At 39.6% G+C, this 72,089-nt stretch overlaps 1 protein-coding gene across 2 annotated transcripts in view; it reads right to left on the bottom strand.

Annotated features, from left to right (window-relative positions):
* Nucleotides 1-70,627: 70,627 nt before the first annotated feature.
* Nucleotides 70,628-72,089, bottom strand: part of LOC145794657 (phosphatidylinositol 4-phosphate 5-kinase 1-like) — a 7,664-nt gene continuing 6,202 nt past the window's right edge. Inside the window, exon 3 of one of the 2 annotated variants that reach the window (XM_082877062.1) lies at nucleotides 70,628-70,921. In XM_082877062.1, the coding sequence (XP_082733188.1) occupies nucleotides 70,909-70,921 (13 nt within the window). In that variant the 3' untranslated portion in view covers nucleotides 70,628-70,908. The remainder of the gene's footprint in view (nucleotides 70,922-72,089) is intronic. The other variant, XR_014334592.1, reaches the window with a different exon arrangement.

Raw genomic sequence — 72,089 nt, 5'->3', positions numbered from 1 at the left:
GGAAATGAAAATTCGTAAGTGCTTATGTGTTTATGTGCTTACGTGGAGTGAATTACAGTTGTCCATGCATTAGGACGTGAGTGTTTAGTTTTGGCACATTTGTGAATGTGCTAACGTTCTGTGTTACCTTTATTAGGATGTCAGGACGAGGAAGAGGTGCTAGGCGTGGTAGACCTGCGAGGCAGGAAGTACCTTTACCGGATGAGATTCCGGCAGTGCAGGAGGGTGTTGGTCAGGCCGACGTGGCCGAGCCAGCGGGTCAGCAGGCTATGAGTGCTTTGGCACGAGAGATAGCAGGAGCTTTGGGTATTCTCAGAGCTGGAAATCAGGCAGCTGAGGTAGGGCCCTCTTTCTTGAAGAGAGAGTTTTTCCGGTCTAACCCAGAGGAGTTTGTTGGGGATCCAAAGGAGCCACTGAAGGCTGACGAGTGGCTAGAACAGATGAGTAAGACGTTCGAGATGCTTGGCATCGAGGACGGAGCATTGAAAGTGACCTTGGCATCCTTCCAGCTGAACGGAGATGCGGGTCAATGGTGGAAGTACGAGAAGGCTCGTGTTGGTGGTACATGGGAGACGTTTGTAAATGCTTTCCAGGAGAGGTTTTTATCTGCAGTGGCTAGGGAGAAGCTGAGTTGGTGGCGTCCGAAGAACGCCGTTGCTACGAGTTTGAGCGGAAGTTGAGGCGGGGCCTCAAGCTGAGAGTTGGTGGGTCTTACATCCGAGAGTATAGACACCTAGTGGATGCTGCAGCTCACATGGAGCTCATGATGCAGGAGGAGGATGAGGGACAGAGAGGCTCCAAGAGGAGCCAAGATAGCCAGGGTGATGGCAGGAGACAGAGGGGTTCTAACCCTCAGCAGTCTCAGGGAGGAGTTGCCAGATCGACCTTTCCGGTACCGAGTGCAGGATTGGGGAGGGGTAGTCAGGGAGGCCTGACTTGTTTTGCGTGTGGCCAGCTGGGTCACAAGTCTTCAGTTTGCCCGCAGAAGGGAGGGGGTCAGCGAGCTGCTTCTTTTTCAGCTAGACCTCAGGGCCAGAGTCAGGGCAGAGGCCAGCCTTTGTCTTGCTATCAGTGTGGTCAGCCTGGGCACCTGAAGAGGTATTGCCCGCAGTTGAGTGGTATTGCCCGGCGGGTCTACTTCAACCTCTCCCAATCCCGGAGTGGAAGTGGGAAAATCTGTTGAAATTAAGACCTTTGGACTGCAAATTGAAAGTCTTAGAAGCGCGATAAACCGAAATTGACTATATATTTATGATTAGCATGATTCTTAGGACATAATATGAAGTTTCGTAAAAATTTGATTCGTAATGAATTAATTGAAATTATTTAGGCTCAATTCTTAATTAAACTTAACTTAGACTCATAACTCAAGTCTTGTTACATGTAAGAGATACATATCTAAGCCTAGGGTTAACACCTAGACTCAAAACATAAAAAAATATCTCCTAGAGAAAGAGATAGAGAGAAGAAGAGAAAAGGGAGAAAATGAGAGAACTCAACCTAAGCTTGAAGATTGGAAGAAATTGATAGAGTAACTCAAAGATTTGCTTAAGGTAAGTGTTAATCAACTCAAATACTTGACATATCTCTTGAATTAGTTATAATCAAGTCTTAAAATGAAACTTTAGCACTCATGGAAGCTAGGGTCTTGGCTTAGGATCTAAACTTAACAAATCGCATGAAATGAGCATGTAATCTTTGGGTTTGTTTAGTCAAAGGGTTGATTCTTGTGTTTTGAGCTTGTGTTGGGTTAGATTGTGAGGAATTGTTTCCTAATTTTGCCTCTTTGCACGCTTTGAGCTCATGTGTGTGTATATATATATATATATATATATATGAAAGATGAAGAATTATGGAAGTTGGGGTTTCTATTTGAAATTTGAAGGAAGTTTCGATCTAATTGAGTTTGAGTTTAATGTTTATTATGCTTATATATCATGTTTTTGAAGTGAAATTGCTTGGATTGAGCCTTAAAAATGCATATGGAAAGCTTGAACTTGATATAGATTTTCGGACTTAAATTTTCAACCCAGACTGCTCGTGCGGCTTGGGCCACTGCATGAGCGGCCAACCTTGTTTTGGCGAAAATTCAATTATGAAGTTCACTCGCTTGTACCGCACGAGCGGCCAAAACATCGCTCGGGTGGCCAAGACCACTGCACGTGCGGCCAACAGGGTTGATTTTTTTTTTATTTTGTTTTCTTTTTGTTTTCTGACTTTCGGGTCTCCAATTGCATGGTTTTCAACTATTTTTATGTGCGTATGTATTGTATAAACACAAGAGAAAACAAAAGAACGAATGGGAATAGGTTAGAGTTAATCAAAGCGGCTAAGAAAAGAATGAATTGCTTATTCAGTTTGCATCTGTGTAATGTGTAGGTCACTATCCGGAAGGGACCACTGCACGACCAAATTACAGTGAGTAATAGTAGTGTAACGATATGTTATGCTTATATGTTATGCTTATGTATTTGACATGTTTGATACAAACTGTGTTTTATTGGAAATGATTGAACATTGGATTACAATGGCATATGAAATGGACCCCAGGTCGTCTGTTTCTATTATGTATGATGGGTCCGAGTCTGTTATGTCTGATATGAATTATTTATGACAAATGGCCCCAAGGCTGAGGGAGGTGGAGACATGCCGATGCTCCATCTACCCTATAATGTTCAGAACAGTTGTTGATATGTTTGGCCTAAGGCCATTCCGTATTATGTTGGGTCTAAGGCCATTCTGTATTATGAGGTGCCTAAGGTCGTTCCATATTATGTTGGGCCCAAGGCCATTCGGTCTTATGTGGGCTCGAGGCCATTTTGGAATATGATTATGATTCAGACATTTGTATGTTATATATCTATTCTTCAAGACATATGTTCATGCTTATAAACCTCCCTACATTATTATTACTCATTGAGTCTTGCTCACTCCGTATTTTTATATGTTTATGTAGGTGATTAACTTAGAGGGCAGCCCTAGGTCAGCTTCAGGAAACTTTTGATGGACCTATTTTGTTTAGCCTCTAATGTTGGAGCCTTTTTGTCTTTTTGGGAAGCTCCTTTACTGCCACCTTTTTGTTAAGCCTTTGGTGGCTTTGTTAAACACTTTGGTGATATGTAAATTTTGGATTGGAGTGGTGTATATATGGACTATGTATGTGGAATTTCTATATATGACATGATGTTTTAAAATTCTGGCATATAAGCACTGCTTAATGGACGTTCTGTTCATTATTTGCTTCCGCTTTAGGCCCCGTTATAAAATATTTTTGGAAATTTTATTTTTGATGCCTAAGTACAGGCCGATCATGGGCTAAGCTTTTAGGGGCACGTTTGGGTTGTGCCATTTTCTCTTGAGTGACACTTCTTGCACTGGAGCGGTTTTTGAGAACTCTCAGTACTTGTTCAGGCCTGTAGAGATACTAGGAGTTGGCATTATTCGCTACAACGGTACTTCTTGAGCTTAAGCGGTGGTCTTCTATCTGCAAAACTTCTGGGAGTTTGTATTCTTCGCTCGAGCGGTCCCACTTATTGTGTTTGGTCGCTCGAGCGACATTTTTTGCGCTCGAGCGGTCTGCACATATATCAATCCGTAAAGTTATCTTTTTGGCTCACTTTTTCATCTCTCTCTCTCTCTAAACATTTCAAAACCCTAAATTGAGACCTTATCTCTTTCTCTAAAACTCACATTTTCTCTACATATACACCTACATTCATTGATTTCTTCACCCGTGTCCCTTTGATAAAATGGTAGAACACTCCGAGAGCTTCCTTTTAATCGGAGCAACGTTGGGTTTCGACGTTGTTGAAGTTTCTCCATTCCTTCTCTTGTCTTCTAAGCTTGAGGTAGGGATTCTCTGCACTTTCTTATGATTTTTAACTTAGTTATCTGTTATTTTCTAAAACAATATTTTGATTTGGAGATTTTTGGACAAATCTAGGATTTTGGGTTAAAAATCAAAAGAGGGGTTTTCAATTGAATGGTTGGAAATGATTGAGGAAATGTATTTATTGTTGAGTTATGATGAAATGATAAATTTTTATCTTTGAAATTGATTTATAAAGGAAAGGGGAATTTTCCATAAGAATATCAAATGTTGATTTTGTAATGATAATTGGAATTGACGTTGGAAATATGGAATTAGATTGATGTTGATGAGGATGGCGGAGTTGGATATGTATTATCACTCTTATCTTGAGATTTTCAGAAAGTTTATCCTCATGGAAATTATTTATCTATTTAGAGATATATGTTTTGGGCTATCGGTGGAGGATAGCTATTATTGTTGTAGAAATTGCATGAGAACTAAAGGAATTGAAACTATTTTCTCATCCATTTGCATTGAGCATTGTTGCATATTAACACATTGAAAATGTTTATTGTTTTGAGAAAGAGAGGTGAATACTTGGTGAATCTGGGTAGGGGTGAGGTTACGATGTTAAGTTGGCCTATGTGCCCTCAGTAAAAGACCAGAAACCCGCACAGATAGGTGTCGAGCCTTCCGGTTAATACTGGTAAAAATGACAAATTGATAGTACTTGTATAGTCTATTTGCAGAAACGTACTTGTATTCACAGTCCTACTTTCTATTGAAAAGGAAACATTTTAAGAATTGTGATATAAACCTGGCATTGCATGGTTTTGGAAAGAGATATAAATGTTTGTCACGAGCATTGCATATGCATTTACCTTATGACTTTGTTAAGATTCATAAACTGTGTTGTAGTATCTCTATTGGGTTTTGGCTCACCCTATGTGTAAAACCATTTTCAGGTGCTTATGGTATGTCTCCGCCAAGGCAACAACTTGAGAGGACTTTGAGCAAGAGCTTCATTTTATTTACTTGTTGTAATTATTTTATACAAGCCTAGGGTTTTATCTTTATTGAGTTTGTAAGTCACTTTTGTTGTAACTAAGTATCATCTTAGAAAATTGTAGCCATTAGGGCGTTATCTTATTTGTTTATGTTCATTTTATTTCGGTATCATGTAACATATGTTATAGATTTAGGGTTAGACTTGTGAATGTATATCTGCATATATTACTCTTTTGTACAAGTAATTGGAATTAATAGAGGATAATTCTTTTATCATGTGTTGTTATTTAATTAACATGAATTATGGTTATTGTCATTTATTTCGGGATGTTACAATGAACATATTAATGCATATGATATAACTCTGTAAAGCTTAAAGGACATCTGTGAATGAATTTAGGGATGACAATGGGGGTTAATGGGATGGATATTAATTCCCCATCCCCATTCCCCTATAATAAATTTTCCCCATTCCCCATTTCTTAATGGATTTAGATTTTCCCCAACCCACTTTAATCCCCATTTTTACTTTATTTCTATTTTTACCACTTTTTATTTTATTTTATTTTAAGGTTCACAACAAAAGCTAAATATACATTCAATCTTTTTTCTTTCTTTTTTAATATATTTAATGTCAACACCTTATTTTTTTTTATTTATTTTTAAGGTTCACAACAAAAGCTAAATATATTATCTATATAATATATTTGGTTCAACCTTATTTTATTTTATTTTATTTGGTTCAACCTTATTTTATTCAATCTTATTTTATTTTATTTGGTTCAACAACAAAATCAAATACACATTAATTAATTAATTAAAAAGTTTGTTTTGTGATAATCAAATATATAATTTTGAGACAATCAAATAAGTTTTAGTAATTGAAAAAAAAAATTGTGGAAGAACGTGGAAGATTAAAAAAAAAAAATTCAACCATCTCTCTCTCTCTCTCGCTCTCACTCTCTCCCCTACATGTTATAAGAACCTATTTACAATGTTATAAGAGCCTGTTTGAAGAAATAAAATGTGAAAGAACATGTTTGAAGAAAGTGTTATAAGACCCATATTAAATTGCATCAGGGTATAAACAAGGAATTGTTTGTTGATCTCTTAGCCACAGACATTTTAGACATTAAACCATCTTTCTCTTAGCAAATTTGAACCATTCATTTTAATTTATCCAAAATCTAATTATACCTTTTAACAAATCTGAATCACTCATTTTAAGATATCTATGCCTTACCACACCCAATCCATCCTCCATCTTCTTCCTTTAGTCCTCAATGAATTTTGTTGTTTGTTACTTTTAAAAAACAAAAAATGTTTTTTCAATTAAATTTTTACTAATTTCACAACACCATCACCACTATTCTCACCTTTACTATTGCACTACCATCACCATAGCCATTACCATCATCACTGCCGCCATCACCCCACCACTATGTCACAATATCTACTTTCACCTTCGTTCCATCACCACCACCACCAAATATAAAAAAAATAATTTTTTAATTTTTTTTATAAAAAATATTTTTTATTAAAAAATAATTTCTATCTAAATAAATGAAGCATAACATTGGGAAACAAGCTGATTTCAGTTAAATCTGTTCATAACTAAGAAAAAAAATTTTATTTAAAAAAAATATATTTAGTAAGACTTTGTATCCCCTTTTTGTTTTTCCAGCAAATAAATCTTTGTACCCATGCTTTCTAACCAATTACGACTCATGCTTGTTTCGATTCTCTACAATTTCCTTATTTTCAAATACATTTATATATATATATATATATGCTATATAAATTGTGTGATAACATAAAACAAATAGATTTATAATCGTTAATTAAAATTTCAGAATAAGCAAACCATTCTGAAAATTACAATATATAACAAAATAAAATAACATAGAAAAACAAACCGAAACCTGCACTAGACAGTGTCCTTAATTTTTTGAAATAAATTAAAAAAATTCTAGATATGCATAAAATTTGACAAGAATAATGTGACAATGTTAATTAATATGTATTTGATTTTATTGTTGAGCCAAATAAAATAAAATAAGATTGAATGTATATTTAGCTTTGGTTGTGAATTTAAAAAAAAAAAATGGTTGTGAACCTTAAAAAAAATTAAAAAAAACAAAAGAAAAAAGATTGAATGTATATTTAGCTTTGATTGTGAATCTTAAAAATTAAAAAAAAAAAAATGGTTGTGAACCTTAAAAATAAAAAAATAAAAAGATTTGATGTATATTGATTGTGGATCTTAAAAAAAAAGAGTTGATTGTGAACCTGAAAAAATAAATAAATAAATAAAAGAAAAAAGATTGAATGTATATTTAGTTTTGGTTGTGAATTTAAAAAAAAAAAAAAAGCCATATGGGGAAATTAGTGGGTACCCATCCCCTGTGGATATTTAAAGAATATGACTTACCCTACCCAATGGATGAGAAAAAAAAGGAAAAACTCATGTATTTAGGTTGGGTCTCCATAGATACCCACATGATAGGTTATCTATTGCCATCTCTAAATGAATTCCAGTTTAACATGCGTCTCCTATGTCAAATGGTTGGTATTTATTTAAGCTTTCGCATGTGTAATGAGAGTTATGATGAATAGTTTGATATCTGTATTGTGGGGGCATTACGAGAAAATTCTGAATTTATTTATTGAAAATGCTCTAAACATTATAAAAATGTTTGGCAACTAACATAGGATATGACAAACAAGCATAATCCTTCAATTTACAACAAAATGACGACATAACAACATAAGAAGTAGACTGACAATGTGAACAAAGAACTCCAAAATCTTTCGAGTGCTTCTTTCAACGTTCATGACGGCAATGATCTTTTTCCTCGCATCCCCTAGTGTAATTGTTGGTTGGAGATCCATCATGATAGTTGGGGGTGTGAGGTATCATGTTGCGGTCAATAGCACCATAGCTGATAGAATCGTCTTTTTTTTCCATAACTGGAGTATCTCTTGCTATGATATTGTGGCGCGGAACCCCATAATTGATATAATTTTGTTGTTCGTCTATATCTGGAGCATCTCTTGCTATGGTACTCACCAAGAGTAAGCACATGATTGTGCCCATACAAAACACAACCCTTCCTTTGTGTAGTGAAGTCATAGCTACCGAAATTATGAAAAAAGAGTTTTTGTGCAACAAGGCAAAAGTTGAAGTGTTGCTAGTTCTCCTCTAAGTTCCTCCAATCCATGTTCCTGAGGAATAGGGGGTTTTATAGGAAGAAAAATTCTACAAGTTCAAATTTTTTACTAAATAAATGACCAAATATCTTACATGGGTATGTGGTCCACAAAATTGCAGACTCCACACCTATGTGAGACATTTGGTCATTTGTTTGGTAGAAAATTTGGTATCCGTAGCATTACACTTTATAGGAATAGGAAATTCCTATCTACCCAATGATATGTTAAGAAAATGATTGGCTGATAATTAAATATTCTCTAACTGATCATTTTCTTGACATATCACTATGTCTAGAAAATGAGTGTAAAAAGTGGACTTGTACATCATTTTCCTATCTATCTATCTATCTATCTATCTATACTATATATAACCAAATGTAGTTGTATTGGCAAAAGTCTCCAAATATTCATTATTAAATTCTCATAATTTTAAAACTCTCTCTTTCCTACGTGGCAACCTTCTTTGATTGTCTTTCATGTTTTCTATTTTTCTTCATTTTCTATTTGTTTGATTAATTAAAATAAAAATTAATTTCATGGGTTTATGGATAAAGATTTGAATTTCAAAATTCCTCCATATAGATAAACATATAAAAACTGATAAATAATTTATGAAAATTAATTTCATGGTCTACAGATAAAGATAAAAATTAAATAACTAATTTAAAAAAATTAATTTCATAACTTATAGATAATTTAAAATTTCTTCCCATAAATGAACTTATAAAAATTGATAAATAACTTACAAAAATTAATTTCATGAGCTACAGATAAAGGTTAAAAAGTTGATTTAAAAAAATGAAATTACTCCTTTTTTCCCCCTCCCCCTTCATTTTGCACTTTGATTAATTTCATTATAGATAAACATATAAAAATTCATAAATAATTTATGAAAAATTATTTCATGACCTAGAGATAAAGAAAAAAATTAAAACAATTATTTAAAAAAAATAATTTCATGACTTATAGATAAATAAACATATAAAAATTGATAAATAATTCATAAAAATTAATTTCGTGGTCTATAGATAAAGATAAATATTAAATAATTGATTTACAAAAAATTTAAATAATAAAATTTAAATAAAAATATGATTTGTTAATTTGTATCTGTCAAACACATATCTATCTAAATCTTTGTTTTGATTTACTTATATTTTTTTCTCCTTCTATCATATATTATCTTTTTTTATTTTTTTTTATTTTGAAACTATACTAAATGTAGTGGAGTATGAGAATTCTCCAAAATCTTAATACTAAATTCTTATGGATTCTCTCTCCTACGTGTCACTTCTCAAGTCTCCCCTCCTACTTTTCCTAATATTTAATCATTTGTCAATTATTTAAATGTCAAAAGCCAAAAGGATTATATATATTTAAATAAAATGAAAAAAATTTAGATATGAACAACAAAGAGGTAGAGATAAAAAAATAAAAAATAAAAAAAATAAAAAGATAACTATTCAAATTTCAACCACAAAATAATATAAGGAGTCAAATAAAAGATAAATAAATAAATAAATAAAAAATATTATGAGTCAATTAATTTTAAAAATAAAAATTTAACTATTTATATATGAACAATTAAAAAATATTTAAATAAAAAAATATTACGAGTCAAATAATTTTTAAAAGGGCAAATTACAAACACCCCCTCGAGGTTTTGTGAAAATACAGATTCCCCTCTGAGGTTTGAGAAATTCATCCTGCCCCCTGAGATTTATATTTTCATAACAAATTGCCCCCTGAGGTTTTTATTTTCATATAGATTCCCTCCTAATTTCCCCTAATTGGTTATGAAAATTTGACCCTCAAAAGGCGGGATGTAATTTCTCAAACCTCAGGGGGGAATCTGTATTTTCACCAAACCTCGAGGGGGTGTTTATAATTTGCCCTTTTTAAAATAAAAAGGTAATTATTTATATATGAATAACAAAAAAATAGAGATAAAGAAATATACAAAAATAAAAATATAAAAATGAAAATTCAAATAAAATATAACAAAAAAGATAATTTTTTGAACGATCTATATTTATCTTTTGTTAGTTTGTTACAGAATTTTCATATATTTGAATTTAATCTTTTTAAGGTTATCTTCAAGTTGAACTTAATATTTATCTATTAAAATCATCAATTAATTATCCTTACAAATTTTAAATATGATAGAATTCCATATATATCTTTGTTTAAGCATAATCTTTTCAATATAAAAATAAGTTCCTGCAAAAGAAACCATGAACAAAAGAATGGGGGGAAAGCAATCAACATTGAGCCATTCTAATCCCTTTCGGTGCCTAAAAATCTTAAATATTTGCTTTACATTTGAATTGGGTACTTGTATGAGTTTTTGCATTTGTGAGAAAGTGAGTTTATATAAATGGATATTATTATTTTATTTTTAAATTTATTTTTTACAATCTGTATTTTTCCTTATTTCTATCTTTTTGTTAATAATGTTTCATTCAATTGAGATTTTTTTTAATATATTTATAAAAGCGCTACTACTATCAATTTGTAACTCTCTCACTTATTGATTATTTGTGTTTAATTTTTTTTTTTGGTATAGATGTTAGATTGAAAATAAAGAACACATCAAAATTTATTGGATATGGGTTTATACTTTAAATGTATTAATCAGTTAATTTTTTATTATTGATTATCCTGTTGAAATAACTCATGATTAAATTTATTTTTAGGAACTCATTTTCTTTGAGAACAAACCACAAATTTCTTCTTTTTTTAATTTTTTTTATTTATTTAGATTCAGAATTTGAGCAAATGGAAAATATCTCATATTTAAAATGTTAATTTTTTTTGAATAATTTAAATATTTATATTCTTTATGTTTGTCAACTCAAGTTTAACGCATTTCATCAATATAACCATAAAACAAATAGCATGTAAAAAAAATTTAACCACTAACCGAATATAATGGGAATTAAAATTAATTTTATTTTAATTTATTATATTATATGGGATGGTTAATGTAATACCTACTATTGATTAAACAAAATTAGTGTTACTTTTATTTAATATATTAGTTATTTTGATTAATTATAATATGCCTTTGTTACTCTATTTTTGGTTGTCTAAAGTAATTCTTAGATAAATTAGCATGGCTTCGTTTGGGAAGCCCAACTTGGGATTTTTTTTTGGCTATTTTAGCCACAAAAAACAAAATAGACTTTTTAGTCCAATAAGACAAAACATCACATCTAACCCATAATTATTACATTCTTTCTCTCACAAAAAAGTCAAAAACCAAAAAAGCTAAAAGCCTTTCCCAAACCAAGCTTTTTAGCCTCAGGCTAAAATAGCCAAAAAAATCAAAAAGCTAACCCACTTTCCAAACGAACTCATATATATGTTATGATTTACTTCATGTATGATGGTTTTCAAAATTTTTAATAATGTGAAATATTTAATATTTTTAATGATGTGATATAAGATTTATATACACAAACTAAATAAAAATATAAAGAAATACAATCAAACAACAATTTTTTTTTAGTGATTATTGACTTTCTAAAATCCCGTGCATTGCACGAGTGACCACTAGTTATATATTATAGCAAAGTGACTTTTTGTCAGTGCCTTGTAGGAATTCCAAAACTCCTACTAATATTTGTAAATTTTTGAATTAAAATATAATTTTCAAAAAATTCTATTGGCTAACCCATTAAATCAATAATAATGGTGCTGTGCATGCCAATAAGTATGCCAGGACATACTATAGCAATGCAATTTAAAAAGAGAAAAGTTAGGGATCATGAATTTTTTTTTCATGAAAATGATCATGAAAGATTTATTAACCTTGGATTACCTTGATTAATGTGTAGTGCTTTATTCTAAATGTAATTCAAGGGTCACAAAGGTTTCATGATTATTTTCATGAAAAGTTTTTCATGATATCTAGCATTGCGGATTTAAAAATTATGGATTTCACTTATTATTCAAATTACAAAGATTCAAATTATGAACCCCACCCATTATAAAAATTATGGGCCCCACCCATTAAAAATACTAATCATCTCATGGTTTATACTTTTTAAAAGGAAAGATAAAAGAATCATCTTCATCCATTTCCAAAATTTATAACCTCTCATAAAAATTTAAAACGAAAGTTTAAGCAAATTTTCAAAGCTGATTTAAATTTTTTAATTTTGAATTTAAAAATTAAGAAATACACATGTGGTAAAATTATTGGTTCATCTACCCCATTAAATTTAAAATTTTAAAAAAAAATTACGTAGAAAGTCTAAAATAAATATGTAATCATATATAAATCATATGAAATTTGAAAATTCTTAATAGTTCAGTTTAACATGAAATTTTATTCATATTTAATTCAAAACTTTCTATTATACTATATTATATATTATAGCAAACGGAGTTTTCACTAAAAGAGCTTTTTGAAACTCAAAAATCTCATACTATTTTTTTAGAATTCCTAATTTCTAAATAATTAAAAATCTTCTACTGGCTAACTTTCATTGAATCATTTAAAAAAAAAATAATCTAATTATGCCTTGAGTAATGGTACATAGCTCTAATTTCAGAGCTCTAAATGGAGCTCTAGTGATGAGAGAGAGTAGAGAGAGATAGAGAGGAGTGTAGACCCTACCCTCACATGGTTACTCTCCACATCATTAGAGATGCATTACAGCTCTCAAACATTATTATTTATATAAATTTTAATAATTTTAAACTCTCTAATTTATTATAATTTCTTTCCCTTAAAATGTACTTTCATAATTGCCATATAAATGTACTTCCATAATTTTATACTCTCTAATTATATTTGAAAATAATTCTTAATTTGGAAAAGAAAACCTATGCCTATAAAAGTCAATTTGAAAATATAATTTATTATAAACTACTAACAAACCCGTGCTAAGCATAAAGCGAAAATTTTATGAGTGTATTTGGTTTGTGTTTGTAGAGCAGTTTTTTAGATAAAAAATACGAAAAATTGTTTGGTTTGTCTTTTTTCAGAAATGATTTTGAAAAATTGTTTTGAGAAGAGAGTTTTAAAAAAAGTGATTGATTTGATGTGTATGAGAGAGAGAGTGATTTTGAAAAGTAGGTAACCAAACAAAATTTTGAGATTTTTCTTGAAAAAATATGTTTGGTTTGATTACTCTTGAAAATTTGTTTGTAAAGAATTTTTCCCAAAATTTTTTTCTGAAAAACAAACCAAACTTTTTTAAATATAAAAATAATCATTGTATTTATTTGAACTCTAGATGGCAATTTTTATTAAAATAAAAATTGTTCAATAGTGTTAAACTAACTTTTAGAATTTAATTGTTAAAAGAATGTCAAATTTCGTTAAGGACTATTATATTCTATATTGATTTGGTAAATTGTCTGCTAAGCATATTTGGTATAGGGGTTTCAACCAAACTAGGGTCAGATTGAATTGAACTCTATAGAAAGATATGTTTTAACTCAACCCCAATACAACATTAGGATTAATATGGTCATTCTAAACCTGATCCTTAAATTTTTTCAAATTTTAAACCTGTGGGGCCGAAATATTAAGGGACGTAAATAGGCCGAATAGATGAACTAGGAGAGTCGAAATATATACATCGCATTCGGCCCTATTCGGCCAAATATCCGGTTGATTGAGGGGCTGAGTGGAAAGCGGTATTGCAGCAAGAGAAGCAGAATAAGTGATTATACGGCGAATTAGAAGTGGGCCCAACCCCGAGGCCCAGGAAAGAAAAGATATAAATAGAAGAACGTCAGACAGAAAGAGGTATGTGTGAACTAGTATGCTTAACTTAAAATACAAGCAATTATCTGTCAGAGTGCTAATTCCGGCACCCCCGACTGGAGTGTTCATCAATTTTCAGGTGACTAGCTGAGGATTACGAGCATCCCCCAGGATCTGAAGAGTATTTCCAAACCACATTCCCCACAATTGGCGTTGTCTGTGGAAATACTCAAATACATCCATGGCGGGCGTAACGGAAGACCCTCCGATAGTCACTGACGAAACCACACAGAGAGACGACCTCACTCCAACAAACATGCTTGGACCGGAGACTATCGCCGCAAGACGCGCCTTGAACTTCGCCTCACCCTCGACTTCAGCACATGAGACAATGCAAGCAATCATGGAACAAGCAAAGCAAAACGAACAGAGGTTGGAAAACATGATCGCTGAGAACGAACGTCTTCGTCAGGATTTGGCCTTGGAAGTGGCAAAGTCCAAACAAGCTCTACGCCAAGATCCGAAACGACCTCTGAGGGCAGGGGGTCGACGACCTCGAGCTCGATAACAAGACACTGGTAGCGACTTCAACTCATTATCCCCAGAGCCCAAGAAGAAGGGACGACCTGAAACTACCAGTTCCTCTGAAGAGAGTCCACGTATAAGGCAAAAACGAAGAAGAAACAATTCAGGCGAAGAAGACCAGCACGATCCCTTTGTACGACGGATTGCAAGGGCAGTGCTACCTAAGAAATTCAAAGCACCATCATTCACCTTGTATGACGGTAAATCAGACCCCACCGTTCATATCCGCCATTACAAGCAAGCCATGACGCTGCATGCAGATGACGAGGGTCTCATGTGCAGAATATTTCCGAGCAGTTTGGGACCAATGGCTGTCAGGTGGTATTATAAACTGGAGCCGGCTTCGATCAAGAGCTTCCACCAACTCCAAAAATCCTTCAGGGTAAGGTTTATCACTAATGAAGTCCAGCCCAAGGAAGCCGATTCCCTCTGGGCAATGCAGATTCAACCAGGGGAAACCCATCGTGCGTATTCGGCGCGATATTGTGAGTGTTTTAATTTGGTGGACGATGCTTGCAATGACTCCATGGCCATTACCGCCTTCAAGATGGGATTACATCCCGACAGTGCCTTCCGCAGCTCTTTGACCAAACGGCCCTCCAAAACAGTCTGGTCGTTAATGAAGAAGGCTGAGGAATACTGCAAAGTGGAGGATGACGCCTTGCGGGTTAAAGCCGAAAATGTGGCCAACAAGACGGCCTCTTCTGAAATTGCTCAGCCGATAAATTTTGTACCACCTTACAGCCCTAAACCACGGCATTGGGCTAAACGAGACAAGAGACGAGATTCTCGCTGATCAAGCGACCAATGCTCCCACCGAGCAAATGAACAACTGCAAGTTGATGGCAGGCGCACAAGGTGCGCCGACAAAAAGTACATGGATTTGTCAGAGTCGTTCAGCGCGATCATGTCCAAAGTCCAACACCTTCCGTTCTTCAAGTGGTCGTTCAAAATGGTGGGACCTCCCGAAACGAGAAGGCGGGACAGGCGGTGCAAATATCACAAGGATCACAGCCATGATACTGAGAGTTGTTACGCATTGAAGGATCACCTGGAGGAACTGGTACAAGATGGTCGGCTACCACAGTACGTCCGAAAAGGTAATTCAGCCAAAGCAATAGCCTTACGACATGATTCACCTCTACTCGGCGTGATCCACATGATTTACAGCCTGCCAATGTCATCCACGGTGCATACGATTCAATCGAATCCCAACCCTCAAAATCAACTGACTCCAGCTAAACGGCCCCATGAAGCTATGAGCATTGCTTTTGATGATTCAAATTTGGCTAGAATGACACTTCCACACATCGATCCCTTGGTAATCGAGTTGCGCGTAAACCGATTCACCGTTGAGCGCGTACTCATTGACCCAGGGAGCACATCTGAAGTTATGTATTACAAGACTTTCACCAAACTCGGCTTCTTTGAATTGGATCTTTCTCCAGCTCCTTACCCATTATTCGGCTTCAATGCGAATCCAGAATACCCGTTGGGGAAGATCACACTACCCGTTCGAGCGAACTCTCGGACAGTGGATGTGGAATTCTTGGTCGTCAAGCTGACATCGCTGTACAATCTCATCATGGGGCGAACTTGGTTACATATTATGCAGGCCGTGCCAAGCACCTATCATCAGCTGCTACACTTCCCGACAGAATGCGACATTGAGCAAATCCGAGGCTCCCAGAAATAGGCACAAGCATGTTATCTCCTTGCTGGAAAGACGCCAAAAGAGTTGCAAGTGAATTCAATTGAGGTGCCGGATCGAGAGAGCCTCGACGATGTTGGGCGGCTCCTAAGTGAAAAGGCCCGGAGGCCCTAGATCAAGTTGAGATTGATGGCAACCCAGACAGGTTTTTTATGGTCGGCGCCTTCCTGAATCAAGCCGACAGGCAGTAGCTAATTTCCTTCTTGCTCGGCAACCTTGATGTATTTGCGTGGACTCCATATGAGATGCCGGGTGTAGATCCGTCAGTTTCGCAGCACCGCTTGAATGTTGACCCTAAATGCAAGCCGATCATTCAGAAAAGTCGACGGTCAACCGCAGAGCACACTGCTGCCATTGTTGAGGAGGTTGACAGGTTGCTTGATGCCGGGGCAATCAAGGAAGTGACCTACCCTACATGGCTCTCTAATACTGTGGTTGTGAGGAAGAAAAATGGGACTTGCCGAGTGTGCGTTGATTTCATCGACCTAAACAAAGCCTGTCCCAAGGATTGTTTTCCTCTACCCAGAATTAACCAACTTGTAGATTCGACGGCACGCCATTAATGTATGAGCTTCCTCGATGCTTACAGAGGCTACCATCAAACCGCCATGCATCCGGAGGACCAAGACAAAACTGCATTTCTCACCCCAAGAGGAACGTATTGCTATAAGGTTATGCCTTTTGGGTTGAAGAATGTAGGGGCAACTTACCAAAGACTGGTCACTGCCATGTTCAAGGAGTAACTTGGCCAGACTATGGAAGTGTACATTGATGACATGGTGGTCAAGTCCAAAGAAGAGCAAACTCATCTAGCCGATCTGGAAGACACATTCGGCATTTTACGCAAATACAAAATGAAGTAGAATGCTTCCAAATGTGCGTTTAGGATTAGCTCTGGCAAATTCTTGGGTTACATTGTCAACCACCGAGGAATCGAAGCCAACCTGAGGCAAATCACAGCAATCTTGGAGCTCGGCTCCCCTCATTCAGTGAAAGCGGTTCAAAAGTTAATAGGGATGGCCACCGCACTCAACAGGTTCATTAGTCGGTCCACAGATCGCTGCCAACAATTCTTTCATACACTACGGCAGGGCAAGGCTTTCGAATGGTCCGCCAAGTGCGAAGCCGCTTTCAACGGCCTTAAGAACTACCTCCGATCAGTACCACTTTTGACAACACCTTCGGCAGGCGACCTGCTCATTTTGTATCTGGCTGTTTGACGCCGAAATGCACAACCTTCTGCTGGAAAAACTCATCATAGCCCTAGTCATGGCGGCAAGAAAACTGATGCATTACTTCCAAGGGCATAGCATCGGGGTGCTAACAGATTATTCCCTCTGATCAGTACTAAATAGTGCAGAAACATCATGACGTGTTTCAAAGTGAGCTCTTGAACTCGGCCAGTATAATATTCAGTTTCTACCTAGAACCTTAATCAAGGGACAGGTGCTTGCCGACTTTGTTGCTGAATTCACTGGGGGTCTTGCCGACTTCAAGTCTGATGAAATTCGATCGAAGCCGAACTGGAGAATTTATGTGGGGGACATTTGGCAGTTGTACTGTGATGGATCATCCATTCAGCGGGGCAATGGAGCCGGAGTAGTAATCATGGCTCCCTACGGCGCAATAATTGAGCAGGCCGTCAAGCTCGGCTTCGAAGCATCAAATAACGAAGCCGAATATGAAGCCCTTCTAATCGATTTGCGGAATGCACATCTTCTGGGTGCTCAGCGTTTGCTTGCATTTTGCAATTCAAAATTGGTGATCAATCAGCTAAAGGGGGAGTACGCAACAAGAAACGACCGTATGGTGGCTTACATGAAAACGGCTAACTCCTTGCTGGCAAAATTTGACCATCATGAATTGAATCAGATAACACATGATCAGAAAACACATGCAGATGCGCTGGCTTACCTAGCCTCTGCTATTAACTCAGAGATTAAACGGACCATCGAAGTAGGTTTCATCCCGGAGCCGAGCATTGGCCCTTCGAAGGAAGTCTAGGTCAATGTCAAAGAATCTGGATCGAGTTGGATGGATCCCATTACTGTATTCCTGTCTTTCGAACAGCTCCCAGAGGACAAGAAAGAAGCGCACAAGCTGCGAAACAAACCCCTGCGATACTACTTGGATCTGCAAGGAAAGCTTTATAAAAAATCCCTTTCTGGTCCATATTTGGAATGCGTGCATCTGGACAAAGTCGAAGAGCTTCTGATTGAAATACATGAAGGCAGTTGTGGCACCCATTCTGGCGGGCACTCTTTGGCTCATCGAGCCATGACACAGGGGTATTATTGGCCGACAATGAGAGCCGATGCCGAATGTTACGTGAAAAAGTGTGAACAGTGCCAGAAGTTCTCTCATTTGACCCACCTGCCTGTTGTAGAGCTAAGCTCCATAACCAGTCCTTGGCCATTTGCCCAATGGGGACTTGACATCATCGGACCACTACGTTGTGCCCTGGGTAACAAGCGATTTTTGATTGTCGCGACAGATTATTTTACAAAATAGGTAGAAGCAGAGGCACTAACGCACATCCGAGATACCAATGTTAAGCATTTTGTTTGGAGAAATATCATAACACGATTCGGCATTCCAAGAGCACTTATCTCAGACAACGGCACCCAGTTCGATTTTGGCGTCTACTGAGAGTTGTGCAGCAAGTATGGTATCCGACCTTACTTTTCCACGCCGGCTTATCCACAAAGCAATGGTCAAGCTGAAGCCTCTAACAAATCCATCTTGGACGGCATCAAGAAGAGGCTGGAGAAAGCTAAAGGCAAATGGGTCGAAGAATTACCGAGTGCGTTGTGGGCTCATCGAACTATGTTGAGGCGATCTACTGGGGAAACGTCGTTTGTTCTATGCTTTGGAACCTAGGCAATCATACCCCTGGAGATCGGCCTCCCAACCTCGAAATTGAAAGTTTTTGATATGGGCCAAAACGGCATGATGCTGGCCTTGAATTTGATTCTGATTGAAGAACGAAGAAACCGTGCCCTTGCATCCATGGCGTGGTATCAACAACAGCTTGCTAAGTCGTATAATCAACGTGTTTAGCTGCGCCGCTACACACCAGGAGAGTTGGTCCTGAAGAAAGTACTCACAGCTGCCAAGAAATCGGCTGATGGAAAATTGGGTCCTAATTGGGACGGCCCCTATCAGGTCGATTCGATCGCGGGAGTATGGGCATATCAGCTCAAAGACATGTCTGGAAGGAGTCTTCCACGACCTTGGAATTCAACGCATCTATGCAAATTCTATCATTGACCCGACTTGTGGGGCTTGATACTTGTACATATTTCACTTTTGCAATGCAAAGTTTCTCATTTCTTCATCACGTAATTTAGTTCATAAGTCTCTGGATTTGAAGCCCCATCGGTGCAGGACACCTTTGGGCCGGTTAAGCCTCTGAATTCGGAGCGCCTTTCGTGGATATCATGATTGGCCAATACAAGTCTCCGGATTTGGAGCCCCATCGGTGCATGACACCTTTGGGCTGATTAAGCCTCCAGATTCGGAGTGCCCTTCATGGATATCACGATTGGCCAATACAAGTCTCCGAATTTGGAGCCCCTTCGGTGCATGACACCTTTGGGCCGATTAAGCCTCCGGATTCAGAGCGCCCTTCGTGGATATCACGATTGGTCAATACAAGTCTCCGGATTCGGAGCCCCATCAGTGCATGACACCTTTGGGCCGATTAAGCCTCCAGATTCGGAGCACCCTTCGTGGATATCATGATTGGCCAATACAAGTCTCTGGATTCGGAGCCCCATTGGTGCAAGACACCTTTAGGCCGATTAAGCCTCTGGATTCAGAGCGCCCTTCGTGGATATCATGATCGGCCAATATTTAAGCCAACGAACTCGGAGCCACAGCCGTGCATAACACGTATTCGGCCGAATAAGAAGTCGGAGCCTTAAATATTCTAATATTCAAAGTGAAATGCTTCGGTAAGTTGAGACGGCAAAAACCGTGTACACGTTAAAGCACAAACAAATTAAATACTTAATCAACTTGAGCCGGCAAAAACCGAATACACATCAAAGTGAAATGCTTAATTAAGTCTCCGAATTAAAACGGCACAAGCAAATTAAAACATACAAACATTCAAAATGACACGCAAACATTTAAAACGAAATATTTTATTAAATTAACCGAACAGTACATTCAGTTCAGTACATTGGAGCAATTACAATACATTTAGTTCTATTCGGTGTTGCCCTCGTCATCGCTCTTTTCAATTTCGAAAGTGTCTAAAGGAAAGTGCTGACGTTGATATAATGGCGACGCCGATTCAATTCCTGCTCCTTGGAGTGCCTCCAAGGCTTTGAGAGCCTTAATCCATCCTTGCCTAAAGCCCTGGTTCTCGCATCGGCGGACCTCCTCTGCGAGTTTCTCTTTGATCTTGTCTATCCCGACTTTCCGCCTGTTGTGGAAGCCTTTTTCGTAATCCACGGTCCTTACATTTTCTACGACAAACATGCTTGCCGTATCTCGATCGACAATCGCATGACTTAACAGCCGTTGGGTCACCCTCTCCTCCACGACCGGGTTATATTGACCTGCCGTATGCGGTTCTTAAGCTCCCTAAGCTCACGCTCGTCATTCTCCGCGTGAGCCTCCACATTTCGAATTCGTTCGTCCTTCTTTTCTATCTCCTGCCGCGCGACACGCAGACGCATGCCGACTTCATAGGCGGTGTATAGCCCGCTCACCGCTCCGTTGATGCCCCCACGAAATACTTCGAAATCCTGTCGACCGGCCATCGACTGCTGGACTTCCCGTGGAAAAATCTGTCGAGCAAACTCGACTATTACACCTGGGTTGTTGACAATGGAGTCCGCCTCCGTCATCGGTTTATTCCCTACAAAAAACACAAAACTCAATGGTCGCGGCGTCGCGTTGGCTTCACTTCTCGGTCGCGGTCATGGGGAGCTTCCCTGTTGTTGTTTCTCCTTACAGGGTGATCTGCTTTGACGACTTGGGGGCTGACATTTTTTCCGTTCCTTGGACGTCCTACCTCCCGTACGTGTAGGCTCGCTGCTACGATTCATTGTAGTGTCAAGCTCAGCCAATGTTCGCCCTTCTCCTCTACTGTTGAAGAACAATCTATTTGACATTCGCACTTGTCTGACCTTAAGCAACAAACTGGTTTAAATTGAGTCTGAACATAATAAGTGGAATCACTGGCGCGAAAAGTCCACCCCATTTATTTCTAACGCTTGTTGTGCCCCCGAGGCGATTTCATTAATGCTAAACTCCAAAAGCCCGATGCCGATCGACATGTGCTGCAACCACTCCATGAACTACTAATATTCGGCTTCTTGAAGTTCATGCATTGGCTGGGGCAAGGGCAGATTTATTAATCTAATTGGCCAAACATCTAAGCCTGATGCCGATCGATTTGTGCCACAGCCACTTTATGAACTAATAATATTCGGCTTCTTGGAGTTCATGCATTGGCTGGGGCAATGGCAGATTTATTAATCTAATCGGCCAAACATCTAAGCCTGATGCCGATCGATCTGTGCCACAGCCACTCCATGAACTACTAATATTCAGCCTTTGGAGTTAATGCATTGGCTGGGGCAAAGACAGATTTATTAATCTAATCGGCCAAACATCTAAGCCTGATGCCGATCGATCTGTGCCACAGCCACTCCATGAACTACTAATATTTGGCTTTTTGGAGTTCATGCATTGGCTGGGGCAAGGGCAGATTTGTTAATCTAATCGGCCAGACATCTAGGCCTGATGCCGATCGGTCTGTGACATAGCCACTCCATGAAATAGTAGTATTCGGCTTTATGGAGTTCATGCACTGGCTAGGGCAATGGCAGATTTATTAATCTGATCGGTTATTCGTTGAGGATAAATTGTCAAATTGCCTAGTTATCTAATCATCAAGTGTACATGAATGTCTTATCCAAAATAGCAAAAAACAATAGCATTCATCAATAGCAAAGTACAAAGAAAATTTTCATTAGTAAATTGGGCACAAACTGTAGCCATTTTACATGTGAAAACTACTAAACAAAAGTTACAAACTCGCATGTCACCTTACACATAAAAACTTCTAAACTAAAGATTGCGACAATACATTAAAAATCCTTAAACAAAAATAACTAAAAGGTCGCCCTAATCAGTCCTTGGAGTCAGACTCTAGTGGCTCAACATCCACTTGCTCGTATGGAATCGGCATAGCCAATGTCACATTAGCAGTAGCAAGGGCTTTGAGCTAGCCGTGTTTGAATCCCCGATTCTCAAATTTGGGGATTTCTTCTGCATAGTTTGCGAGGGCAGCGCTCTGCCCGGCCTTGTATGCCTTGGAAGCCTCAGAGTCGGTTACTTCCTTCGCCGCCTTCAATTCTTTCAAGTTAGCCTCAAGTTTGGCGATAGCCTCTTGGGCTAACTTAAGCACAGTTTCGCCCGTGTTTGGCCTCTCCTTAGCGGCCAATCTTAGCTATTCTACATTTTTGGCCCTCTCCATCTCGGCCTCAGCCCTCGTAGCTTCCATCTTTGCCATCACCGCTTCGAACTCAGCCTTGCTCCTCTGGCCTCCAACTTCCGATTGTAACCGGCCAAGTCGTTCGACGGCGTCATGCTGGCGACGGCCTATCTTGGCTATCCTCCTGACCGTCTGAAAGCAAAACAAGAAATTAAAACCAAAATAATATTCGCACAAAAGAAAAAGACAAGGTCAAGGTATTTACCAGAAGAGTTGATTAAGCGACTAATGCTATTGCCAAAAGATTCAGCTCTGCCCGAAAAGTCGCCTTGTCAGTCGGCAATGGGACAGACGTAGCCATGCTCAACGGCACGGCTGGGTCTTTAATAACCGACACATCAGAGGAGATCGGCATGTTTTTTATTTTCGGTTGTATGACAAAAGGCACAATCACATCCGACTCCTCTAAACGTGGCAGTTTGTCAGCACGGTTTTCTTCAGAGCTGGCCTCAAACTCGGCAGGATGCTTCTCCGTCCGCTCATCCTCTTCACTGATCTGCACAACCGCCTCAACCTCGGCATTTTGGGTTTGAGCCGTTTCCTCCTCAACAGGCAGTGAGGGCGGAACTTCGGCGGCAGGAGGCACTTCAGATCGAATGGCCTCTGCCCTTTGCCGTGCTGCCATTCTTTTCGTATTTTTCTTTTTGGCGAGTTGTGTGAGGCTTAACCCAGTCATGTCTTTGGGGTATGCGCCGAGAAGGTCCTCTAAGTCCGTAAAAATGTTGTCAAATAGAAGGTCCCCTTGGCCCGAAGTGGACGGAGGGTTGGCTGAATTGAGGCCGGCTTCTTCAAAGGCCAACCTCAAAGCCTCGTCTACTTCGGCTTCTGATTGATCTGACTCGGCAACCTCAGCTACTTCCGCCCACTCCGAATTGGACCTTTCCAAACCAACTTGCCGCAAGTTTTTGAAATCGATCAAAATAAGAGCCGTAAGAAACTTTTCACCCTTCGAAATTGGGATGTTTTCTGCCGCCGAGAAGGTTGTATAAGTCGGCTCGTATCGCAACAGAATGTGGGCCGCCCTCCCTTGTTTATGAAGACTCGCACGGCCAAAATATTTAAGTGCGACTTTGATTTCTGAAAGAACGACATCGTCGGTTGAAGTCAAGACTTTCTTCAAATCGTTTCCTGCACAAGAAAAACCATGAGGACTCAAAAATGAAGTTTTTTAAACATAAGAAAAGTAAACACAAGAAGCTATACGGCCACCTGGTTCGCCCCTCCGTCTGGGAATAGGATCAAGGCGATCCTCACCTTCGCCGAATTCCCAGTTACCTTGGACAATGACCATAACATCATCGACTCGCTTCCTAGAACTGGAAAGCATAGTCACTAATTGATGGTCGGTGTCCTTGGCACTAAGAAAATAACCTCCATGCCGACCGGAAGACTTGGCCAAGGCATAACAATGCTGAACAGCAGGTATGCCGAGGTTAATCCTAAGGCGACGGTTTAGCTCTATGATTCCCATTATGATTCTAAAAAAGTTGACATTGGGTTGGGAGGGGATTAGACCCCAATGGCGGAGGACAGCCCTAAGAAATGGGTGAAGCGGGAAACAGATTCCGTCTTCAGCAATTGACAAGAGGAGGAAAACGATTGTGCTTTCATCAACCCTCTCCATATCGAGGGTGCCGTCTGTCACAAGCGACAGACGGACGCCATCAGGAATACAAAAATGACGTCGAAAGCCAGAGATTCGATTCGCGGAGAGAAGGTCTTTTAGGTGTTTTGCCATTTCGGTCAGCCTATAAGAGCGTACTAAACTAAAGGCAAACCAAGAAAAGGGATTCAAGGTAGAGGAAGAGAACTTACAAAAGATGAAGAGGGCGGTGCAAGATGGATGGAAGTTTCAGAGACGAGTTGGAAGGTAGTCCAAAAACTAGCATCCAAAAATGTATGTTTGAAAAGATGACAAGATTTTAAATCACAGTAAATAGAAGTGTACGAAGGGGTGGGAAGTTGAAATGATAACCGAGAGGCGTGTGCTCTGACATTTGCGTTGGAACGAGGTTAGCCACCGAATTTCGGCTCTGACTTTTTGAGTTCAAAACCAAACACTCCAGCTAACTGTTATTCTTTTCATATTTTTAAATCTAATTTTGAAAATCTCTCCATATTAGTCTTTGTAAGCAATCTATATAATTAAAAGAAAATTTTAAACTCATAATTAAGGTGTTTTTAGTTTAAAATCTCTGATATTATGATTTATAAGATAAATGACATGTAATATTTCCATAGTTGTTGGGGGTCCCTCAACATTTTTGTAGAGAAATTTTAGCATAGAGAAATTTCTCTGTGACAAGTTGAAATTTCTCTAATAATATTATTGAATGATCTTTAACTAATAAGAAAAAATTTATTAGACCTCTCCTATTACAAAAAGTTGGAATGTATATTTCACTAATTTTTTCCATTATGAATGAATTAATTTATAATTAATTTTATTTTCAAATTGACTTTTGTAGGTGTAGGGTTTTCTTTTTCAAATTAAGAATTATTTGCAAACAATAAAAAATAGAATTATTTTCAAATAATTCTACATTGAAATTATGGCAGCACATTTTAAGGAAAAAAAACTTATAATATCAATTACCACATCTCAAGTGACACTTCTAGAGAGTTTAAAATTTTTAAAATTTAAATAAATCTAATTTTCGATAATCACTCTTTGCTATAATATATAGTCTAGATATATGAATTGATTCCTATATTTTATTGGTACCCAAATTTAAAATTTAATACTGATTAGTTAACTTTGATTTTCAATTTTTCAAATTTAAAATTTTAAATGCATTAATTAACTTGATTATATATATAGATAAAGCTTTCATTGAATCATTTTAAAAATTTCAAAAGGAGATTTAATTAATCCATTAACAAAGAAAGTTAATTGTTATTATAATTTTTTTCCTTAAAATGTACTGCCATAATTGCAATGTAGAATTATTTGAAAATAAATAATTTTTTTTGTATTATTTGCAAATAATTCTTAATTTGGAAAATAAAACACTATACGTACAAAAGTCAATTTGAAAATAAAATTAATTATAAATTAATCCATTAATAGTGGAAAAAATTAGTGAAACAACCCTATTTAACTTCTGGTAGTAGGAGAGGTCTAATATGTTTTTTCTTATTAGTTAAGATCACTCAATAATATTATTAGGGAGATTTCAACTCGTCACAGAGAAAGATAAATTTCTTTGTAGTGAAATCTCTCTGTGAAAATGTTGAGAGATCTCAAATACTGTGAAAATATTACATGTTTTTTATCTTGTAAAATTTCAATATTAGAGACCTTAAACTAAAACCGCTTAATGATGAATTTACAAATTTCTTTTGATTATATAGAATGCTTTCAAAGATTAATACGGAACGATTTAAATGTAGGGTTTCTTTTTCCAAATTAAGAATTATTTGCAAATAATACAAAATAGTATTATTTTGAAATTATAGCGATTCCGATTTTGACCCCACCTTTTGTTGTATTCTGGACTCGGGTTTCATGGTTTAATGTTGTTGTTCATCTCTTATTCCCCTAGTTGTCCCTTGGGTTGTTATGGTTGTGTTTGGGATAGATTGATTGCTTGGTTTTCAAACCTTATGCTGTCTAGATTTTTGGTCCTCCGCTCGAGTGACACTTCTTGCGCTCGAGCGGGCTTTGCGAACTCTCAGTACTTTTGCAGGTCTACAAAACTACTGAGAGAGTGATTTCTATGCTCAAGCGGCGTTTCCTATGCTTGAACGAGTGGGCGCTCGAGAGGCCTTTATTGCGTTCAAGCATTGTTTTATTGTCTGCAAGACTACTGGATATTCTGCGCTTAAGCGGAATGAATTGTTATGTCTGACACTCGAGCGTCAACTTTTGCATTCAAGCGGACCGTGCGTATATCAGTTCGCAGCAACCTACTTTTTTATCACTTTTTCATCTCTTTCTCCCGATCTACTCTCTCTCTATATTTTAACCTAGATCCATTGGGTTTTCTACCCTAGTGTCTTTGAGAAGAAGCTAGAGCATTCCAAGAGCTCTGTTTTGATCTGATTAAAACTTGGTTTCGGCGTTATTGAAGGTTCCACCTTGCTTTGTTCATCTCCTGACTTTGAGGTAGAGATTTTCTACACTTTCATATGATTTTTAACTTAGTTATGAGTTGTTGTGTAACAATGGTGGAATTTGGATGTACTATGAGCATACCTAGGGTTTGGGCATTAAATCAAAAGAGGGGTTTCTAAGTGAATGAGTTATAAATGGTTATGGGGTTGAATATGGGATTTTATTGTAACAAAATAGTTGATTTTGGCATTTCAGTTGATATTTGGGGAAAATGGAGTTTGCCCTAAAATGTTTCAAATATTTGTTTGGTATAAATAAATGGAATTGGTATTGAAAATGTGAAATTGGATGAATGTTGACATAAATGGTGGAGAAGAATATGTATTATCACTCACCTTTGAAATTTTGAATAAATTATATGTCGTAAGATTGAGTATCTATTGAGAAATATCTGTATTAGGCTATCATGGAGGATAGCAATGATTGTTGTAGAAATTGTATGAGGATTAGATGAATTGAGACTAATCTCTTGTTGGTTGTCATTGAATATGACTGTGTTTTAAATACATTGTATATTGGGAGGAGAAAGGGGATGTACTCCATGTTTGAGAGGAGAAATGAGATGGACTTCATTGAATTAAATTGGTTTGTGTGTCTAGGGTGAAAGTCCCGAAACCACGCGCATACATGGGGGCCGATTCCTACGGGCGAAATTTTCGTAAAATGGCAAATTGAAGTGTTTGTGTGATTGTTGTGTTGATTAGAGAACCATTGAGATGTAATCTCAGTTGGGTTGTCTGGAAAATAATGAATTTGGCTCATGAGTTAAGATGAAATGAATTGACTTGAAATGAATTGAAGAACAATGGATTGAGATATAAATTTGGTACTTTATGATCTTGCGAAATATGAATGATTTGCCACAGGCATTGTATATGCACATTGTACTTATACCTTTGTTAATACTCATATATCGTGATAGATTGTTTCTACTGGGCTTTGGCTCACCCTATTTGGGAAAACCATTTCCAGGTGGTCGTGATATGCATCCGCCAAGGCAATAGTTTGGGAGGAAAGAAGGCTGAAGGCTTCTCTTTTGTATCGTGCTAATTGTTTTAACTCTAGCCAAGGGCTTTATATGTATTCGATTTGTATCTATTTTATTGTAACCAAGCATAGCCTTGGAAAGATGTAAGCCATTAGGGCATGTGAATATCTGTTAACTTTCATTTCTTTATCACTTGTAACACATGCTGTAAATTCAGGATGAGCCATTTATGAATGTATATTGCATGTGTCACCTTTTGTATACGGATTTTCATGAATGAAAATATGTTGCTTCAGTTATTCTTCCGCTTATAAGTTGGGATTCATTGTATTTATTTGGGGCGTTACAGAAATAATATTATGTTGCAATTATGGTAACAACATAATTTAAGAAAAACGATATGGAAAGATTTTCAAAATTATATTTGAAATTCTTACATAGAAAGTACATATATGTAACAAAAAATATTAATAATTCATATTTATTAAAAATACACTTATCAGATTTGTTTGATTTTATTTTTTTAAAAAAATTATTTTTGAGTTTTTTGAAACAAAAAATCGATTACTATAATTGTCTTATAAGCAATCTTCACTCTTTTACTTTTTTTTTTTCCTTTCCACACTTTGAACCTGGTTGTGAGGCTAGAATATTAGAAAGTTTGTTTCCAGGGTTTCGATTTAAACACAAGAACGACCCAAAACGGAGTATGGACCAAAAAGTTATACCCGTTTGAAATTTGAGTATCTGTGTTGGAAGCAAGTTCGCTCAAACGGTCTGTTCAAAGTCAACCACTTTAAAGCCACTTTTTGGTCCAAAATTTTCATTCTTTCTACCTCTCTTCTCTCCCTCTCCCCTAAACCCAAAACTCTAGACTTCCAAACCTTGATTTCATCTAGTTTTTACCAAGAATCCACCATAAATCTTGCATTAAAGGTGAAGAACAAGTGAAGATCAATATTGTGACCAATTAGATTGCGATTTCTTCTGAACACTTTTTGGGTTTTTGTCTTCGTTCCTCCATCCTTGAGGTAGGGATGAAGAGACCCTAATTTTTGTAATTACCATTAAATCCCTAACCTTGAGTTTATTTCAATAAAGCCCTTGAATTTTCGCTTAATTGCATTTTAAACCCTAGAATCGGGAAGCATCGCGGATTAATTTGAGTAAACCCTAATCGATCCCGTAGATTAATAATCACCTTTAAAACCATATTATTAATTATTAGACCCTATCATTATATATTAATCACTCTAAAATTTTAATTCCCGGTAATGCCGTTTTTGCTCGGTTTCTCGCATTTGTTTGCGCTTTAATTTAACGGGACCCGAATTTATTATTTTAGCTATTTTCTAATGTTAGTATATTAATAACATACATCAAGGTTTCATAAATTTAGACTTGGTCCCTATATACTTTTATTTTATTTCATTCCAACCCAAAATTGTAATATTTTATTAATTAATGTACTTGTGACTATTATATTATGTTTATAAATAAAAATATCTTATATATATATATATATATATGTCTTGGAGCCCAAGTTGTTGACCATGTGATGGATGAAAAGGGCCATAATGGCAACTTTGACAATTTGCACTTATAAAACTTGGTCCCTAAGAAACCTTTCCAATCTTTTCTCTCTCTATATATATATATATATATGCACACTTCTCCCCCCTCATTATATACATTTTCAGCCATTCACTAGAGGAGTGAGAGAGAGTGATCTTGGAAAAAAAAAAAGAGAGAGAGGGAGATTGTGAGAGAGAAGAGGAGAGGAAAAGGAAGAATTGTGTTAGTCTTGTACAACAAAGGTAAACATACATCTCTTCTCTCAAGTTCTCTTACCACTTGTTTTTCCCCTCCTAATACATGCTATTTGTATATATTTGTTGTAGTCTAGGCCTACACTCTTGTATAAAGGTGTATTAATCAAGAAATGGTGTGCTTCTCTTTCTTTCTTAATTTTCCAGCAGCAAATCTTTTCCCTCTCTTGAATTTATTTTCCTATCAAAACTCCATAAACTCTAAATCTGTTTTCATGGTACAATATTTGGTATGTCTAGAGTATGTGGTAATTTTTGTAGGTCCTAAGGATGCGTTTTTATAACCTAAACAATTTTTCTAAGTTTGTTACTCACAGAACTAGAAAAACAGTCAACTTTATCTTTTTTTAGAAAATTCCAGAAAAATAATCTTGAGTCCAATTTTATGTCAAAATCTTAATCTTGGTGTTAATTATATTTTAACTAAAATTTTTTTGAACTCAAGAGAGTGAGGGGTTTGAGAGAAAAACCGATTTGCGTAACGGTCAACAAATCTGGACAGATCTTGGTAATTCTGAATTATCTTAAAATCTAAGCTACCTATCCTACTTTCGTAAATTGAGTTTGAAACTAGACTTATTTATCTACAAACTCACATGAGGCCAGGTACTTAGGGCCAATAAAAGTATTTTTTCAAAATTATTTTCAAACTGGTTCAAAATCTGGAAATCTGGAAATTTGTGTTAATATGCTCTTAGTTGGTTTGCAACTCTTATGTTCAATGTTTCTTGAATGTCTTAGTCTTGATATGTAATCTGTGATAAATTGTAAATTTTCTTTACCATGAATAAAATACTTGTTGTTCAGTTTGGATTCGTAATTATACTGACCATGCTTTGCTATAACTGATAACATAATGCCCTTAATAAAGGGGAAATCAAATGGGATGGTAATGGGTTGCGATCATTCTATTAAATTTTATGAGATAATGAACGATGGATTCAAGAGTATGATATAGTGGAATGTGTTCCATTTTTGTGAAGTCTTGCGCAAGTGTGTTTTCGAACCCTAACATGGCATGGGAGGTATTCTGGCTGCTTAACGGAAATGGGAGGCATAAGGGTGGCAGTGAGGGTCTCACACAGGGAGAGTATCCCTGGAAGCCCGTTTCCTTGGGGCAGACCGTGATGTCACCACTTGGGTATGTAACCTAGTTGCGTGGGCATCATTGGTAATTGTGCGGTAAGCGACGCATTGGTATTGTATTAACCAAGGGGGAGTTAGAATTGCCCGTGGCCAGAGTTAGTGGTTGGGTAGGAACGGCATTTCGCGGGAAGTTGCCTAGAACTAACTAAAATTGACTATTATTCATGAGAACTGAAATTTAAATATAATCTCTGCTTGATTACTGCTTTCGTTGTATGTTATAACCATGCCGTTATGTTAATTGTGTATTTGGAATGGGAAAAGGGTTGGGGTGTGTGTGTTTACTGGGCATTCCAAGCTCATGGCGTTTTATGCCAGGTGAAGGCAAGTTTTACACTGAGGGCAGAATCCCTAAAAGCTTTGTGGAACCGTGGCTGCCTTAGAAATTAGATTGTATATTTCCTGTATTTTGGATAATCTTTTTGTATCAAGGAACCGATATGTATTTAAAGACTTGAAGAATTTTATCTGTAACTATTATTACACTACAACAAAAGTAACCTATGGTGACAAAAAGTAGTGAAGAAAATAAATTTCGTCACTAAATAAGAATAATCCGTGACGAATTATAAAATTTTGTCACAAATAATAAAAAAATAAAAATAATAGGTGACGAAATTTATTTTCGTCAACAAATACTTCTTTTTAGGTGAGGAAAAATTAAGTTCGTCACCAAAGGTTTTTCTGCTAATTTTTTTTAGTAGCGCCAAAATTTTGAGACTTTTGGTGAGAAAAAAATTTGTCACAAATTATAAAATTATTAGTGAGGAATATATTTTTGTCACCAATAATTATATATATATATATATATATATATTTTGAGAAACTTGATTTTAAATATTTTAAGACTATTTGGTGAGAAATATATTTTTGTCACTAATAATTTTTAATATTTTGAGACTTTTTAGTGAGAAAATTATTTTGTCACTAATTTTGGAGGGAAAATTTGACATATTGGGCGATAATGGAAAAAAATAGAATACTAACTTTTTCTTCCTCACCTTTTTTTTTGTTTATTAGTTTTCCTCTCTCCTCTTTCTCTCTCTCTCAAACCAAAACACAAGTTAATTAGCTCTCTAAGTAATCTATGGTGACGAAAAGTAGTGAAAAAAAATAAATTTCATCACTAAATAGAAATAATCCGTGACGAATTATAAAATTTTGTCACATATAATAAAAAAGTAAAAATAATAGGTGACGAAATTTATTTTTGTGAATAAATATATTTTTTTTAGGTGAGGAAAAATTAAATTTCGTCACCAAAGGTTTTCCCTCTAATTATTTTGGGTGGTGCCAAAATTTTGAGGCTTTTGGTGAGAAAAAAATTTGTCACCAATTATAAAATTATTAGTGAGGAATATATTTTCGTCACCAATAATTTTATTTTATTTTTTGAAAATTTTGATTTTAAATATTTTGAAACTATTTGATGAAGAATATATTTTTGTTGTCAATAATTTTAACATTTTAAAATTTTTGGGAAGAAAATTACTTATTACTAATTTTGGAGGGAGAACTTTGTGATACTGGCGGTAATGAAAAAAAAAAAAAAAAAACCCTACTAATTCCCCTACCCTTTTCTTTTTTTGGTGCTTCAATTTTCCTCTCATTCCTTTCTTGCAAAACACACGTTCTTTGCCTTCAATCCCCCATTCTCCTCTTTTAGCTTGTTCTCCTCCTTCAGCGCCGCTACCAACGTCACCCTATTCTCTTCTTTTAGTGCTGCTACCAACGTCACCCACCACTACAATAAAAGTAACTTATGGTGACGAAAACTACTGAAGAAAATAAATTTCGTCACTAAATAAGAATAATTCGTGACGAATTATAAAATTTTGCCACATATAGTAAAAAAATAAAATTAATAGGTGACGAAATTTATTTTCGTCAATAAATTCTTCTTTTTAGGTGAGAAAAAATTAAGTTTCGTCATCGAAGGTTTTCCCGCTAATTTTTTTTGGTGGCGCCAAAATTTTGAGACTTTTGGTGAGAAAAAATTTGTCACCAATTATAAAATTATTAGTGAGGAATATATTTTCGTCACCAACAATTTTACATTTTGTTTTTTAAAAAACTTGATTTTAAATATTTTAAACTTATTTGGTGAGAAATATATTTTCGTCACTAATAATTTTTAATAATTTGAGACCTTTTAGTAAGGAAATTATTTTGTTACTAATTTTGGAGGGAAAATTTTGACAAATTGAGCGATAATGAAACAAATAGAGTATTAATTCTTTCTTAATATCTTTTTTTTTTTGTGTTTATTAGTTTTCCTCTCATATCTCTCTCTCACTCCAACAAATTGCAAATTTTGGTGACTAAAAAATTTCATGAAACAAAGATTTATTTTTTTGGTAAGAATACTTTCGAATTACCGCCCAAATTATAAATTATGATTTATTTTTATTTTTTTTCATATTTTTCTCTGTCTTTACATAGGCCAAAAATTAAAACCCCAAAAAAATATTCTGATTTAGCGCCTAATGGAATAATATCAAAATTTCAGTCCAAAAAAACTTTTTAACTAAGAACTTTGTGCCCTAATCTATCCATAATTCTTTCACAGAGCTGTAACAGAGAACCACCGTGAGTTCATCCTCCACCGTGAGGACGGTTCATCCACCACCGTGAGTTCATCCTGCACCGACATCAAGCTACAGCACCACCGTGAGTTCCTGGTCAGTTTGTTGTCTCTGCTTCTCTTTCTCTACCCCTCTTTCTCTCTCTTCAGGTCTCTTGGTTTCTCAGTCTATACCCTAACTCTGTCTTCGGATGTGTTTCGTAAATGGAATTCATTGTTAAGATGACATTAAAGCATTCCATTCGTTACTTCTAATATCTCCAAAACTTCTCTACTTTAAAGGGTTCCATGAACAACTTGAATGATTTTAATTTGGGAAAAAAATATAGAAAATAGAATGGTTAACATGTTCTGTATTCTGATTATGATATTCATATTCTACCCAATGTAATCATTGAAGTGAATGAATTGTTGGTGATTCTACGCATAGTAAAGTCTCATGCTTCTGATTATGGGTCTGCTAGGTGTTTGATAAAATGCCACAATGGTTAGTTTTTTCTTCATTGTTTTGTTTTGTTTTTTGTTTTTTGTTTTTTTTTTCTCCCTCCAATCACAAAGCTATTGTAATGATAATGACTGATAAATGACAATATGTTTTGCATTTCACATCCTCAGTTCTTGTAATGAATGATAAATGATAATAATGTCCCTGCTATACATGGTCTAAATTCATGCCAGAATTGCTAATTTGCTAAGTAATAGAAATTCCCTTTCTTTTGTTAGACGTCCTGTATTTTAATGCATTATCTTGCATCTCCCACATGCAGTCAACTCCTCCCTTAAGAAAATTTATGCAACATTGTAGGTAATTTTGTAATGAGTTTTGTTAATTTGTAGGATTTGAATTATTTGAAATTATTGACTCCCTTTTTTTTTTCAATTGACAACAATTCACACAACTATTTTAGTAATCCACGATAATGTTTCTCTTTATATGTACTATTCATCAAGCAAACCTTTTAACAGAGTCAAAAACCAAACACAACCACCAATAACATAAACCAAATGATCAAATTTCATCAAATCATTTAAAACTCTGTAAAAGTAAACACCAAATTCTAAGTCACATAACCGAATTGCTGCCCACAACTAATACTGAAGCCCAAACTGTGAAATCTTTTCATACTACTAAATCTAGTTAAATTTTCATCGAAGACTGACTAATGCACTTCCAAATTGTATCAATTGACCATCACAAACAATTCAGAATAAAAAACCAATTCAAACAGAATAACCACGATAACACACCAAATGATCAAATTCAATCAAATTATTAAAAAATCTGTGAAAGCAAGCGTCAAATTGTAACTCACCTCACCGAATTGCTTCCCACAAGCCTCCTGATTCCCACAAAACACCCAAGAGTCACACAAACAAGGCCCATGATTCCCAGTACACATGACATTACAAGCCTTACAACACTCCTCAAAAGAATTGAACTTGAATTCAGAACCCCAACACATGGCCTTACGTGATTCATTTGATTGTTAATGTTTGGGTACTGGGTTGGATTCAATTCTTCAAATCTAGTATAATTTTTTATTATATATATATACACCAATTTAGTATTTTTTGTGTAGTGTTTGTTTATTGATTGAAACCCACATATTATTTACTTTTCATACTTAATCAATCTCTATCTCTATGTCTCACTCCCTCTCAAAATAGAACACAAGTGATGTGTGTTTTGTTCATTGACGAAACTAAACACACTCAATTTCTTCCTTTAGCATGCACCCCTTTAGTGTGTTCTTCTCCAGCACCACTACTGACGTCCCCGTTCTCTCCTTCAGTGGCGCCACAGACGATGCATCTCCTTTACTGTTGTGTGTTCTTTTCCATCAGCGCCTCTTCTTACTCGATTTCTCTATTTTTGTATTTTCAGGTATGGGTCCTCTCTCTCTGTCTCTCTCACTCTCTCTGTCACACACACACTCAATTTCTCTATTTTTCTATCTCTGTTTTCCCTAATTTTCAAAATTAATGTCCTTAATTGTGAATGTGTAAATTATGAATGTGTAAATTGTAAACTTGCCCATCCTCATTTAATGTATTTTGCTTGTTTCTGCTATAAACTTGAGAATGAATGTCCTATTGATTATAATTAACAGTTTGAAATTAGTAAAAGCCTTTGACTAAATGTGAATATTTTATATGATTTGGATTGATTGTCTGTATTTTTAATAAAATTAGGGTTCAACTCCTCTTTATATTTGAATGTTTGTTTAATATTTGTTTATTTTGTAGGTTTTTCTACTTCGGTTATTCATAAAAAAAATAAAATTGATTACTTAGGTTATGATTTCGATTGATTCCTTTGCTTCTGTGATCATCCTTGCTAACTGGACTAGCCTCCTAATTCTTCTTGGATACCATGGCTGGCTATTTGAGGATCCTTGTAGATGCCTGATGCTTTGCTACTGCCATTATTTCTTGCCTTGGTTTTAGTTGGCTGTGGGCATCTTCTTTTTGAGTAGTTCCTCCTTGCAGGGTGTTTTGAGGTCTCTTTCTGTTAGCAAGTTCACAGACCCCATCTCTCTTTGTTTATGTGGTCTCTGAACTTGTGTGGAGTTTTCTTTTTATTTATTTTCGGCAGTTATGCGGAGCTGTGCTTTATACGTCTCACATTCTGGTTTACTGTTCTAGAAGTGACTTCTGTTTTGTGTTTTCTTGATCAAGAGGTAGCAGCTGGAGAAAACCTCAACCGTGATTAATTTTGTCAAGATTACTCAACTATGTGTTGTATAGTTAAGAATGTATACATATTTGAGTACTTGATGACTATGATGTTTGAAAGAAGTGATCTATCTCTCTTTAAGACAAGCTTTGAAGCAATCAAATTAAAGGCTGGTTCAAAAGTTTTATAGTGCATCATCAGTATATGCTGAAGAATGCAGCAGGAGCTTTCTTAGTCAATGGTAGATCAAAATAGTGTCTTTAGGTGATTGATTGTGCAAACAATAGAGCAAAATATAGTCATTCTATTTAGGGTTGAGTCCTCTAATGGATCTGTTCATTAAGCAAAAACATTCATTTCATATCATTTTCAGTATAGAACTTATAACAAGAAAATGTAAATGATCAATAACTAATTCTGATTTCTGGCTGTAAAGAGAGTATGAAGAGACAAAAATGCTTGTCAACAGAATCTGCACAAGATTTAGACAAATATTGTTGACAGAATACAACATAAATGACACTTTTTTACACTGTCTAGTTCATTTACTCCAACTTGAGAATGATTCCACAGATTAGTTAGTACATCAAACACAAGCTATGCTATGCATAATAGAAGTAAACAAAAAACAATAAAATGGTGATTTAAATCACTGCACTCGAAAACACGTCTCAGTTAGGTGATAAATGTATGCTGAGATCGTTGAAGTTGGTGTAGCCATGGATGTTCAATCCATGCTCATTGGCTAAATGTAGAAGGCATATGAAACACAGATGGGGAGAGATATCCTGAAGTGCTGCAGCCGCCCTGCAGTCTTTCGGAAAGCTGGCCATGATGTCCTTGAAAGATACCATTTCTTTCTACCCCTAAAGTTAATCCACAATTAGCTATTACTTCTCATTAAAATAATAATAATAATAATGAGATCAAGCACCATAGCCATAATATAGCATCAAAGTTAGACGTAAGAAATCACCCCAGTTTCAGTACAGAGGAAGGGAGCCTTCATCTGTCCATAAACCAATCACTAGTGGCATTCTTATTAAAGTTATTCACAGAAAGAATTGTAAACGTTACAGGATTGACAATTCTTTTTTTGAATCACCTAACCAGGAGAGCTAATAGATTGAAAAATTCTAGAGTTTCTTTCCTGCCAAATACAATAAACAGATAGGTTATTTGTTGTAGATAGAAGGGGGAAAAAAAAAAGAAGATTGTCAACAGATTTGTAGCAAAGGTTTATTAGCTAACGCGACTTGATTATGCTTGTCCAACTCTATAAATTTGTTATCTATTTAATTAAATTTATTAATATTAAGTAATTGTGCAAACTGTTTTGTTCCCTAGTTTTCCCATCCTGAGAAATTTCCTTGTTATGTTGGAAAGTTTTGACTGGCTGCTTGAATTTGGGCAGTTTTATGAACCTGCATATTCTTGCAAACTTCAGATTTAAGTATTTTACTAAGTGCCATATTTTGGCACTTAAGGCTTCATTTGTACAAGTAATAGTAAAATTGATTATGAACATAAAGATAGTGCCTAGAAATGAGAAGCACTGTGTGAAAAGGGTTAAAAATTAGTAAAACTAAAACCCAATACATGGAATGTAACTTTAGTAACCAATAGAAGTAAAAATAATGAAGTGAATTAAAAAAACCAGGAGATAGCAAAGAGTGAATATTTTTGTTACTTGCATACAAATTTCAATCATTAATAAGGAGAAGGAGTCCAAATAAGCTTGTCAGGACCAGTCATGGGAAGAAAAGGAGTGGACTGGATCAGATTACAAATATCAACAGTGGCCTTGATGAGTTTCCATATGCATATCTTTACTTATCCATTTTTATGTATTTATGGTTTATGCTTTTGTATTTTGTTTGTTAGGGCTTACCAATGCCACCAAAACGATTGGCGTAGTCATCTCTTCAACCTTCGCACGAGGCAATTGTTGTTCCAAATGGGGTTTTACATGACAATGCAGGCCTGTAGGTCTTCGGATCGAACGGCCGGATACGGAGTGGCAAGGGCTCGGCCTTGGGATCCATCTCAAGCTCTGGAGGAGCCCCGCCCTGTGGAAGATCATCTGCCATCTCGAAGAGAGTGTGAAAATGGCCGGAAGGCGAAAAATCAGGCGAGAAGGTGAAAAGTCAACAAAAAAGTCAAACCCCGAGAGGGTCGGAAAAGGCCGGAAAGGCCGGAGTGCGGAAAAGGCACGGGTATCGAGAAAAACTTGAGGGAAACAAGCCCCGAGTGGTGAAAATCAAGAAAGAAACACCGAAACGAAGTTTCGTTCGGTTGAAAATGTCCGAAACGCGAAGGAGATACGCGAATCGAACGACGAAACGGGAGCTAGAACGCAAGAAAAGGAGAGAATCAAGGGAGGAAAACACTCTAGAGAGAGAGAGAGAGAGAGGCGTTTTTTGACCAAGGAGAAGTAAGAAAATAGGGTTAGAAACCCTATTTTAAAAGACACATGCCGAAATGACAGAACTGCCCCGATACAGCGATTCTTTGCCGGTCGGCCACACTCTTTGCCGGTCGGCAAAATATTGTGCCGATGGAATTTCATGATGGCCGGTGGACGGTCGGTGATGCATTCTGATAGCCGGTGGTCATCCGGTGACCTCCTACAGTGATTTTGGAGCCTCCTACACCCTTGTTTGAGTTATTTGTGGGGTCCAGGGCCTTTAGTGCTCAAAACAGTGCAAAACAGTGCACTTCCGATGCTCAGTCGGCCTCCGTTTTGACCTCGGGTCGTGTCTTCTGTGCGTGGCGCTCGAATTCGTGCAAGGTGTATCCTTTTCGTATCCTTTTGGCTTTTACGAAATTCAAAAGTTGCCCCACGTGCATTTCAAAACAATCGCATTGTCTTGTGCATTTCAAAACAATCGCATTATCTTGTGCATTTCAAAACAATCGCACTGTCTTGTGCATTTCAAATCAATCGCACTGTTTTGTGCATTTCGAAATTAATCGCGCTGTTTAGCGTATCGCACTGTTTTGTGCATTGCATTCCATCGCGCTATCTCGCGCATTGCACTGTCTTGTGCACTCGCATTGTCTAACGCATCGCGCGATTTTGCGCATCTCATTGCATTTTGCATGATTGTTCAATTTCATTACCTGCGTAGACCGCATGTTTTGCTTGTGTAGACCGCATGATTGTTCAATTTCATTACCTGCGTAGACCGCATGACTGTTCAATTTCATTACCTGCGTAGACCGTATGTTTTGCTTGCGTAGACCGCATGATTGTTCAATTTCATTACCTGCGTAGACCGCATGTTTGGCTTGCGTAGACCGCATGATTGTTCAATTTCATTACCTGCGTAGACCGCATGTTTTGCTTGCGTAGACCGCATGATTGTTCAATTTCATTACCTGCGTAGACCGCATGTTTTGCTTGCGTAGACCGCATGATTGTTCAATTTCATTACTTGCGTAGACCGCATGTTTTGCTTGCGTAGACCGCATGTTTGTTCAAATTCATTACCTGCGTAGACCGCATGTTTTGTTTGCGTAGACCGCATGTTTGTTCAAAATTCATTACTTGCGTAGACCGCATGTTTTGCTTGCGTAGACCGCATATTTGTTCAGTTTATTACTTGCGTAGACCGCATGTTTTACTTGCGTAGACCGCATGTTTTGGTTGCGTAGACCGCATATTTCGTTTGCGTAGACCGCATGCTTGAAACCAACTTCATTACCTGCGTAGACCGCATGTTCTGCTTGCGTAGACCGCATGCTCATGAGCAATTTCGTTGCCTGTGTAGACCGCGTGCTCCACTTACATGTCTGTGCTTTCACAGCTTTGTTGTGCTTCCCATTTGCTTTGCGTTGTCACGCATTTTCAAATACATTAATGTGCATATTGTTAATCACATTGTACCTGTTAAGTTTGTTTTCTTTGCAGGCACGATATTGTATGTACGGTTCATTTAAGGCTGGTGCAACCGGACGAACTGCACAGGTATTCAGACGGTCTAGGAGACCTTAAATCCTTGGAAGGTGCAAGACCTTTGGTGCATTGGTGTGCATAGTTCGTTTGCATTGTCGTGCATCTCAAAAGCCGCGTGTTGTCGCGTATTCCATGCAACATGCATTTTATACATCATTTGCATTTCAAAAAAACAAAAAACACATGCATTGTCACGCATCATCGTAAATAGTTGCATTGTCATGCATCATTAGAACATAGTGCATACTGCATTGTCATGCATGCTTGTAAATATCCATTCCATTGCATATTTGTAGATATTGCATTGTAGTTTGCATGCATTTATTGCATCACTTCCATTTATGGCTTGCGCCTTTCCATGATTGAGCTTGGTCTGGTATATGCCCATACTTCTCGTGTCGAAGCATAGTTCAGTGGACCGTTCTATGTTAGACGCGGCTTGTACGCGTACATGCCTTTCCTAGGCAAGATTTGGTCTGGCCCGCGTGCCATATCCACTGCATTGTAGTTTGCATGCATTTATTGCATCACTTCCATTTATGGCTTGCGCCTTTCCATGTTGAGCTTGGTCTGGTATGTGCCCACACTTCTCGTGTCGAAGCATAGTTCAGTGGACCGTTCTATGTTAGACGCGGCTTGTACGCGTACATGCCTTTCCTAGGCAAGATTCGGTCTGGCCCGTGTGCCATATCCACTACATTGTAGATCACATGCATTCACTGCATCACCTTCCATTTATGGCTTGCGCCTTTCCATGTTGAGCTTGGTCTGGTATGTGCCCATACTTCTCGTGTCGAAGCATAGTTCAGTGGACCGTTCTATGTTAGACGTGGCTTGTATGTGTACATGCCTTGCCTAGGCAAGATTTGGTTTGGCCCGCGTGCCATATCCATTGCCATCTCCCCAACATTTTCATTATATATTACATTGTAGTGTAATTTTTTGCATTCGGCATTAGGATCATTATCCTTTCCCCTGCGGGTCGTTTCCCCACTTATGTCATTCCACCCAATACTTGTTCTTGTGTCCGTCTACATTACTCATAGTTCAGTAGACCGTTCTATGGTAGACGGACTTGTTACCTCCATCAATCTATTTGACATAGGCGTGGTTTCGAACCGCTCACGATTGGATCATGATTCAATTGCTTTGCATATAGTTTGCATTGTTTCAATTACATTGCATTGTTTATACATTGTTTTGTATATATTGCATGTCATTTTGCATCCATTTTTGCATTGTCATGCATATTGTTAATAACATCGTACCTGTTAAGTTTGCTTTCTTTTTAGGCACGATATTATATGTACGATTCATTTGAGGCTGGTGCAACCGGACGAGCCGCACAGGTATTATATCCTCCGAGTGAGACGTATTGAGAATCGCATAATTCTCTTACATCCTTTCTGCATTGTAGTGTAGTTTGGTGTATGCTAGCTTAAAACTGTCGCATGTTATGCTTCGTTACAGCTTTCCTTGCATGATCATAAGTTATGCTTGGCTTTGTGCATTGTCTTGCATTTTGGCCCTGCCTTCGGGCGCATACCTTGTTTGTCTTGTATGTTTGTCGAAGTCTTCAGCCTTGTCAAAAATGGGTCGTCTCTGGGCTTTGACAGTCACTCCCGTCATTGTTATGACTTTCGAGTTCTGTCAAAGAGGGGCAACTGTAGACACCCCATTTTTGACCGTCCTCAAGACTTGGACGTCACCGTTTGAACACCCGGTGATCATCCATGTTTGTGTTCGTTTGGAGTTCCCGGAGGTCTCGGCTACGCGCCTTGCCTTAGGATCTCCGAACTTGACTGTTTAGTGTCTGGTTTTGCACCAAACACTTATGTTTTGCCTTGAAAGGGCAGGGAATGCCTTGTGAGGCATCCCCACACATCACCGGCCATGGCCAGAGGCCATCGGCTGGTGTTTTGCTGCCATCGACAATCTATATTGCCGGTCGGCATTCTTTGTTGTCGGTCGGCACTCCCTTTTGCCAAAATGGCATTTTTGGGCAGCCGACTACTGTTCATCTGCTTTTGCAGATATTTTATTACAGCTGTCTTGCATTTGGCTCCCCTCCATACACGTGTATGGAGGGATCTCTCTCTTTAGGAGCTTGTCTTGTAAGCTTTACAAGACAAAAAGCTCTATAAGAGGAGCTCTCCTCTCCCTTGTTTAGGTTAGAGATTTTAGACAGCCATATTAGGGTTTTGAGTTCTAGGGTTAGGATTGATACACATTCTATCTCTATACCTCTCCCTCTTTTTACCTTTGTGTGAGTTTAAGTGTGTTTGTGTCTTACTATTGCACACAAACACATAGTGTTTCACCTTTCCTTGGTTCCTTGAAAAACCAGAGGTTGTTCTTGGTGTTCTTGGGTGGTTTTGATCTTGAAGAACCAGCTGGTCCACCATTTGTGAAGAAAGTCAACAAGGGTAAGAAACTAGTCCATTTATTCCCCATTTTTGCATTGTATTTTTACCTATCTTAAAATTGTTTTTAAGCTTGGTGTATAATATAAAAAAGTTCTGTTTTTAGGCCCTCTAAATAGTTTGTTTAGAGTGTTTTGTGGTTTGGAGGTGTTTGCCCCCTCTTAGGCCTTGAGAGGCCCCATTTTGTGCTATTTTGTGTGAGCTCCGAGACCTTGGTGTTTGGGCCTCCTCACCACTGAAATCTTGAGGGATTTCAGAGGTGAGGATGGTGCCTTGAGGTCCCAAGAAGGAGAGGGCCACCCCCTCTCCTTATTGTCCTTGAAATGGACCATTTTTGGCCTCTTGAGGGAGCATCTAGCTAAGCTTCATGTTGGCCATGCCTTGGCTGTTTTTTGTGCCTATTATGTCATAATATGCCCCTGTTTTTGATTGGTTTTGGTACACCATGCATGCTTAGCATACCTACCTTGTAATGCCATGTTTAGGCCTTAACATGCCTTAGGTTGTAAACCTTTGTTCTAGCATGTTTTAGGCTTAGTTTTGTGAAGCTTCTATGCTTATTTTACCACGCTAGAGGTCTGTCCATAGTTGTTTGGGTCGGCCATGGCATGCATTGTATAGCCCCTTTGCATTTTTGGCTTGTTGGCCTTAAGTGTGTGAATGTATAGCATGCATCCTTGCCTTAATTTAGTAGGTTGGGACCATTTGTCATGTAATTTCAGTCCCTTTGACATGCTTGTATGTTTGCCTTGGACACCTCTTTAATGCTTTGAAAGCTTGTGTAGCATGTTCCATGTTTTGGCCATTGTACATGCCTTTGAATTTGAGCCACTTAGATGCCATCTACGGGGCCCCCTTTCCATGGTCTAGGTCTGTCTTGAACCTATTTTAAGTCCTCTTAGCCTTGTGAGGCTTGGTTGACTTGGTCATGGTTCAAGCCCCTTTGACTTGCTTCAAGTACTTGGGCCATTTATTGCACGCTTAGTCTATTTTGTTTGCTTGGTTTGGCACCATCTTAACATGATTTTCAATGTTTATCTTGCATGCCATTAGTCCACATTATGCCTCTTTCAAGTGTGCTTGAGAGTCCCCCTTTTGTGCCTAAGTGTTGGCCCTTAATCATGTGCATGTGTGCATGTGTATTTGGTCCTTTATTTTGGTCACTTTGGCCACTGTTTTGGGCCTTATTAGAGCTGCCCAAATCATGTTTAAGTCCATCTCTTTGTTTGTTGCATGTACTCCTTGTATGTTGTAGCATATTGGTGAGTTGTTGAATAATTGAACTTGCATGATTGAATGAAGTCACATGTTTGTTTACATGCTTAAACACCCACATTGTGCCTTGCATACTTGTTGGTTGCGTTATCTCATGCCTTGTATGCTTGTTTGCTTGTTTGCATAGTTTGTGTGCCTAGTGTACATCACTCGCATTGCATTGCTATGTTGCATGTTAGCTCGCATGATTAGGATTGCATTGTATTAGCATGTATACTCTACCTCTTGACCAAGTCATGATGGAGGTCGAGTCCCATTGGTTTGTTGGTTTGCATTGCATTTGACATCAAAACGTGCACACTTGGTCTTTTGGGCCATCACGCATGGAAATGCGCGATTGATGGTTCGAGAACCAAGGAACATGTTCCTTTGAGTCATTAACATGATAAGGGACATGATTGGTGCATATATGCCTTGAATTGTATTGCCATGCTCTGCCTTGCCCTCTGTTGCTGTCAATTGCAGATTCTGCAGGAGCTTTCTGCCGACCGGCAGTGCTAAGTGCCGACCAGCAATCCTCCCTCTGCCGATAGCTTCACCAATGGCCGGTGATCACATGCCACTGCCGGTGAGCATTCTACCCAGCCGATGGCATTCTCTAGTATCCGGAGAAGCAATCCTGAGGTTTTGGCAGCCTCCAGAGGGGTAAAGAAAGGAAAACAGAGGCAGCCTATGCATGGCGGTGCACTTCCGAGCAAGACCCGAGCACACATTGCATTGGGTTCTCTTCCCGAGGCAGTTTACTGTTTTTCCTAGCTTAGTTAGTTTGTTAGCTAGTTAGGCAATTTGTAATATTTAATTAGCTTGTAGGTTAACTATCTGTATTATTCTTTTGGTCCCTCCGAGCGAGGACGAATCTGTAATAAGCGTGTGTGAGTGGGTGTACGTCTTCTAACCCCACGTCTTTCTTCCCTTTTATTTACCCGCTTTTGTTGGTAGACTAGGGCATCTTTAAAATTAGCATACCTTATGCTATGCATGCGTGCATCCATACATTTGTCCCGCATGCACCGGGCTCGGTACATCACGCTAACTGCATTTGTATTTCATTTCCAAATTGAATACGTGCATCAATTGGTTGCATTTCACATGCCATGTTTAGGTTAGCCGAGCCTACTCTAATTGCATCTTGCATGTGTTGCATTAGTCAACTTGACATTGTAGCGCGTCCCCGAACGCCCCGGGAGGGTGAGCTCCCGTTCTGTTCATTTGTGGGGTCACTACAGCTCGGACTCTCAAATTGTCACGGTTCTTAATCTGAACCAAAGAGTCCAAATCCGGCAAATCGTTTTGAGAAACAGATTTTTGAAAAGAAGTGCCAAACATGGACTGCTTTGCCAGATACAGAGTCGCCACCTAAATATTTTTTATAGGGAATTTAGGAAACCCTGACTCGGTGCCGAAGGCCACATGTCTGTCATCACCAGAGTTGCCTCAGCTCGGGAGCTAGGGTACGATTGGGGAAGGTCAGCTATGAGCACCCCCTCTCGCCCGATCCGAAGATCGGCCTCTACTAACCATGATATCCGTTTTTGAAAACGGTATGTGTTCTTAAACCAATTATTAGCCTAGCGTTACTATGTTATGCGCGCAACAAACAAATATAGACTAGATTGCCTAATTTGGAAATAAGCATTGCATATCCGTTTGTCTTAAAAAAAGTACTTTGGAATTTGCTACTCGCAAGTAGGCTAAAATACGGATTTCAACGAGTTTTTCCAACTCAAACAATCCAACCTTCACCCACAGGCATTCAAACAATTTATAACACATAAGCATCTAGCCACATGGTAAGCATGCTATCAGGTTAACATTCACACGCATGCGAGATGCTAAAGCATAAATACTTACATCGTACTCCGTGCCAAAACAATAAACTAGTTAGCAAACATGCGTGATCCTAGTTCATGTCAAGTTGACTAATGCAGCACATGCAAGATGCAATTAGAGTAGGCTCGGCTAACCTAAACATGGCATGTGAAATGCAACCAATTAATGCACGTATTCAATTTGGGATTGAAATACAAATGCAGTTAGAATGATGTACCGAGCCTGGTGCATGCGAGACAAATGTAGGAATGCACGCATGCATAGCATAAGGTATGCTCAATTAAACATGCCATAATCTACCATCATAAGTAGGTAAATAAAAGGGAAGAAAGAAGTGGGGATTGGAAGACATACACACCACTCACACACACTTATTACAGATTTGCCCTCGCCCGGAGGGACCAAATAAATAATACAAATTAATTAACTACGCAAGCTAATTAAATATTACAAATTGCCTAATCAGCTAACAAACTAACTAAGCTAGGAAAAACAGTAAACTGCCTCGGGAAGAGAGCCCAATGCAATGTATGCTCGGGTCTTGCTCGGAAGTGCACCGCCATGCATACACTGCCTCTGTTTTCCTTTCTTTACTCCTCGGGAGGCTGCCAAAGCCTCAGGATTGCTTTTCTGGATACTGGGGAATGCCATCGGCTGGGTAGAATGCCCACCGCCAGTGGCATGTGATCACCGGCCATTGGTGAAGCTATCGGCAGAGGGAGGATTGCCGGTCGGCACTTAGCACTGCCGGTTGGCAGAAAGCTCCTACAGAATCTGCAATTGACAGCAACAGAGGGCAAGGCAGAGCATGGCAATACAATTCAAGCAATGTATGCACCAAACATGCTCCTTATCATGTGAGTGAGTCAAAGGGACATGCTTCTTGGTTCTCGGACCACCAATCGCGCATTTCCATGCGTGATGGCCCAAGGGACCAATTTATGCATATTGATTTCAAAATGCGATGCAAACCAACAAACAAATGAGGAACTCAACCTCAATCATGGAAAATCAAGAGGCCAAGCATGCATGCAATGCGACCTAAGCATGTTGGCTAGGCATGCAACATGTGAATGCAAAATGTACATGCAAGCTTGCAAGCGAACATGCAAGGTAAACATGCAAGCAAGCGAATGATGGACTTAAACATGATTTGGGCAGCTCTAATTAGGCCCAAAAACAGTGGCCAAGGTGCTAGGAAATGAGGGCTAAATGACATGCAAACATGCATGCACACAAGGATCAACACTTAAGCATTAAAGAGCAATTCTCAAGCACACTTAAGAGGATATAAACATGGATCAATGACATGAATTAAGCATTGAAAATCATGTTGAGATGGTGCCAAACCAAGCCAACAAAATAGACTAAGCATGCATTAAATTGCCCAAGTGCTTGAAGCAAGTCAAAGAGGCTTGAACCATGACCAAGCCAACCAAGCCTTGCAAGGCTAAGAGGACTTAAAATAGGTTCAAGGCAGACCTAGACCATGCAAAGGGGACCCCCTAGATGGCATCTAAGTGGCTCAAATTCAAAGGCATCTACAATGGCCAAAACATGGAACATGCTACACAAGCTTTCAAAGCATTAAGGAGACATCCAAGGAAAACATATAGGCATGCAAAGGGGACTGAAATGACATGGTGGATAGTTCCAAACCACTAAATCAATGCAAGAATGTCATGCTATACATTCATACACTTAAGGCCAACAAGCCGAAATGCAAAGGGGCTATACTAAGCATGCCAAATCTGACCCAAACAACCTAGGACAGACCTTTAACATGGCAAAATGAGCACAAAACCTTCACAAGGCTAAGCCTAAAACATGCTAGAATAAAGGCTAACAACCAAAGGCATATTAAGGCAATAACATGGCATTACATGGTAGGTATGCTAAGCATGCATGGTGTACCAAAACCAACACATAACAAGGTTATATCATGGCATAATAAGCATGGAAAACAGCCAAGACATGATCAATACACACTCTAACATGATGCTCTCTCAAGAAGCCAAAAAGGGTCCCTTTCAAGGACAACAAGGAGAGGGGGTGGCCCTCCCCTTTTGGAGACTTTAAGGCACCATCTCCGCCACTGAAATCCCTCAAGATTTCAGTGGTGAAGAGGCCCAAACACCAAAGTCTCGAAACTCACTCAAAAATAGCACAAAATGGGGCCTTTCAAGGCCTAAGAGGGGTCAAACACCTCCAAACCACAAAACACTCTTAATGAACAATTAAGAGGGCTAAAAAATAGAACTTTTTTGTATTATACACTAAGGTCAAAAATGATTTTAAGATAGGTAGAAAAGCAATGCAAAAATGGGGATTAAAGGGGCTAGTTTCTTACCCTTGAAGACCCCTTCAACAATGATGCTCCAACAGCCCCTTTTTGGTTGAAAGCAGCTCCAAAACTTCAAAACCACCCTCTTAGAACCTCAGTAGCTAAGTGAAGGTGAAACACTATGTGTTTGTGTGTAATAGTAAGACACAAACACAATTTAACACACACAAGAGGGAGATATAGAGATAGAAAGTGTATGGATTCTAACCCTAGAACTCAAAACCCTAAAAATGGCTGTCTAAAAATATCTAAAGTGTCTCAAGTGTCTAACCCTTAAGGCCAAGAGAGAAGACTCTCTCTTATAGAGCCTTTTGTCTTGTAAAGCTTACAAGACAAGCTTCTAAAGAGAGAGCCAAAAGCAAGACAGCTGTGATAAAATATCTGCAAAAGCCGATGCACAGTAGTCGGCCGGCCAAAAATGCCATTTTGGCAAAAGTGAGTGCCGACTGGCAACAAATAGTGCCGACCGGCAACAAAGAGTGCCGATGGCAGCAAAAAACAGCCGGTGACCTCTAGCCACTGCCGGTGGTGTGTAGGGATGCCTCACAAAGCATTCCCTGCCCCTCCAAGGAAAAACACAAGTGTTTGGTGCAAAACCAGACACTAAACAGTCAAGTTCGGAGATCCTGAGGCAGGGCACGTAGCCGAAACCTTCGGGAACTCCAAACGAACACAAATATGGATGATCACCGAGTATTCAAACGGTGACGTCCAAGTCTTGAGGACGGTCGAAAATGGGGTGTCTACAGTTGCCCCTCTTTGACAGAACTCGAAAGTCATAACAATGACGAGAGTGAATGTCAAAGCCCAGAGACGACCCATTTTTGACAAGGCCGAAGACTCAGACAAACATGCAAGACAAACAAGATATGTGCCTGAAGACAGGGGCAAAATGCAAGACAATGCAAAAAAGAATGCAAAATGATATGCAATATATACAAAACAATGTATAAATAATGCAAATAAAAATGCAATGCAATTGAAACAATGCAAACTATATGCAAAGCAATTGAATCATGATCCAATCACGAGTGGTTCGAGACCACACCTATGTTAAATAGATTGATGAAGGTAACAAGTCTGTCTACCATAGAACGGTCAACTGAACTATGAGCAACGTAGACAGACACAAGAACAAGTATTGGAGGGAATTGACATAAGTGGGGAAACGACCCGCTGGAGAAAGGACAATGATCCTAATGCCGGATGCAAAAATTACACTACAATGCAACATATATATGGATATGCTGGGGAGATGGCAAATGGATATGGCACGCGGGCCAAACCGAATCTTGCCTAGGAAAGGCATGTACGCATACAAGCCACGTCTAACATAGAACGGTCCACTGAACTATGCTTTGACACGAGAAGTATAGGCACATACCAGACCAAGCTCAACATGGAAAGGCGCAAGCCATAAATGGAAGTGATGCGATGAATGCATGCAATCTACAATGTAATATTTACAAATATGCAATGTGATGGAAATGGATACAATGGATATGGCACGCAAGCCAAACCAAATCTTGCCTAGGAAAGGCATGTACGCATACAAGCCATGTCTAACACAGAAAAGGTGCCGCAACCCTCAAACCAACATACCAGCGTGGAATAGGCGCGTACACATGCAGAACTGTGCTTTAACGTGAAAAGTAAGGGCACATACCAGACCAAGCTCAACCTGGAAAGACGCAAGCCATAGATGGAAGGTGATGCAATGAATGCATGCAAACTACAATGCAATATCTACAAATATGCAATGGAATGGATATTTACAAACATGCATGACAAATGCAGTATGATGCGATCTACTGGGGAAAATGCAATGAATGCATGCAAGCTACAATGGAAATGCATGACAATGCACTATGATGCAACGACTATGATTGCGACTTTCCCTATCTTACCAACAAGGCGATATACTAGGTTGGTTCAGTATCCAGAACTGAGGCGCCGACATGCTGCCTCAATCTATGGGGCTTCCATACAGATTTCAAGCCGAGGATACACCCCTGGGTATTTAAACCAGACTTTAGTCTCGGAACTCCCGAACCTTTGCGTTCTAGGCATTAGCCGTTCGAACTCTAGTTTCCACCGTCCCAGTTGGTCTTTTAGGAACTCACCGCGAACATAGGCAGGTGGCTTTACCAGACCACCGAAAGTCGTTCGGGCACGACAAACACCAAAGGCATTGCACCTTCAGAGGATTTAGGGTCTCCTGGATCGTGGATATACCTGTGGCTTAAGACATGCCTGGCAATGCAACCGAACCGCACACATTAAAGTGCCAAAGGTTTTGCACCTCCCAAGGATTTAAGGTCTCCTAGACCGTGGGAATACCTGTGCGGTTCGTCTGGTCGCTCCAACCTCAAATGAACCGTACATACAATATCAGGCCTAAAAAGAAAACAAACTTAACAGGTACAATGTCGTTAGTAACATAAATGAAAGCAAGACAACGCAGGTTGCAAGGAATGTAAGACAATGCAAATGAGGCACGCATGCTAATGCAAATGACGACACACATGCCAACGAAAATGTGACACGCATGCCAATGGAAATAAGACACGCATGCCAATGAAGATGGGGCACACATGCCGATGAAAATGAGACACACGTGCCAATGAAAATAAGACACGCATGCCGATAGGAATGAGGCACACGTGCCAATGCAAATGGGACACGCATGCCGATGAGAATGAGGCACACGTGTCAATGCAAATGGGACACGCATGCCTCATGCAAATGAGACACGCATGCCTCATAAGATGCAAAAAGATACAAATGAGACACGCATGCCTCATAAGATGCAAAATGATTCAAATGAGACACGCATGCCTCATAAGATGCAAAATGATGCAAATGGGACACGCATGCCTCATAAGATGCAAAATGATGCAAATGAGACACGCATGCCTTATAAGATGCAAAATGATGCAAATGAGACACGCATGCCTCATAAGATGCAAAATGATGCAAATGAGACACGCATGCCTCATAAGATGCAAAATGATGCAAATGGACTTAAATGCGTAACAACGCACGTGTTTCGGAATGCATAACAATGCATGGTAAGGGAATGCACGACAATGTGAACGATGCGCGAGGCGACGTATGTATTGAAATACATGACAATGCTCGTAATAAAAATGCAATGACAATGCATGAGAGATGTGCATGACAATGCCAGGGGTGCGTGTTACAACGCATGTAGTATGTGCATAACAATGCAACTATGAGGCGCATGATAGCGCAATGTAATGCACTGAAATAATGCGATGAACGCGTGCAACACACACGGGGTAACTTTTGGATCTTGTAAAAGGCAAAAAGGATACCAAAGGATACAACATTGTATGAGTTGGAGTGCTACGCACAGAAGACGCGGTCCGAGGTCAAAACGGAGGCCGGTTGAGCGTCGGAGATACACTTTCTTGCACTTTCTTGAGCTATGAAGACCAAAAACTACTCATATGGCCTAAACAAGGCTGTGGGAACACCACCGGCTGGGAGGGGAAGCCACCGGCTGTCCACCGGCTGCAAAATAATCTCATCGGCACAAGATTCTGCCGGTCGGCACAAAATGTTGCCGACCGGCAAAAAGTTCCTGAGTCGGGGCAGATTCGACATTTCACCATGGGTGTTTTAAAATAAGGTTTCTAAACCCTATTTCTCACTTCCTCCTCCGCCGAAATTCCACACCCTCTCTCTCTAGAGTGTTTTCCTCTCCTTTTTTCTCCGTTTCTTCGCGTTCTACGCCCGTTTCGTCGTCGGATTCCCGATTTTCTTCGCGTTTCGGACATTTTCAACCGAACAAATCTTTGTTTCGGTGCCTCTTTTGCCTTTCCCACCTTTTTGGGGTTTGTTCCCCTCGCTTTCCTCTTGATTTTCGTACGCTTTTCGCATCCCGGCCTTTTCGGCCATTTTCGACCTTCTCGGGGGTTGACTTTCCATATTCTAGCCCGGTTTTCCTCCCTCCGGCTATTTTCTCATCATTCTTGACATGGCGGATGACATTCCACGCGGTGGGACTCCCCCGGATCATGAGATGGATCCCGGGGTCGAGCTCTTACCTTTGAGCGAGCACCCGTTCGACCCGGCGACCTACCGGCCGGCGATTCATGTTCTGCCCCCTGACGGACTGCGCCAGTTTCGGAGCTTCGAGAGGCACGTGCCACCCGAGCTATTACTGCGTGAGCCTTCCTCCCACCTGTCCTTCGACGCTTCCGAGGTAACTCTCTTTTCTCTGCTTTACTTTCTGCAATGTAGGATACAAAACTGTCATAGCTAGTTGTGCTCTTTAACTGCTTTAGCTCAGATTCCCTGTATACTGTAGTTGATTGTAAACATATGTACAACTGATATCTGCTTAGGACTGACACCTGCACACACACTGCACTAGCCCTGAATCACCCAAACACACGGCGCACACTGTATTTCACTACATACACACTGGTACCCCGTATTTGCTTGAGTCTGAAAACACGCACACATGCTATACTGTACTGAACCACCTGAACACGTTGACACATCACACGTTGCAATTCACTGTAAGCACACCGGCACCCGGTATTCCTTTAAATCTATTAAACTTGCACACATGCTACATCTGCTCTGAACCACCCGAACACGCTGACGCATCATACGTTGTAGTTCACTGTAAGCACACCGGCACCCGGTATTTATTTAAATCTGTTAAACTTGCACACATGCTACATCTGCTCTGAACCACCCGAACACGCTGACGCATCATACGCTGTAGTTCACTGTAAGCACACCGGCACCCGGTATTTGTTTAAATCTATTAAACTTGCACACATGCTACATCTGCTCTGAACCACCCGAACACGCTGACGCATAATACGCTGTAGTTCACTGTAAGCACACCGGCACCCGGTATTTGTTTAAATCTGTTAAACTTGCACACATGCTACATACCTATATGCTTCTTAGAACTGCATTTTGAATGTTGCCTTGCAATTGTTGTTTTCTGTTTACAGGGGGATTCCTATATCATCCGTGGGCATGGGAATACTGGCGCCCGGGACTGGTATGCCGAGCTTCCCGATGCGGTCCGTCGCATCATGGACTAGGCGGGCTTCGGCGCATTCTGCAGAGGACTCTCCAGGCTCACTACATGCAGACCTCTCCTCGCCGCTCTGGTGGAGAGGTGGTGGGACACCACCGATTCATTCCATTTCTCCGCGGCAGGGGACATGACGATGACCCTTTACGATTTCTCGATGCTCACAGGCATCGGGGTAGGGGGTGATCCGATCCCTTTCGATATTGATATGGATGAGTGGGAGGCCGCTCAGATTTACTTGCTCGGCGAGCTGCCGCCTTTGGCGCGTCCTGGCTACGTCCAATATTCCTGGTTCGAGGTGCAGTTCAAGGTCCAACCCACCCTTGTTGATGCAGCCCCGATGACTCCGGAGGCCGTGGAGAGATACGCACGCGGCTTCCTCATGTTCTTGTTCGGGACGACCATTTTCGCTGATCGGGCGAACACCGTGCCTCTCTGCCTGCTCAGCGCACTGTGGACGTCAGGCGGATCTTGCGTTACGACTGGGGGTGGCGTCGCTCTGGCCACTCTCTATGGGTATATGAGCTCAGCTTCCCGCGGCAGCGGACAGTTGCTTGGGGGCTATTGGCGTGTTTGGGAGGTACGTTTCTTCTCCGCTTTTCATTTCTTCTTTTCTATCTTTTCTGTACTTTGTACACTGCACACACTGTAGTCTGCTTTATACTTGCTGTATATTGTACACACGGCACACACATACACTCTGCTTTACACTGACTGTACACTGCTCACACTGCACACTGTACACAATACACTGCACAACACACGGCCCCGCTATTTCTGCTTTTACTCTATATTCTGCTTTATCTGATAAACGCACTGGTATTTACCTTGCAGCTGTGGGTTTATGCCTACTTTCCTAGGCTTGCACCGGTGCTAGTCACGGAGACCCCTCTGGTCGTCCCTTTTTCGCGTCGCTTTGACGGGAGATGCACCCGGAGGCCGCGAGAGACTTTCAGCTTCTTCCGCCGCTTCTTCGACACCATCACCCCCGCAGAGGTATGTTTTACTTGCAGTTCATTTAAGCTTCGCCTTTCCACTGCACATTTCAATAACAGTAGATAACAAACTGTATTGCATTTTCAGATCACCTGGCAGCCTTGGGCTCCTTTGCCAGCGATGACGCGGGATCGGTTTACTAGTGCCGATGAGACCTCGCGTTTCCGGATCTTGCTGGAGGGCCCGGTCTGTCAGGCTTGGTACCTGGGTGAGCGTTTCTTACGCCAGACCCTAGGGTTACCGGAGCAGATAGTCCCGGTTCACCCTCCCGAGGATATGAGGGAGACCGAGAGGCTCACTACGGAACAGATGGCCGATTATACCATCGGTTGGGAGGCGACTCGCTTCAGAGGCATCGGCGACTACCGAGAGTACGTGCAGACGTACCTTATGTGGTCTCTAAGCGGCGGCCATCGGGTTGAGGGAGCTAGGCCCGTGGCGCCAGTGGCTAGGATGGGAGCGGGAGCTGGAGCTGGAGCAAGAGCTTCGAGGAGGGCCCGAGTCTGTGGCAAGGGCGGAGTTCAGGGGGGACGGGGGACCGGTTGGCCTGCTCTGCCTACTTCATTGACTTTCCGAGGGCAGGGTGGGGCGACCTATCAGATCCCCTTCGCCCCTCCGCCAGCTGATCACGAGTTTGTCAGTGTCCCCGACTTGCCTCCGGTATGTATTACTGCATTTTTGTACAGTCATTTCATTTCAGTTTATTTGATATTCCACAGAATATTGATGCATCTGATATTTTTGCAGGCTTCTTCTGAGTACACCCATCAGTCATTGGAGATGAATGCCTCCATGATGGGGATGCTACAGCGGACCTTTGATCTCCTGGCCCTCTACAGCATTCCGGTATGTTCTTCTGATCACGGCCTCAAATCATTCACAAGCTGATTCACGTAATCTGATGCACGGCACAACACCTGATACACTGATCTCACAGTGTCTGATACACTGCATGCACTGCATTTATACACTGTACTCTGCAATGATAAACTGCCCACGACATTCACACACTGTACTCATACATTGCATTCTGCACTGATAAACTGCTCACGGCATTCACACACTGTACTCATACACTGCATTCTGCACTGATAGACTGTCCACAGCATTCACACACTGTACTCATACACTGCATTCTGCCCTGATAAACTGCTCACGGCATTCACACACTGTACTCATACACTGCATTCTGCACTGATAAACTGCTCACGGCATTCACAGTATACTGATGCATTTGCCTTTTGTGTACTTTTTCAGCCTTCCTTCCAGATCCCCGTGGTAGGAGGTGCTCCAGCTGGACCTTCTGTCCCCGCCCGAGGGAGAGATGAGGAGGGCAGAGTATTCCCCCGCACCAAGGCGGGGCACACTCGTGTTGGGAGTAGTTCACGGGCTCCCGTTCCTGATGATGACGATGATGTGGATGACGAGTCGGAGGCGGAGGCAGAGTCGGAGGCGGAGTCATCGGAGGAGGAGACCGGAGGCGGCACTAGCTCGGGCTCTGACGACGATGCTGATGATGCTCCTGGACCTTCGTCCAGGAAGAGGACTAGGACGGACCGAATGCCCTCGGAGTCGCTGGACACGGATACAGATTTTGTTGTTTTTCTTCTTTTTTGTGTACTTTTCCTTTTTGTTGGTAGTTAGATTACCTTGTACTGCCGCAGGCAGATTTTTGTTTTCCTCAAAACTTTGTACTTAAGAAAAGATTATAAAATGAACAAACTTTTTTTGCTTAAAAAGTGTTATATTTACATATCTTATGTATTGCATCGCACCATGTTACACCTCAATGTAAATGGAATTGATCTGTTGTCTGAAAATTGAGCACTTGCACGGTAATAATCAGATAACTGAACAGCCAACAGCCAAAATAAACCCAAGCAACCCACTGCCTGATTCTAGACACACAGCCCTTACTCTGTTGGGGATTAATCTGCATACAACCCATAACACAGTATTCGGTTCATTCTGCACACAGCGAATCCTGAGCGAACGGCCCAATCTGACAAGACGGAGCTCAAAGATGGAACCGATTAGAGTTGAAGTACGCTCAAATATAGAGAATGGCACAGCATTCTGATAGCATTCTGAGTATAAACGATTTTTGAAACCGAATAAGGGTTTTTCAAACCGGGGTATCGAGCTTACGACTGGACACAGCGGGGAGGACTCAAACAAAAGGGTGCACGACCTAAACACAACGAGACACGCTCGGAAAAGACCTAAAACACAGGTTGAGGCCGACAAATCAAAAAGACAAGATACACAGACGCGTCAACGAAAACGGGGGACCTCAGATCACGAGGAGCCAGTTTCTCTGGGTTTTGTTTCCCACCCTTTTCTCATTTGTGATTCTCACATCACTCTGGCACTTAAGCTCGGTTTTTCTCTCAAAACCCTTTGACTCGCTTTTTCTCTCAACTTACACCTCTCTATTCTTTATTCTCTCATTTTTCGTCCCTCCCCGAGGTGATTAATGAATGAATAGGAAGTTGCGGGTTCATGCCCAATGCCATTAGCTCACAGCTATTTCTTCTGGCGGGTAGAGTGTTCTTCTGGCAAGTATGTTGACGACGGGGGAAAGACAAAACGCCTGGCTCAACTGCGCCCCTAGTTCATCATTTTAACCATTCTTTGTTTTTGCTTTCTACTAAAACAATTTTGATCAAAATGAGAGTCGGATTAACGTACTTGTTCGATTTTTGATTTGAAAATCATGCAAGTCAGGCTGTAAGCACTGAAAATTTTCCTTTTTGGGTCCAAGAAAATGGTCCAGTTTTGGAAAATGGAATAGTTTTCGAGAAAATAGTCAACCTCAGTAAAAATTTTCAAAAACTATTTTACAAACAGTCAATGCTCAACAAGCATGGAACTTACTATTTGAGATGCGTAACCTCGGATTGGAGGCAATGGAAAATTGCCCCTGGCTTGAAGGGGGGGTGGATGGCAATGGACAGTTGCCCCTGGTTTGAATGGCGTCTCGCGACGGCTCGTGGCAACGAAAAGTTGCCCCTTGTTTGGGTGGTGCCGCAGCAGTCCGCAAACAGTCTTCATTGGCGGTGGTCGAGCTCTTGGACACAGAGATGACGAAGACGGTCATAACAAATATATGGACACAGTCACCTTGGAGGCATTGGCGGCTAGACTTTTGGGATGAAATCGAAACCATTGTATGGACCGAGACGCTATGAAAGCGTTGGGGGCTGGACTTCATGATGAAGTTGCCTACGTATCCCAAACATGGGAATCAAGCCTCACGTAGTTCTGGTTAAGGTACACTAGGGTATTTTAACCTTCACTTTTCAGGCTCTAACTTTTGCCAAGGCGCCCGATGCGGGTTTTCGACCTTGCGAGCTTCTTTTTATTCATTTTCTTTTGTTCATTTCTTTTTCTTTTCTTTTCAGCATTTTTTCTTTTCTTTTCTTTTTTTGCTTCTTTTTTGTATTTTTCTCTTGCTCTAACTTTTACCTGGGTCGCCCTTCCGGGTTTTCGGCCTAGCGAGCCTCTCAAAGGGTAAAAGTGTAACAAGTCCATGCCAAATGGTTTTTGAAGTTGAAGCCTCTCTGTGTTTAGGAGGACGGCTATTGCAATGATTTGTAGGAGACTCCGTCAAGTCTGCTCCACGAGCTCTTTCAGGTGAGATCTACTCTTTTGATTCGGCTTTGTTGCCTCTTGTTCGAGGGCTGTTTCTGATTTGGCCATATAGACCTTCTCTGACAGTTGACTGTTGAATGTTCCGAATGAGTTCGAGGTTCAAGACAACAGGTCGAATCTTGAGACTGAGAGCGATCCTAGGCTGCACAATCTCAAGAGCGATCCCACACAGGTCCTCACAGAGCCGTGCAAAACATTTGTTTTTGAAAGTTTTTAAGAAAACGACAAATCGCTCGAGCCGAAGATAGTGTGGAACCAATCTGGATCAAGCTAGGATCCTTCTCAGTACTCACGCCGACAAGCATGATTTCATTCATTAAGGGCTTAGCACGCCTCTCTTTTTCTCAAAATGATCAAAATTTTGCAAAACCCGAGGAATTCCTTCCTCTTCGTTTTTATCACCGCAGTGCTCGAAAGAGGTTTTTTGAAAAACTTAGGTTAGTGTAATGAACTTGGCGCACAGGAGAGCAGGCGAGATGTACTGTCAGCCCGATCAAATTCTCTGGCACTCAAACTGAAAGCAAGCATGAAAGTGAGATAGCAACAGCTGTTTCATTCAGATTTGTTGGTATAACTGGCCCCTCGGCAGAAACAGACTCAAAACAAAAACAGGTAATTACAAGACAAAACGATGTTCGGGACGACAGCCCCAGAATCATCTGGTATTCTATACAAAGGGGACTGACTCGCTACAACAAGACAGACTCAAAACAAAAGAATGACTCGATACCCAAGCCAGGATTTACAAAGTTAGCATTCACAGATGCTCAAAAATGCGTGCCAGATGCCACATTCAAAATATATCCAGATGCCGTCAGCAGGTGGTTCACTTTCTGATTACATACTTGCAGTATCTGTGTCCACAAAATCCAATAACTGGGTGGTAACGGACTTGGCTGAGGTGGGCGGGAGGATAACCTCGTTGTCAATCAAGTCTTGCACCTCATGACGGAGGCGGAAACAATTGTCGGTAGCATGGCCTATCTGCTGGTGGTACGCGCAGTACTGAGCAGCATCATGCGTGGCAGGGAGATTCTTCGGGAGAGGCCGAGGCTCCAAGGGTTTAAGGTGTCCCCTCTCCGCAAGGATCTGAAGTGCCTTGGACAGAGGCATGTAGAGAGCATGAAAGGTCCTGTGCCCCCGGGGCAGGTACTTCGGAGTCTGAGCGCTCTTACTAGCCGCACAAGCGAAAGGGTCGGCAGACGCCGCCTTAGCTTTCTGATCTTTCCCAGGTGCGGGGGCGGGAACAGGAGGAACTATTCTGGAATGACGGGGCCTATCCCGATTTTCTGACTGGCTTGAACTACCCTCAGGTGGAGTGGGAAAAGCATCCTCTACATTTTTTGCCACAACTGCGGATATCTGTTACTTGTTCATCCCCCCGGCTTTCAAAGCCTCGACTGCCCATAGCAGTTGTTCAATAGGATCGACATCTGCCTTCATTTTGTCTTTTCCTCTGGCCTCAGCTGGAGGCCATCTCCGGTTGGCTAAGTTCGATCACAATTCGCCCCAACAGCGGGGGCTCCTGGGGTACAAAACTCCCGGCATATGGTGCGGCTGGAGGTGAAGTTGACATTCCGTAGGCGAGATCCTCCACAGACCTCTGGAGATCACCTATCATCCCCATTAGTTCGAATGTAGTAGGCTCGCGAGCCTGGTATAGTTGGGGGGCCCAAACCGGGTGCGCAACAGGCGACCTGGGTGGATGTGGCATATCAGTATTGGTCTCACCTTGCAGAGTGACCCCCTGCTCCAATGCAGCCATCATAATCACGATCTCTTCCGAATTCTGTGTCATCGTAAGTCCTGCCTCAGCGAGGGGGAGCACTGGCTATTCTATACCAATTCTCTGGACACTCTTGAACTGAAAGGAGAAACAAACAGCATTTCAGCCCAAACAGATCAAACACGGGTGTAGCTAAACAACTGTACTCTACTGCTGATCACTGTTCCCAGAAATTACTGTCCCCAAAACTGAACCTGATACCCGCAGATAACTAATTCTCATAACTGACACTGATACTGGTGTCCTCAGGTCTGATACTCAAACTTGCAAACTGATATGTACTTTCCTGTAGAGCAACACTCTAAAAGCACATAGCAAGTAAAGAGAGCCAAAACACCCCTATGTTGGGGTAGGGTTTCCCTGTCCTATTTTGTCAGGAGCTAGGGTTTCGCTATGCATGCAGCAGTTTTCAAACAACCTAACATCGGGTAAGCAGCCTGTCCTAACTTGGAATGGTCACTATGGATCCGAGTATGCACTAGGTCGAATGGTCAAAAAAGGGTGCCCCGGTAAAACCGGGGTTTGTGTTCCCATACTGTCAGAGCCCATAACCGGTCAGCCTTATGGTCATGCCTTGACAAGACAAGCCTCTGGAAAACCGTTCAGGAATGGCAGATGTCAAACACAGTGTCCTAGGCGCACCAATGCAAATGCAATGCAAAGAGACACATAAACGAAGTCAAAATAGGATATCACGAGTTCGAGTCAAGCTCTCTAAATCCCCAGCAGAGTCGTTAGAAACTGTAGCACGTCCTCGAACGCCCCGGGAGGGTGAGCTCCAGTTCTGTTCATTTGTGGGGTCACTACAGCTCGGACTCTCAAATTGTCACGGTTCTTAATCTGAACCAAAGAGTCCAAATCTGGCAAATCGTTTTGAGAAACAGATTTTTGAAAAGAAGTGCCAAACATGGACTGCTTTGCCAGATACAGAGTCGCCACCTAAATATATTTTATGGGGAATTTAGGAAACCCTGACTCAGTGCTGAAGCCCACATGTCCGTCATCACCAGAGTTGCCTCGGCTCGGGAGCTAGGGTACGATTGGGGAAGGTCAGCTATGAGCACCCCCTCTCGCCCGATCCGAAGATCGGTCTCTACTAAGCATGATATCCGTTTTTGAAAACGTTATGTGTTCTTAAACCAATTATTAGCCTAGCGTTACTATGTTATGCGCGCAACAAACAAATATAGACTAGATTGCCTAATTTGGAAATAAGCATTGCATATCCGTTTGTCTTAAAAAAAGTACTTTGGAATTTGCTACTCGCAAGTAGGCTAAAATACGGATTTCAACGAGTTTTTCCAACTCAAACAATCCAACCTTCACCCACAGGCATTCAAACAATTTATAACACATAAGCATCTAGCCACATGGTAAGCATGCTATCAGGTTAACATTCACACGCATGCGAGATGCTAAAGCATAAATACTTACATCGTACTCCGTGCCGAAACAATAAACTAGTTAGCAAACATGTGTGATCCTACTTCATGTCAAGTTGACTAATGCAGCACATGCAAGATGCAATTAGAGTAGGCTCGGCTAACCTAAACATGGCATGTGAAATGCAACCAATTAATGCACGTATTCAATTTGGGATTGAAATACAAATGCAGTTAGAATGATGTACCGAGCCCGGTGCATGCGAGACAAATGTAGGAATGCACGCATGCATTGCATAAGGTATGCTAAATTAAACATGCCCTAATCTACCATCATAAGCAGGTAAATAAAAGGGAAGAAAGAAGTGGGGATTGGAAGACATACACACCAGTCGCACACACTTATTACAGATTTGCCCTCGCCCGGAGGGACCAAATAAATAATACAAATTAATTAACTACGCAAGCTAATTAAATATTACAAATTGCCTAATCAGCTAACAAACTAACTAAGCTAGGAAAAATAGTAAACTGCCTCGGGAAGAGAGCCCAATGCAATGTATGCTCGGGTCTTGCTCGGAAGTGCACTGCCATGCATACGCTGCCTCTATTTTCCTTTCTTTACTCCTCTGGAGGCTACCAAAACCTCAGGATTGCTTTTCTGGATACTGGGGAATGCCATCGGCTGGGTAGAATGCCCACCGGCAGTGGCATGTGATCACCGGCCATTGGTGAAGATATCGGCAGAGAGAGGATTGCCTGTCGGCACTTAGCACTGCCGGTCGGCAGAAAGCTCCTACAGAATCTGCAATTGACAGCAACAGAGGGCAAGGCAGAGCATGGCAATACAATTCAAGCAATGTATGCACCAAACATGCTCCTTATCATGTGAGTGAGTCAAAGGGACATGCTTCTTGGTTCTCGGACCACCAATCGCGTATTTCCATGCGTGATGGCCCAAGGGACCAATTTATGCATATTGATTTCAAAATACGATGCAAACTAACAAACAAATGAGGAACTCAACCTCAATCATGGATAATCAAGAGGCCAAGCATGCATGCAATGCGACCTAAGCATGTTGGCTAGGCATGAAACATGTGAATGCAAAATGTACATGCAAGCATGCAAACGAACATGCAAGGTAAACATGCAAGCAAGCGAATGATGGACTTAAACATGATTTGGGCAGCTCTAATTAGGCCCAAAAACAATGGCCAAGGTGCTAGGAAATGAGGGCTAAATGACATGCAAACATGCATGCACACAAGGACCAACACTTAAGCATTAAAGAGCAATTCTCAAGCACACTTAAGAGGATATAAACATGGATCAATGACATGCATTAAGCATTGAAAATCATGTTGAGATGGTGCCAAACCAAGCAAACAAAATAGACTAAGCATGCATTAAATTGCCTAAGTGCTTGAAGCAAGTCAAAGAGGCTTGAACCATGACCAAGCCAACCAAGCCTTGCAAGGCTAAGAGGACTTAAAATAGGTTCAAGGCAGACCTAGACCATGCAAAGGGGACCCCCTAGTTGGCATCTAAGTGGCTCAAATTCAAAGGCATGTACAATGGCCAAAACATGGAACATGCTACACAAGCTTTCAAAGCATTAAGGAGACATCCAAGGCAAACATATAGGCATGCAAAGGGGACTGAAATGACATGGTGGATAGTTCCAAACCACTAAATCAATGGAAGAATGTCATGCTATACATTCATACACTTAAGGCCAACAAGCCGAAATGCAAAGGGGCTATACTAAGCATGCCAAATCCGACCCAAACAACCTAGGACAGACCTTAAACATGGCAAAATGAGCACAAAACCTTCACAAGGCTAAGCCTAAAACATGCTAGAATAAAGGCTAACAACCTAAGGCATATTAAGGCAATAACATGGCATTACATGGCAGGTATGCTAAGCATGCATGGTGTACCAAAACCAACACACAAAAAGGTTATATCATGGCATAATAATCATGGAAAATAGCCAAGACATGATCAATACACACTCTAACATGATGCTCTCCCAAGAAGCCAAAAAGGGTCCCTTTCAAGGACAACAAGGAGAGGGGGTGGCCCTCCCCTTTTGGAGACTTCAAGGCACCATCTCAGCCACTGAAATCCCTCAAGATTTCAGTGGTGAAGAGGCCCAAACACCAAAGTCTCGAAACTCACTCAAAAATAGCACAAAATGGGGCCTTTCAAGGCCTAAGAGGGGTCAAACACCTCCAAAACACAAAACACTCTTAATGAACAATCAAGAGGGCTAAAAAACAGAACTTTTTTGTATTATACAGTAAGCTCAAAAACAATTTTAAGATAGGTAGAAAAGCAATGTAAAAATGGGGAATAAAGGGGCTAGTTTCTTACCCTTGAAGACCCCTTCAACAATGATGCTCCAACAGCCCCTTTTTGGTTGAAAGCAGCTCCAAAAATTCAAAACCAACCTCTTAGAACCTCAGTAGCTAAGTGAAGGTGAAACACTATGTGTTTGTGTGCAATAGTAAGACACAAACACAATTTAACACACACAAGAGGGAGATATAGAGATAGAAAGTGTATGGATTCTAACCCTGGAACTCAAAACCCTAAAAATGGCTGTCTAAAAATATCTAAAGTGTCTCAAGTGTCTAACCCTTAAGGCCAAGAGGGAAGACTCTCTCTTATAGAGCCTTTTGTCTTGTAAAGCTTACAAGACAAGCTTCTAAAGAGAGAGATCCCTCCATACACGTGTATGAAGGGGAGCCAAAAGCAAGACAGCTGTGATAAAATATCTGCAAAAGTAGATGCACAGTAGTCGGCCGGCCAAAAATGCCATTTTGGAAAAAATGAGTGCCGACCGGCAACAAGGAGTGCCAATGGCAGCAAAAAATAGCCGGTGACCTCTAGCCACTGCCGGTGGTGTGTAGGGATGCCTCACAAAGCATTCCCTGCCCCTCCAAGGCAAAACACAAGTGTTTGGTGCAAAACCAGACACTAAACAGTCAAGTTCGGAGATCCTGAGGCAGGGCGCGTAGCCGAGACCTTCGGGAACTCCAAACGAACACAAACATGGATGATCACCGAGTGTTCAAATGGTGACGTCCAAGTCTTAAGGACGGTCAAAAATGGGGTGTCTACAGACATGAACTAGGATCACGCATGTTTGCTAACGAGTTTATTGTTTTGGCACGGAGTACGATGTAAGTATTTATGCTTTAGCATCATCGCATGCGTGTGAATGCTATCATGACAGTATGCTTACCATGTGGCTAGATGCTTATGTGTTATAAACTGTTTGAATTCCTGTGGGTGAAGGTTGGATTGTTTGAGTTGGAAAAACTCGTTGAAATCCGTATTTTAGCCTACTTGCGAGTTGCAAATTCCAAAGTACCTTTTTTAAGACAAACGGATATGCAATGCTTATTTCCAAATTAGGCAATCTAGTCTATACTTGTTTGCTGTGTGCATAATATAGTAACGCTAGGCTAATAATTGGTTTAAGAACACATAACGTTTTCAAAAACGGATATCATGGTTAGTAGAGGCCGATCTTCGGATCAGGCGAGAGGGGGTGCTCGTAGCTGACCTTCCCCAATCGTACCCTAGCTCCCGAGCCGAGATAACTCCGGTGATGACGGACATGTGGCCTTCGGCACCGAGTCAGGGTTTCCTAAATTCCCCCAAAAAAAATATTTAGGTGGCGACTCTGTATCTGGCAAAGCAGTCCATGTTTGGCACTTCTTTTCAAAAAATCTGTTTCTCAAAACGATTTGCCGGATTTGGACTCTTTGGTTCAACATTAAGAACCATGACAAACTAATCAAGTCCGAGCTATAGTGACCCCAAAATGAACAGAACGGGACTCACCCTCCCGGGGCGTTCGGGGACGTCTACACCAGACACATACAAACCTCGCTCGAGCGAACAACACGAAGCTTCAGGTCTGCAACCCAGAAGCACACTCGAGCCCAGGAGTCCTCGCTCGAGCGAAGAAACTCAAAACATAGTCCTTGCTCACTCGAGCGCAAGAAAGCTCACTCGAGCCAAGAAACACAACCTTCAGGTCCAAAAGAGAAGCAGACGCACGCTCGAGCGAAGGACCGCTCGCTCGAGCGAAGAGACACACCAGACTGAGCTCGCTTGTAGCACTTGAGCCCTTTAAAGCTTTTGGTAAATGTATTTGAACCCTTTATTTTATTTTGGGAATCTTTGGTGTTGTTGTACCTTAGTTTTGGAGGTGTACAAATTGATTTAAACTTGTTAGGATTGCTCGTCCACGCTTGGTCGCGTTGAAAAGTTGTTTGGAAACTTGAAAATCATGTTCTGGGGTCGACACCGGTCTTGGTGGTGTCGACACCTTCTCCTTTTGGTTGGCTGCAAGGGTCGACACCAATCTGTGGAAGGATAGACCCTTGTTCTGAAATTACCCACTGCATTTTGGTGTCCACACCAGCCTAGGGAAGGGTCGACACCTGCAGTGCAGTCACACGTAGTGTTCCAGATTTCTTCTTGGGCGTCGACACCTATGTTGTGAAGGGTCGACACCTGCGACTTTTTCCCAGATTTTTCTCACGGTTTGGACCTACGTTTTGGGGATATTTTGACTAGATATTTTGAGTTGACTTTGGGGCTTATATCTATTTTTGACCTAGTACTATATAAAGGCCCTCACTTGACCTTTTCTCTTACTTTTTCTTCCCTTTCCTCTCTAAACCGTAAAACACCTTCTCTCTCTCTCAAAAGGCACTTTTCACTCAAAGATCCTTAGATCTACTTGTTTGAAGACCTCTACTCACCTTGCTCTTTTGAGATAAAGTGTAGAGCTTGTCGAGGGCTTCATTTTGATTGGAGCAAAGCTTGGTTTCTCCTCTATCGACTTTTGGGTTTTTCTTCCTTCTTCCCCCTTCTAAGCTTGAGGTAGGGATAAATTACTCCTTGTTATGAGTTTTAACATAGATGTTTGTCATTTTGTATAAATGGTGAGTTGTGATGATTTTGGGAAGTTAGGGTTTTGGAATTTGAAATTACAAAAGAGGGGTTTTCAAGTATTGAACTCTATGTGTATGTGAGACCTTGGAAAATGGGGTTGTTGGTGTGAAATTTATGAAATTGAGCCTTAGGGTTAAGGTTTGAGAAAAAGGGGCAACATGTCTAACTTGAATGTAACTCATTAATTTGTATAATTAATGTAGTAATTGTGGAAATATGAAATTGAGTTGGGAATCATGAAATTAGATGGAATTGAGATTAAATGGTGTAGTTGGATTAATTTATCACTCAGCTATGGACAATGTTGATATTTTATCTGTTTGATAAATTTATTATCTGTTTAGAAATAATTGTTTTGGGCTATCGGTGGAGGATAGTCTTGATTGTTGTAGACACTGTATGTTGATTAGGGAAAATTGAAACTAATCATGTGGAATATGTCATTGAATATGACGGCTGGAATAATACATCGAATATGTGTATTGATTGATCATTGTATATGATATTTGTTAAGTACATTGTATATGTATGTTGTTTGGGAGGAGATAGGGGATGGACTCTCGAACCTGTTTGGGAGGAGATAGGGGATGGATTCCATTGATAATTAAGTTGGCCGGAGTGTCCAGGGTAAAAGTCCCGAAATTCTAATTGCGTTTGCATAACATAGATAATTGAAGTATTGGAAGTGTTTTTGACATGAGTTGTAGTCTCATTTGAATTGTGAATAGAGGAAGTGTTTTAATGTGGGATGTAGTCTCATTTAATTGTTTGGCCAGGTTCTGAGCCATGTTTATGAATTGAATTGGTTAAGTAAAGGAAAGTGGAATGAAACATGTATATATTCGTCATGGTACTGGATTATGTTGTAAGTTGGTTTATAAGTGTTCACCATTTATCAAATGCTAATGTTTTAGTTATTGCTCATATCTGGTTTAGTATATCTCTGCTGGGCTTTGGCCCACCCTATATGGGACATCATTTTCAGGTTCAGGTGATATGCCACCTCCAAGGACGTAGCTTGGGAGGCTTAGAGGCTGAAGAACTTTTGTTGTTATCTTTTTGTGTATTACTTGTAAATTCAAGCCAAGGGCTTAATTTCTATAAAGAGTTAGAACTCTTCTTTTGTTGAACCCAAGTGTTGACTTGGAAAGTTGTAAAGCCCGTAGGGCATTTACTTTTATTGTCAACATGTAATAATTTTGTATTTATTACTCTGATGAATGGAAATATGCTTTATTCTCTTAAGTTTATGGATGTCAAGAATGTGGGTTTATATGTATTATTTTGAGGGCGTTACATCGCTCGAGCGAAGAAAATCTCGGTCGAGCCAAAGCTGCATCTGAAAAGAAAACCTGAAGACCCACAATACTCGCTCAAGCGTACAAACCCTCGGTCGAGCGAAGAAGGAAGAACACAAGGCTCGCTCGAGCGACAAAGTCCTCGTTCGAGCGACAAAGTCCTCGTTCGAGCGAAGAGACCAAAAATTGGACAGCAACCATTTGTTCCAACACCCAACCAACCAGTTTCGAACATGCCCAACACACCGCAAGACTCAAATACAAAGAATCAAAGGATGGAAACAAGAATAAAACAACATACATCCACAGAACCGAGTCTGGAATACAATAAACAATAGAGGGAAAATCGAGATCGCTATATCAAAAAAGACAAAAATATAAACAATAAAAAAATACTTAAAGCCTATATCTAAATATCACCTATAAAATTGAAGGGAAAATTAGTTAAAATTTGTCAACATAGCCTGTAACCATTGGAATATTATTTTTATAATTTGACAATTTACTATTATATAGATTGTCAAATTATAGTTTTGACCATACTATTATAACATTTGCCAATTGGAGATGAACTAAGAATATCTCTACCGATTACTCTATTTTATTTTTTTATATTAATTTTGAATAAAAATTTAAATAAAAGTTTCATTTGATATCGTGTGTTCCAATGGAGTAATCTGAGATTTCATCAAACCATCGGTCGACTAGGAGGACGACTGGAGTATGTCCGGCTAGTCGACTGACCAATGTAAAATTTCCAAAGTCCTAAAACAAATTTTGCAAGGAAGTGGTCGACCGGGAGACAATCGGCCAAACATCCAGCTAGTCGTCCGATATTCATGCATACTTATAAATCTAACGGTTATCTATAGTAATTTTATAGCGATCCCGGTTTTCCCTTCATTGTTTAATTGTATTTCGAACTCGGTTCCGTGGATGTGTTGTTGTCTTATTCCTATTTTCATCGTTTACTCTTTGTATATGAGTCTTGGGTCGTGTTGGGCAGGTTTGAAACAGGTTAGGTGTGTTTGGGAAAACAAGTTGATTGTGGTTGGAAACCAAGGGTTAGTGTCCATTAAATTTTCATAATGGTCCATTCATATTCAAACTTGTCCTTTCAAATTCCAATTAGTAGGCTTTTATGACAAACTTGTTCATTTAATATCCTTATTAGTGGTTCATTTAATATCCTTATTAGTGTTCATTTAATGACAACTAGTGTCTTTTCATAATCCAACTAGTGTCTTTTCATAATCCAACTAGTATTTATTAGTGGGCTTTAATGAACCAATAAATCCTAACTTGACTTTTCAATTCTAACCAGTGGGCTTCTATGCCATGTTACACCAGATTTGCCTATAAATATCACCATTCCCTAGCATGGCAAACACTAGTAGGACTCTCACACACACACATTCGACTAAAGGAGAGGAAGGAGAACAAAAGAGAAATCTTGAAAGGAAGAGGAAGGGATGGCTTGCTCTTCATTTTGATTAAAAAATTATTAGGTTTGGAGCACCTTTGAAATCCTTCATCTTCTCCATTTGGTCTCTCCATTTGAGGTAGGGATAACTACTCATTTTTATGATCTTTGACATAAACTTTTGGTCATTTTGATTTAATGTTGAAGTTGGGTGATTTTGGGTGTTAGGGTTTCAACTTGAATAAAGAGGGGTTTTGCTATTTTGACCAATATATGTATATCTTGGATCTTGAAATGAGCTTATTGATTGTTGTAGACACTGCATTATGATTAGGTGAAATAAAACTAATCGGTTGAATACGTCATTGAATATGACAGTTGGAATAATACATCGAATTTGTGTATTGATTGATCATGTATAAGATAATTGTTTATATACATTGTATTATGTGGGAGGAGATAGGGTATGTACTCCACGGTTTGGGAGGAGATAGGGAATGGACTCCTAAATCGGATTTTATTTGGGAGGAGATAGGGGATGGACTCCATTGATACAACAAATCTATGTATCATTTATGAAGTATGAAGTGTTTTAATATGAGTTGTTATCTCATGAGAATTGTGAAGTATGGAAGTGTTTTATTATGAGTTATAATCTCATTTAAATTGTTGATATTGGAAAGGATCATGGACATACTTGTCATGGATCTGGATTATGTTGTATGTTGGTTTATATGAGTAAAACATTTATCAAAACGCTAATGTTTTAGTTATTGCTCATATTATGTTTAGCATATCCCTACTGGCCGTTGGCTCACCGTATATGGGACATCATTTTCAGGTCCAGGTGATATGCCACCTCCAAGGATGTAGCTTGGGTGGTTGTCGAAGCTGAAGGCTTCCTTTTTCTAATTATTTTGTGTGTAAATCAAGCCAAGGGCTTATTTTGCGTTTTGAGTTAGTACTTTCTTCTTTGTAACCAAGTGTTGGCTTGGAAAGGTGTAAGCCCGTAGGGCAATTTACTTTTGATGTCAACATATCATACTTTTGTAATGAATACTCTGATAAATAGAAATATGCTTTATCCTCTTATGTCTATGCATGTCAAGAATGTGGGTTTATCTTGTATTATTTTGAGAGCGTTGCAAATTTGATAAAAGACCCAAACATAATTTGATAAAAAATCTGAAATATTTTGAATTTAATATTAATTTAATGTTAATATTGGAGTATAATTTTGGAATATTTACCAATAGATCCTATATGACAGACTGTTATACCAATCAGTCCCAACTTTATACTTTTGTTCCGGTAAGTCCTACTAGTGGGATATTTGTTCCTTTCTGATCCTATTTTCTATGTTTGGCATTACTGAGTGGACTATTATACCCTTTTTGTTTGATTAAAAACATGGTTTGTGGGATTACGGCTGTGTACATGCGTTAGAGATCAAATTTGGGAATTTGAATGTTATATTTACATATGCTTTAGTCATTTCAGTTAGGGTTTTCTGTCGTCTCATTGTGGGTGGCTGGGACGGCTGTCACTACAACAAAAAAAGCCATTGGTGACAGACTGATTTTGTCTCCAAACATCAAAATTTCGTCACTAAAGTGATCTGTGACGAAAAAAATTTGTCACCACGTTCGTGGCCTATACGTCGTCACAAAAAGTACCTGGTGACGAAAAATAGTTTCGTCGCCTATTTTTCATTTTTGGTGACGAAATGTTTCGTCTCCAATGTTGAATTTTTTGTCCTCTAAAACACCAATTTCGTCACCAAAACTAAATAATATTTTATTTTAATTGTTTTTTGCGACGAAATATTTCGTCACCAAATATATTTTAGTGACGAAAGTTTTCCTCACCAATGATATGGATTAATGTGACAAAAAAATTCGTCACTAAAATGAGCGAAAAAGAAAATTATTCAATGACAAAAAACATTTTGTCACCAAATATTTCAATTTAGCGACGAAATATTCAGCAAATGTAACGAAATTATTTGTTTCGTACTATATCATTAGTGACAAAATTATTCGTCATGTTTTTGAGAACTAATAGCGACATTTTTTATTTTGTCACTAATAAAAATTAAAAATTTTGAAAATGAGGGTACTATTTTCTTCCAAATTTTTTTCTTTTCAATAACAATTCCCTGCGCATTTTAATAACCTGTTCAATAAAATATCTATTACAAATCAATACAAAAATCTATTCATTTTCATAAACATCACAATCGAATTTTAGCACTATCCACAATTATGAACTGTATGCGGATAATAAACATGTCTCCTAATATCCACAAAAAATGTCTACTAATATCCACAAAAATATAATATCAACCGTATGCAAATTACCAAACACATCTCCTAATATCAAAAAAAAAAAAACATGTCCACTAATATCAACAAAAATAAAATATCAAGGGCGGATTACCAAACATGCCCCGTAATACCAACAAAAATATAAAATTTACAACACAACCAAAATACATGAAAGATAATATGAGCAAAAACACAAAATGAGCTACCATCTGCCCTCCAAATTACCAAACACGTCCATATCAAATCTCGAATCTGCAAAAAAATGAAACACAAAAAAAAAGAAAAATGTTAATTAGACAATTATTATCTTATCCATAACATATACAATTTAACATGCATTTTTGGACATAGTTTTCAAACCGGGAGTCCCGTGCTAGTTCCGTAAATTTCCGTAACTTACATTGGTCCAACCCGAGGTGTTTGAGGTGTTTCCCGGGCCGTCTCATGGCTGTTGCTTGATTTTGGCCCCTGAAGGCCTATTTTCAAGCTTAAGTGTGAAAAAGTGCATTTTTAGACTTAGTTTTCAAACTGGGAGTCCCGCGCTAGTTTCGTAAGTTTTCACAACTCACATTTGTTTATCCCGAGGTGTTTGAGGGGTTTCCCGGGCCGTCTCGTGGCTGTTGCACGATTTTGGCCCCCGAAGGCCTATTTTTGAACCTTAAGTGTGGAAAAGTGCATTTTTAGACTTAGTTTTCAAACCGGGAGTCACGTGCTAGTTCCGTAAATTTCCACAACTCACATTGGTCCATCCCGAGGTGTTTGAGGTGTTTCCCGGGCCGTCTCGTGGCTGTTGCACGATTTTGGCCCCCGAAGGCCTATTTTCAAGCTTTAGTGTAAAAAATTACATTTTGGGACTTAGTTTTCAAACCGGGAGTCTCGTGCTAGTTCCGTTAGTTTCCACAACTCACATTGGTCTCTGCCGAGGTGTTTGAGGTGTTCCCTAGGCCGTCACGTGACTGTTGCATGATTTTAGCCTCCGGTGGCCTATTTTGAAGCTTAAGTGTGAATAAGTGCAATTTTGGACTTAGTTTTCAAACCGGGAGTCCCGTGCTAGTTCCGTAAGTTTCCGTAACTCACATTGGTCCATCCCGAGGTGTTTGAGGTGTTTCCCGGGCCATCTCATGGCTGTTGCATGATTTTGGCCCCCAAAGGCCTATTTCAAACTTAAGTGTGAAAAAGTGCATTTTTGGACTTAGTATTCAAACCGGGAGTCCCATGCTAGTTCCGTAAATTTCCACAACTCACATTGGTCCATCTCGAGGTGTTTGAGCTGTTTCCCGGGCCGTCTCGTGGCTGTTGCACGATTTTGGCCCCCGAAGGCCTATTTTTGAAGCTTAAGTGTGGAAAAGTGCATTTTTGGACTTAGTTTTCAAACCGGGAGTCACGTGCTAGTTCCGTAAATTTTCACAACTCACATTGG

This window comes from Camellia sinensis, chromosome 7 (assembly GCF_055761805.1).
Source record: "Camellia sinensis isolate YWXY chromosome 7, ASM5576180v1, whole genome shotgun sequence".
NCBI lineage: Eukaryota > Viridiplantae > Streptophyta > Magnoliopsida > Ericales > Theaceae > Camellia > Camellia sinensis.
Note: the sequence above shows the minus strand (reverse complement) of the source record. Positions and strands in the feature narration are given on the sequence as shown.